The 72,089-nt window shown below is 40.8% G+C and overlaps 1 protein-coding gene, 1 non-coding gene and 1 pseudogene across 5 annotated transcripts in view; 2 read left to right on the top strand and 1 right to left on the bottom strand.

Annotated features, from left to right (window-relative positions):
- Positions 1-10,833, bottom strand: part of Pls3 (plastin 3) — a 94,652-nt gene extending 83,819 nt beyond the window's left edge. Inside the window, exon 1 of one of the 4 annotated variants that reach the window (XM_006257434.3) lies at positions 10,696-10,833. Coding sequence is in view for 1 of the 4 variants with exons in the window: in XM_063280326.1 (XP_063136396.1) it covers positions 10,012-10,015 (4 nt within the window). In the remaining 3 variants the exon portion in view is untranslated. Of the gene's footprint in view, positions 1-1,388; positions 1,394-10,011; positions 10,260-10,695 lie in introns of those variants that run through there. The other 3 variants (NM_031084.1, XM_063280326.1, XM_063280325.1) reach the window with 3 other exon arrangements.
- Positions 10,834-26,024: 15,191 nt separating this feature from the next.
- LOC120099514 (small nucleolar RNA SNORA40) lies at positions 26,025-26,150 on the top strand. Its single transcript, XR_005498675.1, has one exon. It is a non-coding gene; the product is annotated as a small nucleolar RNA SNORA40 (small nucleolar RNA).
- Positions 26,151-42,643: 16,493 nt separating this feature from the next.
- Positions 42,644-45,322, top strand: Npm1-ps9 (nucleophosmin 1, pseudogene 9; annotated as a pseudogene).
- The last annotated feature ends 26,767 nt before the right edge of the window (positions 45,323-72,089 follow it).

The raw sequence follows: 72,089 nt of genomic DNA, 5'->3' as shown, positions 1-72,089 counted from the left end.
TTAACCTATAACCCTCTGCATTTGTCAACATTTCACCTTTCACTAATTTATTTTGTTTATGCTATTTTACTCCAAAGTAAATTTCTTACCATTGATATTTCATTTTTCTCTTTTTAAGATTTATTTATTTTATGTACATGAGCACATTATAGCTGTCTTCAGACACACCAGAAGAGGGCATCAGATCCCATTACAGATGGTTGTGAGACACCATGTGGTTGCGGGGAATTGAACTCAGGACCTCTGGAAGAGCAGTCAGTGCTCTTAAAAGCTAAGCCCTCTCTCCAGCCCTGATATTTCTATTATTGTGAAAACCACCCAAATCTTGAAGCCTCCTGTCCTATATAACAAACCAGGCATGAACATTGACCATTACCTTTCACTCTGGTAAGCTTCATGTGTCATATGTAACCACATATGATCAGTAGCCACATTTCCAATTTTCCTTTGAAGGGAAGTTCTTACACTGTTGGATAGCAAATCCTCATAAAAGGATGAATTCAATGATAAACAGGATTCTGAGCTAAGCAAAGCAGTCCCTTTAACCTAAACCTTTGCTTAAATCATCCATCATCACAATGAAAAAATCAATATTAAACAGTATTTTCATAATAGCATTAAACAAAACAAACAAGGGCTAGTGAGACGGCTCAGTGGTTAAGAATGCTTGCTGCCAATCCTGAGGACCTGAGTTCAATTCGGGGGACATCTACACAGTGGAAGGAGAACATGATTCCAGCAAGTTGTCCTCCCTACCTACACACACTTTTAATTAGGTGTGCATGTGTGTTTGTGTGAGAGTATGTGCCTATGAGTGTAATTGCCCACAAAACCATAACAAGGTGTTATATTCTTGGAATCGGGAATTACAGGTGGTTGTGAGCCACCCTATGTGGGTGCTAGGAGGGAAGGTAAGTCCTAGGTAAGAGCAGCAAGCATCACTCCTTTACTGATGAGCCATCTCTTCAGCCTTGCCCACACCCTCTTTCTTTTCTTTTCTTCCTTCCTTCCTTTCTTTCTCTCTCTCTCTCTCTTTCTCTCTTTCTTTCTTTCTTTCTTTCTTTCTTTCTTTCTTTCTTTCAGGGAGGGAGGGGGTCAAGACAGGGTTTCTCTGTGTAGCCCTGGCAGAACATGAACTCACTCAGCTATAAACAGAGACAATGGCTGAGAATCCATTGCATTTTCTACAATGTAAGGACTTTCTAGGTTTACATAAAATCATAATGTGTTTATATATTCATTTTCAATGTATGTATCATAACTTAAGATAATCAATCTTCTATTGTCAATGCACAAGTTACAGGATTACGCAAAATGCCTTTCCTAGTGAATATTTTAAAGCACAATGTCCGAAATAAGAGGACACAACTTAAAAATGATTTCTCATAGTAAAAGTCGCCCACTCTTATCAAACTAGCCGTGATTCTCAGTTATTCTCAAGCCATTTAACTGGCCTGGCAAAATGGCTCAGCAGGTAAAAGCATTTGCCCTCAAGCCTGATGACTGAATTCAATTCCTAAGACCCCCAAGATAGACGAAGTCCTTCTGCAGGTTGTTCTCTGATCTCTATGTGCAGCATGACACATGCGCATACAGAATAAATAAATATAAAAATTATATTAAGTCAGAACTACCGTATGATTCAGATACCATTTCTGGCATATACCATAAGGACTCTGTACACTGCCACAGAGATACTTACATATCTATTTTTATTGCTGCTCTCTATTCATAACAGCAAGGAAAATGAATCAGCCTATAGATATCCATCAACAGATGAATGGATAAAAAATACGTAATACAAAAACAGTGGATAATTTTATTCAGCCATGTAGAAAAATGAAATTTGCAGGAAAATGGCTGGATCTGGAAAGCATTATTTTAAGTGAGGTGGTTGAGATTCAGACAAGAATCACATTCTCTCATGTGTGCAACCTAGCATATTATGTTTATATGTATGTAAGTAGGCAGAAGTGTGGGCCTGGGCTATGGAACCTATGAAACTAGGAATGAGACCATTAGTGTGGCAAGAGGTTTTGAGGAAGAGGAAGCAATCTGGTACATGTGTGCTGGAAGCAGGCAGGAGGGTGGGGAAAAGTACAAGGGGGAAATGGGAGAAGGGAGGTATATGAAAATAAACCATAACAAACTGTTTGAAAATAACACAGTGAAACCTAAATATGTGTATGCTAATGACCAATTTAAAAGGAAGATGACAACGGACTCTGTATTGACAACCAATAAGGAAAAATAAACGTATTATTTAGTAACAAGGAAAAAAAATCAATTGATGACATCAACATGCTATTCTCCATAACATCTGAATTAAGAAACATAATACTGCCAGTGTATGTGTACCTGTGCTTGTGCATATGCATTCATGAGCGCACGTGCGTGTGTGTGTGCGCGCGCGCATGTGTGATGCTGAGGATTGAACCCATAGCCTCATGCGAGCAAAACAAATGTACTGCTATTGAACTATAACCCAGTCTTCTAAAAAAGCCTGTTAAAGGCCTAGCAGAGTTATGAAATACAGCTACAGTATGCTGGATTTATATAGCACCTGTCTGCCGAAGAGCCAAGCGTTCATAGTTCACTTATCCTTTCAGCATGCCTGTGAAATGCATAGATTAAAAACAGATGCCTTAAAAATCAAGCAAACTCCAGCCATGAGCACAACAGTGATTTACAGAAAAGGGCCAATCCGTCCAGACAGCAGAAAAATGAAAGCAGAGATTCCACGCCCAATATCGTTTAGACTCAGCGACACTACATTTATCATCAATCACATTTCTAAGTTTTTCATAGTATAAAATCGGTCTGTAGCCAGGCCTGGTGGGTGCAAGCCTATAATTTAGGGTCCTTGAGAGGTTGAGGCAGGAGGATTACAAGTTCAAAGGTCGGCATGGTCTCCAAAGTGTGTTTAAGGCTAGTTTGGGTGTCATAAGCAAGACTCTGACTCAAAATCAAAAGTAACATGTGGGCCGGGCATACTGATCAGTAGTAGAATGCTTGCCTGGCATGAGACTCTGATATCCGTTCTCCAGCCCTGCAACTATAAAAGGAAGTTAAATGAGAACAGGGCCTGGAGGGATGGCTCAAGTGGGTAAGAGTGCTAGAGGCTTCTAGAGAGAGGACTTGGGTTTGATTCCCAGCACCCAATTTGCAGCTCGTGACCGTCTTTAACTCCACATTTCAGGGATTTGTTATCATTTTCTGGCTGCCATGGGCACTAGTTACTACAAGTGATAGACAGACATACATGCAGGCAAAACACCCATACACATTTACCAAAAAAACAATAAGAAATTTAAGTGAGAATAGCCAGATTACAGCTATATTCAAAAAGTAATTCCAGCCAACTAAAAGCATTGAGCTACTCCACTTTACAAAACTGAGAAAATACTCAGTGTCTAGTACATATATGGACTAAATGTTATTTACCAATATAACAATTTTATGTGAGTATCTCAAGATGAAATTCTGGCTCAGTAGCAGTTCCTTTGACGCTATATCTGACATAATTGCCTCTCCATATTTTGTTGTTTTCCTTTTGAGACAAGAGTCCATGCTACTAAGAACTCATTCTATGCACTGACATCTGATATGTTGGTATTACAGAACCTTGATGCCACACCCCTCTTCTCTCTCAGCATTTTCTTTTAAATAACATTTCTTCATCCCTAGAATACTCCAGACTCTCATTTTTCTTTCATGTGGTAAGAATATGGCGACGTTCAATATTACTGAATTTAGCTGTGAATCTTTTGAAACCGCCTCCCCTCTATAACTAAAATAAACTGACCCATGTATTTTGAGATTGGCTCTTAAGAATGGCATTGAAGTTCTGGGGAGATGGTTCCGCAGTGAGGTGCTTGCCATGCAGGCATGAAGGCCTGTGTTCAGATTTCTCAGCGTATATGCACAAAAGACAGAAGAGGTAGCATATACCTGACCTGACAGACAGCACTGAGGAGGTGCAGACAGGAGGATCCCTAGGGCTCTCTGGCCAGTCAGTCTACCCAAATGGACAAGGTCCAGTTTCAATTAGAGTTTCTGTCTTCAACAATAAGGAAGTAGGTCATTGAGGAAGACACTTTATGTCCATCTCTTTAAGGTACATACAGACACAGACACACATGGGATGGGGATTGTCCGGAAGCATTAGACAGTTGCCACAACTTTAAACAAAGGACTCCAAACTGAAAACAGTCAGAAGAATGCATCCAAAGAGCTTTGGAATCCTCCATCGCATTCAGCTTACATTATAAGACACATCACTCCCTAGATTAAATACACAGATGCGAAATATGACACAACTTCTAATCTTAGGCTCTCTTTTTACATCAAAAAACCTATCATACCAACAAGTACAAAATAATGCTAAAAGGCACATATTCAAGCTGCCGATATTGACAGATGTTCATTTTCAAGTCTGATTTCATACCCGTTACTTTTAGAATCAGTTACAACAACAAATGTCTTCGTCTGTCTAGTTTCCACCCAGAGCATACTGGGCTGAATATACATACGAATCTCTGCCATTGTAATATTTGCTAAGAATATGATATCGAAAATTGTGAAAAGCCATGTTGGAGCAACACCTTAAACAGAACATGGAGTTAAAAGTGGACTTTCTGGGTTGGGGATTTAGCTCAGTGGTAGAGCGCTTGCCTAGCAAGTGCAAGGCCCTGGGTTCGGTCCTCAGCTCCGAAAAAAAAAAAAAAGTGGACTTTCTTCCCTTGTCCAAAAGCATCACTTGAGTGTTCAAGCACCATGACCAAGCTGTCCCCTCCCCCTTTTCCCAGCAGCAGTCATACTACTTGCCTAGGAGGAAAAGGTCCCTGGGTTTCTGATAGTATACTAAACAGGAACATTGGGCCCTAATAATAGGTGTCAAGCTTAATACAGGCATAAACTTTTTCTGTTTGTAGAAAAGACTTACCTCTGTGAAAATACTACGAATACTACTCCAAATGCCACAAACCTAGGCACATTATAGCAATTAGACTCTAAAGCTCATCAAAGGGACTAGACGTTTTAGGCTTCAATGTCATTTAAAGTATTACAACAGAGGTATAACATAATTTAGCTTGCACCCCAAGCAGCTACGTCTATGGGTAGAAATTAAGAACTAAGAGTTACAAGCTGGGCTTGGTAGCAAATATCTTTAATCTCAGCACTCTGGATTAAGAAGCAGGTGGATCTCTTTGAGTTTGAGGCCAGCCTAGCCAACAAATAGAGTTTAGGGCCAAAAGGGCTTTTTACACAGAGAAACCCTGTCTGAGAAAAAAAAATCCATAATACTCGAACTTCAATAAAAATCCGGGTAAATTAGATAATATCGCTGAATTACAGGACAGCAATGAGAGCTGTTTTAAGAGTCTGGACATTCCAAGAAGTGCTGTGTATCAGAAAGTAGTAATGATTCTGTGTAGTGGGCAGGACATCTTACCATGTCATGTATGGAAGTCAAATGATAACTGTCAGGTCTTAACTTCTTTTTTTCCTTTTATTGAATTTTTTTTAATTTATATTTTAAATGTTATCCCCTCTCCCAGTTTTCCCTCCAGAAACCCATTATAATCTTCCCCCGCCCCTCCTTCTATGAAGGTGCTCCCTCAGCTACCCACTGACTTCTTCCCACCTAACCGCCCTTACATTCCCCTATACTGTTGCATTGACCAGGGCTAGAGGCTTCTCCTCCCATTGATGCCTGAAAAGGCCATCCTCTGCTACATATGTGGATGGAGCCATGGGTCTGTCCATGTGTACTCTTGGGATGGTAGTTTAGTCCCTGAGAGCTCGGTAAAGCTCCTGTAAGGCAAAGGACACTGTCAGTAGGACAAAACAGCAACCAACAGATTGGGAAAAGATCTTTATCAATCCTACAGCCCATAGAGGGCTACTATCCAATATATACAAAAAACTCAAGAAGTTAGACTCCAGAGAATCAAATAACCCTATGAAAAAATGGAGTACAGAGCTAAACAGAATTCTCAGCTGAGGAACATCGAATGACCTAGAAGCACCTAAAGAAATGTTCAACATTCTAAGTCATCAGGGAAATGCAAATCAAAACAACCCTGAGATTTTACCTCACTCCAGTCAGAATGGCTAAGTTCAAAAACTCAGGCGACAGCAGATGCTGGCAAGGGTGTGGAGAAAGAGGAACACTCCTCCATTGGTGGTGGGATTGCAGACTGGTACAACCTCTCTGGAAATCAGTCTGGAGGTTCCTCAGAAAATTGGACATTGTACTACCTGAGGGCCCAGCTATACCTCTCTTGGGCATATACCCAAAAGGTGCCCCAACATATAACAAAGACACACGCTCCGCTATGTTCATAGCAGCCTTATTTATAATAGCCAGAAGCTGGAAAGAGCCCAGATGCCTTTCAACAGAGGAATGGATACAGAAAATGTGGTACATTTACACAATGGTGTACTACTCAGCTATCAAAAACAATGACTTTATGAAATTCACAGGCAAGTGGAATGAACTAGAAAATACCATCCTGAGTGAGGTAACCCAATCACAGAAAAACACACATGGTATGCACTCACTGATCAGTGGATATTAGCCCAAAATCTTGGAATACCCAAGAAACAATTCCCAGACCACATGAAGCCCAAGAACTTCTTGAAGTTGACCAAAGTGCAGATGCTTCAGTCCTTCTTAGGAGAGAGAACAAAAATACTCACAGGAGAAAATATGGAGACAATGTATGGAGCAGAGACTGAAGGAAAGTCCATCCAGAGACTGCCCTACCTGGGGAATCCAACCCATATACAGACTGCAAATCCAGACAACATTGCTAATGCCAAGAAGTGCATGCTGACAGGAGCCTGATATAGGTGTCTCCTGAGAGGCTCTGCCAGAGCATGACAGATACAGAGGGAGATGCTCACAACAACCACTAAACTGAGGAGGAGGTTCCCTTTGGAGGAGTTAAAGGACTGAAGTAGCTGAAGGGGATTGCATCCCCATAAGAAAGTCTCAACTTCTATTATGTGATACAGGGATCTAATTCAGGCTCTCAGGCTTGGTTTAGTGCCTTTACTCACTGAACATCTTCCAGGCTCATGATTCTGTTTTGACATGACTTATACCCCCTGCAGCCCTGCTCTTCAGGAGGGTTCCACCTCTTAGAAATGATTTCACACTGGGATGTTTTGCTTGAATTGTTTTTTGTTTCTTTGATTTTCATTTTGTTTTGGGAAAGAGAGGAATCATATAGTTAGATGAGCAGCATCTGGGAGGGCTGGGGGGGAAATATTATCCAACTATACTGTATGAAAAAAATTAAACAATGATTAAAAAAGAAAACCATATCTAAATATCTAAAAAAAATAAGCAATTTAAAACCTTTTTCTTCTTGCCTTATTTAGATGGGCTCTCACTGAAGCAAGGCTAGCTGAGGATATCCTAGAGTCCCTGGTTCCTCTGCATCTGCCACTTAAATGCTGGCTTTAAAACATTTTTAATCTGAAATAATTCGGCTTGACAGAAAAACAACAATCATATAGTTTTTTTTTTTAAATCTTCACCTAGCTAGTATCATTATATCTATCTATCTAAACATCTTTTAAAACTAGGAAATTAACAATGGTTATTAGTGTCTACTTGTAACCAGAGCTGAGTTGTAGAAACACTTTGGCTATTTTTTTAAAGGTAAATCTTTATTAGAAATTCACTCTAAAATTATATTGTCACCTTACTTCCACTAGGGGGGCTCATCTCTAGGAGTTCAGGTACAGTTTATATCCATTGCTAGATAATCTGTGCAACAGGCTGGCCTGCACATCAGGACCGTGTGCTTTTAACATAGGTGTCCTTTTCAGGCTCAGAATCCTATGTACACTGAAAATGGAGTGCACAAGGTATTCAGAGGTTACTGAAATAAAAAGTCTGGGAAGAAAGAGGCAAAGCAAAAGTCATTTAAATGTTCCCAGTTACTTTAAAAAATACTGTGTGTGTGTGTGTGTGTGTGTGTGTGTGTGTGTGTGATATGAATATATGCACACATAGAGTATGCTAAGAAGTGCTGTGTAAAGGTTAGAGGGACCTGTTACAAGTTACAGGAGTTAGTTCTCTGCTATCCAATAGGTCCAGAGGGTTGGACTTAAGTAGTCAGGACTGATAGAAGTATTTTTATCATGTAAACCATCTCTGGAGGGTCTTCGACCCCTAACCCTTATTTCCCTTTTGAGGGGTCTTTGATTTTAAGTACTTGATTTTAAGAACTAATATGTGTGAACTGAGCCTGTTTTTGCAAGTACGTGCGACTTTTAAATTCCTGACCTTGGTGACTCCTCTACGTGTTTCCCTTTCCTTTTCTTTTCTTCCACTTCTCTGTTTCCTTAACTCATACACTGATTGCTTGACACAGGTTATCACGAAGTCCTTCTTGACTTTAGACAGCTGATGCCCCTGCCTCAGCCTCCCAAGTGCTGCAACTACAATCACTTGCCACCAGCACATGTGGCTGTTCTACACTGTTTCTTACTTGACAATATATAAACTCAATAGTGAAACCTCCACTTTTTCCCCAGACGCAATTCCAATATAGGATAGAATATGGGAAAGTCCTTTCATAGTCTTCTTTCTCATCAAACCACTACTTAGCACAAAACCCAAGCAATTTTGGAAATTTCTTATCAAGTAGGTTTGGGTGTGGTTTCGGAGCCAATTATTTCCAAACAACAGATAACTGAGAGTTAATTTTACACGAGGAATTGTTCGCCACCTTTAAATAGACGCCCGAAGTTGAGGATAGTATAGGCTAGATTAAAGGGTAGAGATGGTCTATTTTTTAACACTATCAGTGGGATACTGCTTCAAAACTAGTCATTTAGGGATGAAATAGGACATGAGTTAAACGTTAGCTTTCTTAGAAGATGATTTTAAAACGATGTTTAAAATTTAGAAAAGGAATGTGGAATTTCTGGGAAACAGTGACGTATGTCACAACATTCAGTACATTTGAAGCCTTTGTCTCAAAAGCAGCTCTTTTAATTTTTTAATATTCTGCTTCATTTTCTTTTTCTTAAAACCACAGTAACAGATCACTTTCTGCTCCCTCAGGCAAATCCAAGAAAACCCTTCAGTGGAAGCTGACACACATCGCCCCCGCCCCCCCTCCACTTTTAGCTTCGTAGTTTGGGGAATATGGGCCTCAGCCATTGCATTCCAGTTTTAAAGTCAAAAGAGGTCATGTGATCATTACCCTAGGGGCATCAGAGACTTAAGACACGTGATGCCAATTGGCATGTGTGGGACCTCGGCCATTAAGTTGCAATTCACAGTAAACTGCATCTCCGGGTTCAATTTTAGCCTCCCAAACCCATTTTGATTTTGAAATGGAGTAAAGGCTGACTGCTCAGTAGGTTTTTTTTAACTTCATCTACATCTTCCACCTACCATAACCACCCAAGCCCCTCACCCTGTCTACATTATCCCTAAGAGGAAGGGCGACGGAAGAAACATCCCTCAGGTCTGGTTCTAATGTGACTAGGCGCCCCAGTTTAAATCCAAGCTAGACCTGCACCTCTGGTGTAGTTATATGGCTCAAGTGAACAGTGAGTCTTCAGGATGTAAACTGTCAGCAAAGCAAGCAAGGGCCTGAAGCCAGGCGGAGGTTCGGGACCGTCAGCACTTGACCTAGTGGAGCAGCAGCAACTTTGGGACTGGCGACCGCAGGGTTAGTTGGCGTCCCCAGGCCTCTCATTAGGTCGCTAAAGTAAGCTGGCGGAGAAAAGTAAACACAGGCAAGTGCAGCTGAGTCTGGGAACAGGGCTACAGCCACCATCTCTGCTCAGCCTCCCAAGGATCCCAGAGCGGTCCCGGTGCGGTGCTGCCGCCCTGCTCCTAGCTCTGAGTTCCACAACCAGAGTCATCCGGACGCAAGCTGACCGCCAGGGCGCTGCTTGGGGAAAGAACCGAAAGGTACCTCTGGGCTAGCCTGGAGAGCTTCTGCCACCGAAAGGAAAAAAAAAAAAACTGCTTACTCATAGGGAGTCGCAGCGCGGTCCCGAAGCTCCGTGTTAGGGCTGGGGAGGGGAGCGGGCGGAAGGTGGGCAGCAGAGGCCAGGTTCCTCCTAGGGGCCACCGCACCCGCTCCGCGTCCCGCCCCTTTGGGAGCCTCGGGGTCCTCAGGAACCAGCCAGGTCACCTAGAGCGGGCAAATGGGAACTAGCGGGAGATGACCTAGGCTGCTGGCTCCGGCATTTCCCAGTGGCTGAGAAGGAGGGAGGGAGGGATGGGTTGAGGAAAGGCAGTAGCCAGAAAAGGAAGGCTGAGGGAAGTTAGGCATAGGGTTTCCACTTCAGGGGTGGTCGCCGCCTTAGGGAATCTGGGTAAGGGTTGGCTTTTAAGCCCTTCCGCCTGTGGTGGGCAACAAGTTAGGAGGAACTAGAGAGTAGTCACAACGAAGAGCAGAAAAAGTGATGGCAGAGGGTGGTAATCGGGAACCCTTTGGAGCTCCCACCTATCCGGGTGGCGAAGGTCGCTCGGGAGTAGAGCCTCGGACTCCAGAAGAAATTTTCTTCGATCTCCCCCTTTGCCCAACCCCCGCCCCCTAGTATAAGGCGCGTTCCTGCTGAGGTTCCGGGAGATGCTCTCACCAGGACCCACTCTTCCCCACGCCCAGGAAACCGGCTCCCCTCGAGCCCTCGGAGCTGCAAAGCACTTACGTAAAAGTCGCAGAGTCGCTGATCTGGCCCTACTGCTTCCGACCAAGCTCTCAGACAACTTCTGCCCCTAGGAATCTCTGCAGCTGTGCTTCTAAAGCCAGCGCTCCCTCCCCTCTCGCCAGCCCCCTCCGCCCTGCGGCCTCAGCCATTGGCTCTGGTGGTGTTCACCAGTGGCCTGGGAACCAGGAAGGGGATTGGGCCAGGAGCCTGTCACATCAACTGGGTGGGGAGCCCAGAGACCGGGCAAGGGCAGGGATGGGCACTGAGGAGGGATGGGGACTGGAACTCTGTGTTTGCGAGCCTGTTTTTCCATTCCCTACCTTGTGGAAGAACTTAGAAGTAAGTCCAAGGTGCTTGGCTTGGAATTCATGTTTCGAAAAACATTACTGAAATGACTGTAAAGTTGGGAATTTCGGAGCATGTCGCCCATTTAAGTCAGGTATGGGGGCGGGGTGTGACAGTGTCGTTTTTTCTCTTTATTAAGAAGGTATAGTACTTCATTTTGATCTCTTCAGACCTGGCACCAAAGGACTCCGAGGGGGGAACCTCCCAGCTACTGTCTCTTTGTTTTTACTTGGTTTGTTTTGAGAGAGGATCACACTATGTAGCCTCAAATTGGCGTTCTCTCCGCTCAACAATCTAGTACTGGAATAACGACCTAGCGCCAACACACCCATTTCATCAGAGTCAGGGAAAGGCCCTTGTGTATCTGGCACCAGCCAAATGAATTGTTGGCTTAAATCACTTGTCTGGTAGCTTTGTCCTTGAGAGGAGGAGAGGAGTAAGAAGTGGGTGAGAGAAGGAAGAAGTGGTAGAAATCACTGGGTTGCACTGGAGCAGTCGCTAGTGCTTGGGGTCTCCTCCCTGTCCTTTTCCCTGAGACAATTTGGGGGACATGAGGTTTCCTTTCACCTTCCTAGAAACCCACAGTTCTGCCCCTTTGCCACTGTCACACGGTTCCCCTCTGTATCTGTTTTTCAATCCTTTGGCTCATCCTAGCTCCAAAATCAGCCTGGAGGGCCAAAGTTAAAGTGTCCCCCTGAACCCTGACTAGATTGTTTTATAAGAGAACTGTAGAAAAGTCCTGAGTACTTCCTGCTTGGCAGCATTCCAGCCCTAAACAGGTTGTTGTTGTTGTTGTTGTTGTTGTTCTTGTTCTTGTTGTTCTTGCTGCTGCTGTTGTCCAGGAAGAGTCTGCTTGGGAAGTTTGGTAAAAATTTACAGTTAGTTCAGGTGAGTTCCATGGTACATATGCCAGAGAAGGATCCCAAAATAAGAGGAGCTTAAAAATTGAATGCAAGGGCCAGCAAAGCAGCTTAGTGTGAAAAGGCACTTGCCACAGCTGCCCACACGAACTCCATCCCTGGACCCAAGGGGTGGAAAGGGAGAGCTGTCCTCTGACTTCTAGTCAGGTGCCTTAGAATATGGGCAGCACCCACACACCCCCACACCCCCCACACAAACACACCACATAAATAAAAATGCAATTCATATTTGACTACTAAAAGTTGTGTGATCTATGAACTATTTTAAGGATTTTATTATAAAAAGTATAAAGTTAGAATTAATTTAAATAATATATGTTTTGTCACAATATATCTAGAACCTATAATTACACGTTTTCATAGAGGAGCTCTGGACATGCTCTGGACATGGTAGTTTTATATCTGTAACCCCAGTATTCAGGAAGCTGAGGCAGGAGGATTGCTGAAATGATAGGGAAGCATAGGGCTTGTAGTGAATTCTAGGCCTTCTTAAATATGGGAGGGGTGCACAAGTGCCTAGAGGCTAGACCAGCAGGGAAATACTTGGCACTGGGGAAAAGCCTTGTTAAATATTAGTCAATGATTAGCCAACTAGGAGACCTTACAAAAGGCACAGAAAGGTGAGCAAGAAATGAATAAGCACTCATGCTTTTCAGAGACAGTACATAGCTGTTATGTTGATGTAGTCTGGGGAAAGCATGCACAGTATTGCCATGCACAATTCTAGGAGGCTCCCGAAGGAGAGTCCTAGTTTTCAGTAATTGGCCCAAAGGCTTGGTGTGGTCACTGGCACACTTTACTCACAATTTTTGGACACACTAAATAGGGAAGGTTACGTCTGCGACTTTTCCTGTGCCAGTCCCTAGTGAATAGTCCCCGCCTCCTTTTAAGGTAGAATCTCTAATTTATCAGGGGAGTAACAACAGTCTTCCAGTACAGGTGAGTTTTTCAAGTGTAGCATGTATTCCATTTTCCCGTGGTTTTCTAGTTCTAGAATTTAAAATAAGGCAGAGAGGGCCAATAAGAAGGCCCCATAAGTAAAGGCCTGACTATCTGTATTCAGTTCCAGAAACGTGAGGTGGAAAGAGAGGACCAAGTCTGGAAGGTGTCCTCTAATACATATTCTCACCTCATGAGTGGATTGCACTTACAGGTACAGAAACACCTTTTACAGAACTTTTATTCTTCTCTCATCCCAAATGCAGTTTCCCCTCCCTCCACCCCTCTCAGTCCCTCCCCACCCCTTCCCCCTCCCAGCAGGCCTCTGGGGGATACCCACTGAACATGGCAAAACAAGACGCAGTCAGACTAGGCACAAATCCTCATCTCAAGGCTGGATGAGGCAACCCAGTAGGAGGAAAAGGATTCCCGAGAGCAGGCAAAAGAGTCAGAGACAGCCCACATCCCACTGTTAGGAGTCCCACAAGAACACCAAGCTATACAACCATAAAATGTTTGCAGAGGAACTAGCTTCGACCCATACAGGGTCTGTGATTTTTACTTCAGTCTCTGTGAGCCCCTATGAGTCCTGCATAAGCACATGTTTAATTAATTGACTGATTAAATGTAAAGTAAAACAAGGCAGAATGTAATAATTCTGCACTGTAGAATGCCTGCACTTATCTATAATCCCAGCATTCAGGAGGCAGATGCCGGCTTGGGCTACAGAAGGAAAAACCGTTCTCAAAATGTAAAACAAACAAAAAGCTTACTTAGCCGAAGACAGTATAGTTGGTAAAGTGTTTGCCTAGCATGGGGTAAGCCCTGGGTTGGGCCTCTGCTGGAAATGTCAACACTTAGGAGACAGAGGCAGGGGGCTGGGGGTCGTCCTTGGCTACATAGTAAGCAAGGCCTGCCTGGGATAGTTGAGACCCTGCAAAACAAAACAAAATAACACACAGCAAACACCATTTTGTTCCTGTTCATTTTTTTGTATGTCTATGTGTGAACGTGTATGTATGTACTCATACGAATGTGTGTGTGTGACCTCCAGACACACATGCCAGTGAGTCTGGAGGTCAGAGGATCACCCCAGGTAGCATTCTTTAAGAGATGGCACTACCCTAGATTGGGGAGGGATATGTGAGGGGTGTGTGTGGAAGGAGTGGGCCATGACCAGGATGTAAAGTGTATAAATAAATAAATTAATGGGAAAAAAAGAGGTAAGTATAATTATATATTTAAAAAAAGAGATGGTGCCACACACCTTGTGTCCCTCTTCTGAGTATATGTGTGCAGTGTGTGTGTAAGTATGAGTGTTCACCTGTGGTGGTTCGGTTCACTTGCAAGGATGTAGATATAGAAGCCTAAAATGTACCTCAGGGGTCTTCCTGCATTACCCTAACCTTATTTATTGAGGCAGGTTTCTGGCTGAACCAGAATACTCTAATATCCCTGGGCAGCTTTTCCCAGGGATCCTGCCTCTGTGTTCTGAGTACTAGGATTATAGGCGGCCACCAGCACTTTCAGGTATTTGCTGATTCCACCAGCAAGAGCTTTATCCAATGCGCCATCTTCAGAGCTATGCTCGCTCTCTCTCTCTCTCTCTCTCTCTCTCTCTCTCTCTCTCTCTCTCTTCTCTCTCTTCCCTCCTCCCTCCCTTTCTCTCCCTCTCTCTCCCTCTGCCCCTCAAGTTTGCCAGGCAGTGAGCTACCTTCCCAGACCAAAACAAAAAAATATTTCTACTAATAAATAGTTTCCATTACCACTAAAGATCTCAAAGTTCAGCCAGTTGGGCTGGGGATGCGGCTTAGTTGTAGAATGCTTGCCCACATGGACTAGTGCACTGGGTTTAATCCCCAGCACCAAAACAACCTTCCTCCTCCGGTCAAAAAAAAAAAAAAAACCCCTAAGCCAAACATCACCCTTTAATGGCAGCTTAGCAGTGCATACTTTAAAACCGTGCTACCTCATTATGTCAGTAACTTTCCAAGAGATAATGCGTGCCTTTTGCCCAGAAGCACACTTTTGGATTGTAGTTGAGATTCCTGTTTGACTAGCCCAACAGTCTAACCCCGGCAGAACTCCTTTGTAATGGGCAGAGTGAAGATAGCCAAAGATATAGCAAAGCTTCCTTTCATTTCAAAGTTCAGCATTTGGATCTAAGGAGCTGCACGGAGATGTATTTAGACTGCTTTCCTTTATGCCACTTTACTGTAAATTTAACACAGGAAGGATGGTTCACAGAGGTAACCTAAAGTTGATGGTTTTCTTATCTATGTAAATCAGCCCGCCCAGATGATCTTTGGTGTCCCCTCCCCTGCTTACAGACAGGTTATTGGCTCTAATTCATCCTAACAGCACCTTACAAAGTACTCAGGTACAGAGAAGTTCACCGAATCTTTATTGAGGTAATGGGAATTTTATGGGTCTATTCTTGTAAAACAATAGTAAGGGACCGGCTACATATAGGTCTCTTAGGACCTTGCAAATCAATAACCGAAATGTTTTTACCTCTGTCCTTCTGATTCCAATTTTCTATCCATCTCAGCATTATGATAAATAACTTAAAATCAATATCACAAAGATTTGAAAGCATTTCCTTCTGTCTTCCCTGAAGTTCACTAAAGGATCCAATATCTTCCCACACCCGCGGATCCCGGACCGCAGCAGCTCTCTGCTCCCAAACCCCGTGGGAGAGAGACCTCACCGCCTGATCAGGTGGGCACTCCTGAGGCTGCAGAGAGGAGGAGACCACCAACACTGCCCACCCCTGCCCACATCCCTGGCCCAAGAGGCAACTGTATAAGGCCTCTGGGTTCCCGTAGGGGAGGGCCCAGGGGCGGCAGGACCCCTGCGCCTGAGACACCGCCGAAACCTGAAGGAAACAGACCGGATAAACAGTTCTCTGCACCCAAATCCCGTGGGAGGGAGAGCTAAACCTTCAGAGAGGCGGACACGCCTGGGAAACCAGAAGAGACTGCACTCTATGCACATCCAGACGCCAGAGGAAAACACCAAACGCCATCTGGAACCCTGGTGCACGGAGGCTCCCGGAAAGAGCGGCGCAGATCTTCCTGGTTGCTGCCACCGCGGAGAGGACTTAGGCAGTACCCCACGAGCAAACTTGAGCCTTGGAACCACAGGTAGGACCAACTTTTCCCCTGCAAGAAACCTGCCTGGTGAACTCAGGACACACAGAGGCAAAATTCCTCTAGGACCGGGCACTTCCTGTGTTTACCGGAAGTCCCACACCCGCGGATCCCGGCCCGCAGCAGCTCTCTGCTCCCAAACCCAGTGGGAGAGAGACCTCACCGCCTGATCAGGTGGGCACTCCTGAGGCTGCAGAGAGGAGGAGACCACCAACACTGCCCACCCCTGCCCACATCCCTGGCCCAAGAGGCAACTGTATAAGGCCTCTGGGTTCCCGTAGGGGAGGGCCCAGGGGCGGCAGGACCCCTGCGCCTGAGACACCGCCGAAACCTGAAGGAAACAGACCGGATAAACAGTTCTCTGCACCCAAATCCCGTGGGAGGGAGAGCTAAACCTTCAGAGAGGCGGACACGCCTGGGAAACCAGAAGAGACTGCACTCTATGCACATCCAGACGCCAGAGGAAAACACCAAACGCCATCTGGAACCCTGGTGCACGGAGGCTCCCGGAAAGAGCGGCGCAGATCTTCCCGGTTGCTGCCACCGCGGAGAGGACTTAGGCAGTACCCCACGAGCAAACTTGAGCCTTGGAACCACAGGTAGGACCAACTTTTCCCCTGCAAGAAACCTGCCTGGTGAACTCAAGACACAGGCCCACAGGAACAGCTGAAGACCTGTAGAGAGGAAAAACTACACGCCCGAAAGCAGAACACTCTGTCCCCATAACTGGCTGAAAGAAAACAGGAAAACAGGTCTACAGCACTCCTGACACACAGGCTTATAGGACAGTCTAGCCACGGTCAGAAATAGCAGAACAAAGTAACACTAGAGATAATCTGATGGCGAGAGGCAAGCGCAGGAACCCAAGCAACAGAAACCAAGACTACATGGCATCATCGGAGCCCAATTCTCCCACCAAAGCAAACACGGAATATCCAAACACACCAGAAAAGCAAGATCTAGTTTCAAAATCATATTTGATCATGATGCTGGAGGACTTCAAGAAAGACATAAAGAACTCCCTTAGAGAACAAGTAGAAGCCTACAGAGAGGAATCGCAAAAATCCCTGAAAGAATTCCAGGAAAACACAACCAAACAGTTGAAGGAATTAAAAATGGAAATAGAAGCAATCAAGAAAGAACACATGGAAACAACCCTGGACATAGAAAATCAAAAGAAAAGACAAGGAGCTGTAGATACAAGCTTCACCAACAGAATACAAGAGATGGAAGAGAGAATCTCGGGAGCAGAAGATTCCATAGAAATCATTGACTCAACTGTCAAAGATAATGTAAAGCGGAAAAAGCTACTGGTCCAAAACATACAGGAAATCCAGGACTCAATGAGAAGATCAAACCTAAGGATAATAGGTATAGAAGAGAGTGAAGACTCCCAGCTCAAAGGACCAGTAAATATCTTCAACAAAATCATAGAAGAAAACTTCCCTAACCTAAAAAAAGAGATACCCATAGGCATACAAGAAGCCTACAGAACCCCAAATAGATTGGACCAGAAAAGAAACACCTCCCGTCACATAATTGTCAAAACACCAAACGCACAAAATAAAGAAAGAATATTAAAAGCAGTAAGGGAAAAAGGTCAAGTAACATATAAAGGCAGACCTATCAGAATCACACCAGACTTTTCGCCAGAAACTATGAAGGCCAGAAGATCCTGGACAGATGTCATACAGACCCTAAGAGAACACAAATGCCAGCCCACGTTACTGTATCCTGCAAAACTCTCAATTAACATACGTGGAGAAACCAAGATATTCCATGACAAAACCAAATTTACACAATATCTTTCTACAAATCCAGCACTACAAAGGATAATAAAGGGTAAAGCCCAACATAAGGAGGCAAGCTATACCCTAGAAGAAGCAAGAAACTAATCGTCTTGGCAACAAAACAAAGAGAATGAAAGCACACAAACATAACCTCACATCCAAATATGAATATAACAGGAAGCAATAATCACTATTCCTTAATATCTCTCAACATCAATGGCCTCAACTCCCCAATAAAAAGACATAGATTAACAAACTGGATACGCAACGAGGACCCTGCATTCTGCTGCCTACAGGAAACACACCTCAGAGACAAAGACAGACACTACCTCAGAGTGAAAGGCTGGAAAACAACTTTCCAAGCAAATGGTCAGAAGAAGCAAGCTGGAGTAGCCATTCTAATATCAAATAAAATCAATTTTCAATTAAAAGTCATCAAAAAAGATAAGGAAGGACACTTCATATTCATCAAAGGAAAAATCCACCAAGATGAACTCTCAATCCTCATCTTTGATTGGTTTATATACAAGTGTGCAATTTCTAGGCTTGAAAGTAAAATGATGCTATCTGGTGCTGGATAGAGGAGCCTTATTTTTTATTATGGCAGCTTGCTATTTTTGTAACATGGTGATTTGGTTGAACACAATAAAGTACAGTAGTAACTGATCTCCCCCTCTTCCTGGATGAGTGAGGAGATGATTATATGTTGATGTCAGCATCCATGAGCATATTCAGATGAGCTTCTGCTTCTGTTGAAAAGGATGCTGTGTTTGATTGTGGTCCGAAGCTTTGAAGCACTACTTGGCATCTCCTTCCTTGGAGGTCTCACTGTTTTAACATAACAGATTTGATAGCTTGTTGGTAAGGTGAGGTCCAGCTTGTCTGCACTAGGTCATCTTCATGTGAATCCGGTGGTTATACGGTTTTGTTCTAGGGATATTTCATTTTTTTAATAACGGTTTTAGCTGACATTCATGGAGAGAATGAACCCTTAGAAGTGTGCCACTAGTGAAAGGAAATCCTGTCTAGAGTATGTTTCTTTACAAAGCTGTGTCACACCATCCTTTGGGCCCTCTGCTGGAAAAGTAGAATCAAGTCTCAAATAATGCCTTTTAAATTGTATCCTCTAGTATTATAGATGTAGGACAGTACTGTATCATACCTCTGTGGATGTAAAATAGCTTGTACCTGCTTTATGATACGTAGTAGTGACCGTGCTTTATCAGAGCTGTTTTTAATGATGTTGCTCAGAATGTTTTCTTTCCAGATGATGATTGAGAAGCTAATTTTAAAAAAAAATGGTGCCAGGTACCACAAGAGTAACAGAACTGTGCTGTTTTCTCGGGTTTTTTTTTTTTTTTACTTTTTTTTTTTAATGGAGTGTGCTGGATGTCTCTACAGTTTTGTTCAGATGACTGCAGAACCTGGAAAAGCTGTTGCTGCTGTTGATGCATAACACACTGCTATTATTGGTCTTTTTATATAAATATAAATATATATATACAGATATATAATTTGAATTTTTTGAAACTTTACCTGTGCTGTCAACTTTCGAAAAAAGTATCCCCGTTTACTGTGTTGAGTTGGCACTGTACAGAAATTAACAGCCATATTGGTCTAGAAATGTTGAACTTAAGTTTTTTCCATTTGTACAGGGGTAACACACTGTATTAAATATGTAAGGTCTTATATACGTGGGTTTGATTACAAAAACTAATAAAGTATTCTCTAAATTAAAAAAAAAAAAAGGATCCAATATCTTTTTAGGTGTTCACTCTGTCCACTCGACCTTTCTTTTGACCTTTCTACTTTTATATTTCCATTCTCCCAACCTTTTCAATCCAGTCCACAGGTTAGGAGTCAAAGTTTTTCTCAGACACTCTCCCAGGGTTCTTGTCTGTTTGTTTATTTTGTTCTGTTCTGATGTATTTGTTAGTTTTTATTTTGTATTACTATATTTTATTTTATTATGAAATATACATTAATTAGCCAGGTGTCATGGTGCTCGTCTTTAGTCCCAGAGAAACCATATCTTGAAAAACCAAAACAAAATAAAATATAAAGAATAATTAATTAAAAAATGTCTGGCAAGATCATGGCCCAAGATCATGGCAAAGGTGATTGCTACCAAGTTCAGCAACGTGACTTGGTTCCCTGAGACCCACATGGTGGAAGGAGAGATATTCCCTGACTTCTATGGGCATATTATAGCACAAACCACTGAGCTCATGACATACACAATAATCTTTTTTCTTTTTATATTGTGGGAGGCAGAGGGTGGTGGTGGTGAGATATGGTTTCTCTGTATAGTCCTGGCTGTCCCGGAACTCACTCTATAGACCTAGCTGTCCTTGAACTCACAGAGATCCACTTTCCAATGCCTCCCGAGTGCTGAGATTAAAGGTATGTGCCACCCCCTGTTGCTGCAATAAATTAATAAATATTAAAAAGTTTAAAACTCATAAATAAAATAAGAAAATGGTACTGTTCTTTTTATATGTTATCACAATGTGATTTGATTCCACAAACTTTATATGACAAAATCTTAAAAGAATCTTGATCAGCTCAATATCAAACTGGTTTTAAAGTTATATGGTGTGTGTGTGTGTGTGTGTGTTTATAAGTATGTGTGTACATGTGTGAGTGTGTGTATGTATGACTATGAGTATGCTTGTGTGTTTGAATGTGTGTATGTATGTATGTTGGTATGTGTTAGCATTCTGTCTAAGCTCCACCCCCACAGTTACCTGGCAACAGCCAGGTATGCCTGACTCACTATAAAAGGGGCTCCTTGCCTTCTCCTCACCTTCTGGCTCTTGCTCTTGTTCTCTCTTACTCTTTCCCTCTTCCTGCTTTGTCCCTTCTCTCCCCATTCCCCTACCCCCTTCCCTCTAGGTGCTCATGGCAGGCCTCTACTCCTCTCCTCTTTTACTCCTCCTCCTCCTCCTCCTCCTCCTCCTCCTCCTCCTCCTCCTCCTCCTCCTCCTCCTCCTCCTCTTCTTCTTCTTCTTCTTCTTCTTCTTCTTCTTCTTCTTCTTCTTCTTCTTCTTCTTCTTCCTCTCTCTCTCTCTCTCTCTCTCTCTCTCTCTCTCTCTCTCTCTCTCTCTCTCTCCCCCCTTTCCCTTGTCTTGTCCTTTCATTAAACCTTTCTTCATGGAACCATGTTGGCCTGGTGTGGTTTGTCCAGACACAAGCTGAGATTTCTACCCCAACAGTGTGTGTGTGTGTGTGTGTGTGTATTGTGTGTGTAGTGTGAGTATGCATGTGTATGTGTGAGTATGTGTGTAAGTATGTGTGAGTATGTGTGTAAGTATGTGTGTGCATGTGTGTGTATGAGTATGTGTGTGCATGTGTGTGTGTATGAGTATGTGTGAGTATGTGTGTGTAAGTATGTGTGTGTAAGTATGTGTGTGTATGTGTGAGTACGCATGTGTATGTGTGTATATGTGTATGTATGTGTGTGTATGTGTATGTATGTCAGTATATATGTCTGTTTGTGAGTATGTGTGTGAGTGTGTGTGATCCATGTTTACTAGGCATTGAATTTGAGGCTTTGAGTTCTAACCCTAATCCCAGTACGAGCCTTAATTGTCAACTTATTGTATCTACCTCATAATTTATTTTCAAGCCAGAATTCATTATTTTTTAAAATTATGTTTTACATAATAATTGTATTCTCTGTATGATGAATTTGTTCCTTGGACTGACCTTTGATTCTACATTTCTATTTAACATGTTGCTTCTCATGTAATTAAAATATTGGTCAAGGAGAAAATCTTGGTAGCCCTGAGATGTTCTTTTAAATTTTTGTTCTTTTTTTTCTTTCTTTTTTTTTTTTTCTGGAGCTGGGGACCGCCGAACCCAGGGCCTTGCGCTTCCTAGGCAAGTGCTCTACCACTGAGCTAAATCCCCAACCCCCTCTTTTAAATTTTTGAACCAGGGAGTAAAAATTTCTATAAGCATTCCCATTGCTTAGTGAGGATTGTTTTTTATGTTTCCAACTCAAAATAAACACATATGTGAATATGGATGCTAATTTTTTGAATAGGCACTTAGGGAATAGTTTTCTAGCTGTAAAGGTTGCTCTGAGTCCGAATGTCCGCTGAGAAGAGCAGTCGTATCACAAAGACTTTGTCAAAAAGAAGTCAGTGAGACCTATCTACAGCTGTTTCAGAATTCCACTGAAAGCAAAAGTCATCGAAATGTATTTGAAAGGATTTGAGCATTGTAAACCAACATTAGCTCTATACTCTATAGCTTCACAGGAAGTCACTGTCCATCATTGGGTATGTTAAAATTTCAAGTGTGGCACCCATGGAGTGTCTTCCCGTCTTAGAGGAAAAGAGGAGGTGGGAATGGAGAGGGGGATATGAGGGTGGGGTTGGGAGGAGAGGAGGGGGACTGCTATTGGGATGTAAAGTGAGTAAATAAATTGAGGGAAAAGAGATCAAATGTCCTTGTGCCCTTTGTTTTCCTTGTATGTTAAAATATTCACTTGCTGCTCGGCATGTCAACACACACCTGTGAGTTCAGTTATTTGAGCCCTAAGGTAGGAGAGATCAGAGTTTGAGTCCAGCTTGGGCAAAGCATTCCTCTCCAAAAACTACCTGAATGGATGAATGAATGAATGAGTGCGTGAATACCATCTATTACTATTAAAGTGTCTGTTAGGGAGAAAGAACTGGAAGAGCTTGAAGGGGCTCGAGACCCCATATGTACAACAATGCCAAGCAACCAGAGCTTCCAGGGACTAAGCCACTACCTAAAGACTATACATGGACTGACCCTGGACTCTGACCTCATAGGTAGCAATGAATATCCTAGTAAGAGCACCAGTGGAAGGGGAAGCCCTGGGTCCTGCTAAGACTGAACCCCCAGTGAACTAGACTGTTGGGGGGAGGGCGGCAATGGGGGGAGGGTGGGGAGGGGAACACCCATAAGGAAGGGGAGGGGATGTTTGCCTGGAAACCGGGAAAGGGAATAACACTCGAAATGTATATAAGAAATACTCAAGTTAATAAAAAAAATAATAATCTTAACTAATCTTGAGATAGAATAAACTATTCTCTCAGTGGGCAAAAAAAATGTAATTCGTAATGATATAATAAAGTAATCTAAGGTAATGAAAAAAAAATAAAGTGCCTGTTAGGTACTGTCCTAAAATTATCCTAAGCAGCATAGGAAAAGAATATTTGCAGAGCACAAGGAGTTAGTTATCTACTACTAAACCAATGGCAAGATTAACACAAGTGAAATAATAAGAAAACAGTTCAAGATAAAAACATATTAAAGGCGTGTTGTGGGGATCAGAAAAACAATGCATAAAAATAATAGGGTTGAAACCCCCACGAGAGTGGGTCCTTTGTGAGGAGAGGCTCAAGGAGGTTTGCAAAATGGGTAAAGCATTAAAGGCTAAAAAGAAGCAAAAGTAAAAAGGTCTTCTTAGGAAGAAAACAAAAGGGGGTTTGAGTTGTGTTTTGGGGATTGGGCTTTCCTTCAGGGCTCCTAGGTCGCTATCTGCAAAACAAAAGCTAAGGATTTGCCCAAAATAAAGGACCCCTGATAACATCAATGGGTAAAAAGATTGATCTATTTAATCTATTGAAAAGATAAATTACCCTGGGTAGCAGGCCTCCTCCTGATTCAGTCAACTGTGGCCAAAAAAATATTTTTTTATTTTATCTTTTACTGACCACATAGAGACTTTTTTTCTTTGTCAATGTTGTTTTCTAAATAATACAACTACCATTTCCCAGGTATTTACATAGTATTAGGTATTTTAAGTCACGTGCCAATGACTTAAAGAACAGTGTTGGATTCACATAGGTTAGGTGCAAATGCATTTTCTATAAGGAACCTTAGCATCCACTGGAATTCAGGAAACTTCTACAGATTTCCAGTGTTGGGTGGGGACTATATTGGCTATCCTTACTATAGAAACAAAACATTCTTGTCTTACAGTCATTTAATACCAAGTTACAGAATATTTTCCTTTTATTTAGATAAATGTTGTGGTGCTTTTGATATAGCCTTATTAATTATTTCATGATGTCTATCTAATTAATTGTCACATACTACATTTTACTTTCATCTTTATATCTTTAGGTTTTAAACTTTAAAACAAACAAACCATGGTCTCACTATGTAGCCCTGCCTGGCCTAGAACTCAAAGAGATCCTCCTCTCTTTGCCTCTTGAGTGCTGGGATTAAAGACATATGTCACTATGTTTAGAATGGTTTTATTTTATAATAATAATAGTAATAATAGTGGTTGTTGTTATTATTATTATTGCATTGCTAACTCTGTCCAGATTTCGGGTTGCATTAAGCAGCCCAAATGCATCAGAATGAAAATTGCGTTCTCTTTATCAACTCACCACTGTGGTCAACAAAACAACCCATCCAAAATCTACTAGGAATATGTGTGATTAATTATTTCTGTATGTTTACTCAGGAGAGCAAGTGTGCGTTCTAGTTCATACACACAATGACTACCTATGGAATTTAGTTTACTACTTCCAGGACTCGGTTCTCCTCCTCTCAACATGATTTCAGATATGGAATTCAGGTCATCATTAGGCTAGGCAGCTGAGGTATCTTACTGGCCTTGTTTGTTTGTTTTTTGAAATCCAGTCTTGCACTGAAGCCTAGGTTATCCTGGAACTCAAGATGTTACTTCTTGTTGAATCTTCTAGGTGCTAGGATTAAAATAATATTTTGGCTTTAGAATAAGCATGAACAGGATTGTAACTTGCAAGGAGGTTGAGGTAGGTGAACATGTTAGTCCTTATTCATCATCTTGTAACATCTAGGTTATAAAGTATTCTTTTTTGGTGAAATATTCATCATGAAAACTTCATTGGAGCTTTACTTTCAAATATTTGAGGTTTTCAGTAAAGAAAGGTCTGCTAGAGATACTGTGAATAGTCTTCAGAATAAATTGTAAAGTACATTTTAAAACCCATAACGATGATTCTCAGGGTCCACATCACTAAGCAGGCTCTTAAAGAAACAGGAACCATTCATCAGTTATATTTCATTGTTTAACACTTGAGCACAGTTAGATCACGTTTTGGTGAATTTCTTGTTTTAGGGTGTGTGTGTGTGTGTGTGTGTGTGTGTGTGTGTGTGTGTGTGTGTGAGAGAGAGAGAGAGAGAGAGAGATAAAAATATACCACCATCTAAAAATGCTATCACAATTTACTCTTCCTCCAAAAATGCTCGTTTCAATATTTGGGTCTGTATTTACTAAATATGCAAATGACATAAAAAAAGCAGAGACATTGCCAACATTGGATGAATAGAAAACCTTGCAACACTAAGCTAACACAAAGAAGCCAGTTACATAGACTATGTATTATATGATTCTTGTTACATGAGATATACAAAAAGGGGGAGGGGGAACTAATGATTGCTAAAGAGGAGAAAAGTTGGAGCAAAATAGGGAATTATAGCTTATGGGGTAGGGGTTCCTTCTAGAGTTAATGAAAAAAAGATCCTAAAATTGATTATGTTGTTTGCATATGTTTATCAATTGACTAAAAATTTATTGAATTATAGAATTAAGAAGTGAACTATATGGTGTATGAATTGTATCTCAATAAATCTGTAAAAAGGGAGAGAAAAAGGGAGACAGGGAGGGAAGAAGGGGGAGGGGAGCAATTAGACAGCTCAGGCTCAAGGAAAACCAAAATGCAGCTACAAACCATGATGCAGAAAACCAGTAGAGGGTCTGCGACCACAAGAGACTAAACTCATAGAAATCAAAAGGGCTTTTGAAGCTACATAGTCCATTTTTTTCATTAGTGTGATCCCTTCTTTGGCATTTATTGAAAGAAAAACAAGTCAATTCAGTTTACCAAGAGTAAGATTTAATATAAATGTTACAACATTATTTTAAATTAAGCTGGAAGCAGAGTTCTGATAGCAAAAAGATGACAGGTTTCTTCTTTGATATTTTTAGAACAGTCTTAATTACCACATGACAACTAGTTCAAGGATTTAAAATATAACTTGTGTTTATAAAGTTAATTGGATATTTGGTCTAAGTACCCGAGAGGAAATGTCTTTGGAAAATGTCAAAGAAGGCTTTCTATAAGAACTCCCCCACCCCCCACCCCCCACCCCCACCCCCTACCCCCCCACCCCCACCCCCCACCCCCTGGCAGGCAACAATTCTTGGTAGCACTTGTGTGTGCTTTTGCCAACTGCTGGACAAAAGAATGAAAGACAGGTGCAAAAATAAATCCTCCTTTGCAACCCGGAACCCATTGTTCAGTAAGAGTTTTGATACATATAAAAGGAATATGATACTTTAACAAAAGGAAAGAGACATGCCTTGGTTAAATCGACACCCAGAGTGTGCTGGCTGGGTTGTTTACCACTGATATGGCCTCAACTTGGTACAAGGATGCAAGCAGAAGGAAAAGCTGTCTACCTACTACAGCCTCCCCTGGACACACTGAGCAGTATTATGGTTAGATCACTCCTAGTTAGTGGTTGAACTGCCACATGCTTTTAACTAAGGCCGGCAAAGTAGTAAAAAACCTATGTGTGGATGTGCACACATGAGTGCATGTTTCTGTGTGGGTGTACATCGGTGTGTAGGTCAGTGTTCATCCTCTGTGTCATTTTCATCTTACTTTTCCTGATAGATATGAGCTCTCATGGGTTTAGACTAGCTGGATAGACAGTGAGGAGTAAGTAGGGTTCTCTCTCTCTCTCTCTCTCTCTCTCTCTCTCTCTCTCTCTCTCTCTCTCTCCAAGCTTACCAGTAGGTGCCAGTGTACACAGATTTTTTTCATTTAAATGCTTGAAAGCTGTTTTTAAATTTAATTTTTTACTTATTTGTTTTATATCCCATTCACTGCCTCCCTCCCAGTCCTCCCTCCCACACTCCTTCCCTCTCTCCTTCCCCTTCTCCTCTCAGTGGGTAGGCCCCCTTGGTTATCTCCCAACCATGACATTTCAAATCTGTGTAATATTAGGCAAGGCACTTCCTTTCCCACTGAGGCCAGACAAGGCAGTCCAGATAGAAGGACATAGCCCACAAACAGGCAACAGCTTTTGGGATAGCCTCTGCTCCAGTTCAGGCCCCACATGAAGATCAAGCTGCACATCTTCTACATATGTGTGGGGAGGCCTACGTCCAGCCCGTGTATGTTCTTTGATTGGTGGTTCAGACTCTGAGAACCCCAAGGGTTCAGGTTAGTTGACTCTGTTGGTCTTCCTGTGGAGTTCTTATCCCCTGCAGTCCTTCCTCCTGTAATTCCATAAGAGTTCCCAAGCTCATCCACTGTTTGGCTGTGGTTGTCTGGGTCTGTCTGAGTCAGCTGCTGGGTGGAGCCTCTCAGAGGGCAACCTGCTCCTGTTTGCAGGCATAACAATGTATCATTGATAGTGTTAAAACTTGATACTTGCCCATAGGATGAGTCTCAAGTTGGGCCAGTTATTGGTTGGTCATTCACTCAGTCTGCTCTATCCCCCTGTGCCTGCATGTCTTTAAGACAGGATAAATTTTGGATTGAAAGTTTTGTGTGTGGTTTGGTGTCTCTATCACTCCACTGGTGTTACTATCTGACTACAGCAGGTGGCTTCTTCAGGATCCATATCCCCAATGTAGTGAGTCACAGCTGGGGTCACCCGCATTGATTCTTGGGTACCTCCCTTATCCCAGATCTCTGTCGTGCACATATCTTTTAAAGGACATATTTTTGTTTTTAGGTTTTCAAGACAGGGTTTCTCTGTGTATCCCTGGTTCTCCTGGAATTTGCTCTATAGACCAGGCTAGCTTAGAACTCAGACATTTGCCTGCCTCTGCCTCCTGAGTGCTGGACTTAAAGATGTGTGCCACCACCACAATCCAAAAATTACTTTTTAGTATTTTGAGATTATAATATTGTGCTCTTTACTTGATAAAAACTAAAGTCATTTGAGAGGAAGGAATCTCACTTAAGGAAATGCTTTCATAAGATCTTGTTGTAGGCAAGCCTGTAGGGTATTTTCTTAGTGATTGATGGATGAGCACCCCGCCCATTGTGGGTGGAGCTATCCCTGAGCTGGTGGTCCTGGGTTCTATAAGAATGCAGGCACAAGCTATGAAAAGCAAGTTAGTAAACAGCACATTTCTGTGGCCTCTGCATCAGCCTGCTCCTGGTTCCTTCCCCAGCTTCCCTCAATGACGAACACTGATATGGAAGGCTAAGCTAAATACCCCTTTCATCTCCAATTTATGTTTTGGCCATGATCAGAACTCTAATTAAGGCAAATTTTAAACATAATTTTATTCCTCAAACCTCTCTCATGTTTCTGTACCTCTTCCTTCCTCTCAAATTTATGACCTCATTTTCTTTAATTGTTGTTGTTGGTAGTGATGGTGGTGATGGTGGTGGTGTATGTGTGTGTTAGAGGTTTCTTGTTTGTTTGCCACCCACCTCCTTGCCCTGACGTTCCCCTACACTGGGGCATCAAGCCTTGACAGGATCAAGGGCCTCTCCTTCCATTGATGCCTGTTTGTTTGTTTGTTTGTTTGTTTGTTTGATTGGTTGGTTGGTTGGTTTGAGAGAGGTTTTACAGTGTAGCCCTGCTGGACTGTTGTTTGCCATGTCCACCAGGCTTCTCTTGAACTCACAGAGATCCTCCTGCCTCTGCCTCCTGACATCCCACATATATACCTAAATATATATATTCAATCTGTTCAGTTTGGATAACGTTACTCATATGCATGCTTTAAAGGCTGACCCTTTAGTAAGTAGTTGCTAACCACCATGATGGTGGAGGGGGGGGCTTGGCATTTAGGAAGAGGCAAGAGGGGAATATGACACATAAGACATTAAAGCAGAAAGGAAGCTGGGAAGGAGGGAGGGAGGGAGGGAACCAGCTTTTCAATGCGAATGGTTAGGACTCTGAAACCAGGTCCTTATGCTTGTATGGCAAACATGTTACCGAGTGAGCTATCACCCACCCCCATATAAAATTAAAATAAAAAATAAACATGGGCAAGAAAGATGGCTTAGTGATTAAGAGCATATCATTGCTCTTGTAGAAAAGTTGAGTTCAATTCTCAGCACCCACTCTGGGTGATTCACAATCTACCTGTGATTCCATCTCCAAGTGTGGGGACTATGTCTTTCTCTATAGGCTGGAACACACACACACACACACACACACACACACACACACACACACACACGTAACTAAAAACAATAAAAATAACTTGAAAGTAAAAGGACCATCAAACCCAGGTTGAAATCCTCAAGAAAGAATAGCATATGAAATAAGATCGGATGACTATGAAATATTTATGTCAGGAGTCGTCAGTGTTTGTCTAAAAAGGAATGGAATTTTTGTGTGTGTTCCCAGATGATGGTTGTGCTGGTAGGAGGGACTACTCCAGGTTCTGGGGAATGGTTGCCAAATGTTCTCCCCTTGAGCTATGCCCCAGCCCATACATTCCGAGTATTCCTTGCATACAGGTCATATAAACTCTGTTTTAAGGATTCACGTGTTGTAACACAGAAGCATCCTTATAAAGTAGGCAAGCGTGCGTTTGTGTCATAGTCCAAGTTCTGATAAGAATAAGCAGTAACAGGTGACGGTACCTCTAGGGTTGGCCACTCTATCTTATCACTCTGCTTAGCTCAGTATGATCTGAGCTAAGACCATCCAGATAGAATGCTCTTCATTCCTTGCTCTTTTTTTGATGCTGGGGATCTAACTAAGGGCTGGGCATAGAGACGACTTCTATCACCTAGTGAGATATCCAGATTAGAGTTGTTTTATTTTTCTAGTTCTTTTTTTTTACATTTGTTTTTCTGTTGTGATTTAGAGACATGGTCTCCATGGTGTAGCCCAGGATGATCTCTTGCTGACTAGATAGCTCAGGCTTGCCTGTATGTACAGAGGCACTCCTTTTTCAGCTTTCTGAGTATCGGATTGCAGTCACTGCTCCTGGCTCCAGAATTATATGTTCCTAGATGTTCTTTGAAAAACGAGTATACAAAGTATTCGGTTTCATGATGCCATTTTGAAACAAAGTTTGAGTTTATTTTCCACTGTACATAATCTCCCTGATTCCCCTTCCTCCCTTTGTGTCCTCCCCACACCTTCCTTTCTGCTTTCTTTTCTTATGTGTCACATTCCTCTCCTTCCCTTCCTAAACGCCCCTCCTCCCCCTTCAAGGGTGCCCTTTCCACCTTCATAGCATATGGTCACATTCATACCCATTTATGAGCTTGCATATATTCATTAAGAGGTATGATCTGCTTTCGAAATAAAATGTAACTTTTGTCTTTCAGAGTCTAGATCACCCCACTTAATATTTTTCAGATTCATCTATCTTGAAAATTTCCCAATTTTATTTTTCATTACAATCAGACAAATTAGTATTCCTAAGGGGTGTTTATGTAAGAACTGGATCGTGATAGGAAACAAATTAAAATTAGAGCTCATGCTTCTACTGTCAACCCTTTATGGTCTCAGACCAGAAGGTTTACCATGATTCTGAGTACAGTCTTTTCTACATATTGACATCCAGGCCAGCTTGGGCTGTTTAATGAGCCCCTATTTCAAACAAGCCAACAATAAAACAAAACAAACAAATGAAAACAATGTAGCCTGGAATAGTAGAGACAGCTGCAATCTCAGCAGCACTCAAGAGGCACATAGGGGTCTATTAGAAGTTGAAAGCCATCCTTAGCTACATAGCAAGTTCTTGGCCAGCCTGGCCTACGTAAGAGTCTGCTTCAACAAAGCAAACTATAATTAGTTAATGAAATCCAAATGAGCACCTTTGCTTTTATTTAAAATCTTCAACACCAAATTGGCAGATGGCCATCTGCTTCCTTTTCTTTTTCACTTTTAAATAACAATGTAAATGTACTGGTAAAATTTTGCCAGAGAGGAAATGCAAATCACAACTGTCATCACTATTTATTATTACTATGTGCCTAGATGACAAGCTCTGTCTACAATTCTGTAAACATTGCAATGTTTAATGGTAATCATTCTTCCCCTATTAGAAACATTATTCCTATTCTCAGGTGAGAAAAATAGGGTATACAGAAATTTCTATCCTGCATGGTGGTGCACCCCTATCATCACAGAATTTGTGAAGCTGAGGCAGGACAATCATGAGTTCTGGGCCGTCTTAGGCTATATAGTAAGTTTGCCTGAAAGTGCAGTGATAGGGCTTGGGATATAGTTCAGTTGATAGAGTGCTTGCCTAGCATGCACAACAAAATGCTAGTTTTGATCACTGTCAATGCATAATCTGGGCACTTAGCATCCCAGAACATAGAGGCAGGGGAGACTCAAATGCCCTACCTGGCTACATAGAAATTCTAGGGTGTAGTGCGTATAGATATTTGTTTCCTAGCTTAACTAACAGTGTTGGATCCTAGAAACCCACATAGTGAAAGAGAATTGACTTCTACAAGGTCTCCTCCACCATTCTGTGTTCATATCTATGTATCTACATACACACACACACACACACACACACACACACACACACACACACAAACTAAATGCATGTAACATCAATGATAGACATTCTGAGGCTAGCCTGGCCTATATGAGATCTTATCTCAGAAACAAATGGGCAGGGCCTGTACGATGGCTTAGTGACTTTAAGCACTTGATACCAAGCTTGGTGACATGATTTTGATGTGTGGAACTCCAATGGCAGAAAGAACAGACTCCTGTAAATTTCCTTTGACCTGTAGATTCATGCTGTAGCATGCATGGACTGTACTATGCAAGCACTTCTAGCCCACAAAATGGTGTAGTACCTTAAATAAAGCACAAATTATAACAGTACTTAGGATTTTACCTCTCTTCTCAGTTCCACGCTTGGGTCTGAATGGACTGTTAGTATCAATCGTCCACCTGCATTAAATGCTGATTACCAAGGTGTTGGCATTAAAATATAGGGTATTTCAGAGGTAAAAAAGAACAAATAATTAATATAAGATTTATTTTTTAATTAATAAGAACAAGTAGACCAAAAAAAAAAAAAGCATTAAGCTCTCTGGAGGCAAAGGCTGGGGGATTGATAAAAGGTCATCCTGATTTGAATAGGAAGTTTCATGCCAACTAGGCTTATATAAGGATATCCCATCTCAAAGAAAAAAAATCACTCCAAATCAACAAAATAACATGAACTAATAGACTAAGTATCTCTTGCTCAAGATCAATTTGTATAGTGAAACAAATCCTGGGTTGTATAGAAGCTTTGACTCTGTCTTGTGTCTGACTACATAGCCCATGATTGCAGCCAGAGGACTTTACAGGAAGCATTGGTGGACTCCAATCTTATGAAATAAAGCATGAATAAGAAACTGCTTACGATCTCATCTTCTTACTTCCATGGAAAAGTAGCTTGCACATAGGCAGTAATGTTCTTAGCAAAGCATATTTATTTCATGCTCTAATCTGAATATTAGTAACTTCTCCACTGTCCATTCAAGTGCTGAAAGTTAGTTAACGAGATGATAGTATTGAAAACTCAGGTACTTGCGAGGTGATTTGTTCAAAAAGAGGAAGCCCCTGTGAATGGTATTGCGAATGGTGACTGTCTTGTCTCTGCCATGAGGACACTTACCTACATCATATATAATGGCTAGTCTTCACATGATTGTATAGTCTGTCTTCTGCTGCTTCATCTTCCTGAGATGTCCTACTTCCTAGAACTGTGACCAGCAAATTGCTATTGTTCAGAAATCATAGGTGTTACCCTAAGACAGTAGTTCTCAGCCTTCATTAACACAGTTCTTCATGTTGCGGTGACCCTCAAACATAAAAGTATTTTCATTGCTACTTCATAACTCTAATTCTACTACTGTTATGAATCACGATGCAAATATCTGATATGCACGATATTTGGTATGTGATCCCAAAGGGTGTGTGACCCACAGGTTGAGAACCACTGCCTAAGATGATTTATTAGAGCAACATAAACAGGTTAAAACACCACGCGCATAGCTAGTCTGCTGTCAGTTCTGTATAATAACATGTACTTCTTTTGTGGTCATTCTACTCCTGGAGTTTTCTCTTCATCAAATAAAACTCTCAGGTTTCAGAGCAAGTAAAACGATTAGTAAGTAGCAAAATAAAAATGTGTTCTACCTGGTCAGGAATACTGATATTCTTGCTTCTGTACTACTAAGACTAGAAGCAGTCAAGTATGGCAGCGCATATCTGTATTCCTAGAATTTGGGGGTTGAGGTAGGAGCATCACTGGGAGTTTAAAGTTATCAAGGGCTACAAAGCGAGCCAATACCACCACTGCCACCACGAAAACTAGAAAGAAACGAGTGGAGAGTTTTAATTTGCAGGTCATATTTTATACAAGAGTGAGATATGTAAGAATTTCAATGAAAAGTTTTTGTCATATCGGTTACTTGTTACAAAAACAAAATGATAGATTCTCATCTGTCCACTAGATGGAATTTAGACAAGCACAATTTTAGTAAAATTTCCAGAAAATAGAATGTTAACATCCAATTTTCCCTATGCTACATTACAGATCACATCAAATATTACGAAGAAGTGGCTTTAAGCAAATTAAATATATCCAAGAACCAACATCTTAGAGCACAGTACCCCAAACTGTTGTTTCCTTTCATTTTATTTAATACAGAGGCTCTTGCAACATCGGTTTTGGTTTGTGATGGAAACAATATTGTTTCAGTGAAAGAACCATTACCAACCATCTCCTGAGGACTGCAGGAATCCAATGACTTCCTTTATATTTTAGCTCTTATGACGCCTGTTTGGAAAGTTACTTTAAGTAATGCCATTTTGCTGCCTAGTGGCAGCATAAGCCCAGTACTGAGGAGGTAGAGACAGGAGGATTGTGTTAAATTCAAGGCCTCCTAAGGCTTCAATTTAAGATCCTGTCTCAACGTCTCTTCTTCTAAAATGTGGTATATTGGAGCATTTTAGATTTCTTTCTGGAATAGCTTTCTTTACTGGAATTTTGAGGATGGCCTTTTAAATATCCTAGGTAATTTTATATCCCTATGATATTGACATGGTGCACGCCAGGTACATACATGCCCTCACATGCAATATTTCCACACATAAATAAATGAATAAATAGTGAGAAAAATAAGAGAGAAACAGCAGGGATGGAGAGAGACACAGAGAGACAGGGTCAGAAATAGAGACTACCAGATCAAATAAAGAAAAGTAAAGTAGCTAGGCTGTAAAAAGGATGAAATCACTCTAAGAACATTTCGGCAACACTTGACAAGACATAGATGTAGGAAAGGACTTTCTGGCTAGGATTCCACTCACTTAGTTCCTAAGGGCAACAGCTGAAAAACAAGGACTCCTGAGACTTAAAAGCTTCTGTATAGCAAAGGAAACAATCAACTGAATGAAGAGGAAGCTCACAGAGTGGGCGAAAAACTTTGGTAGTTTCATGTTCAATAGACAACTGTGAAGAATATACAAAGAATTGAAAAGCAAAGGAGAGAGCTGGAGAGATGCCTCAACAGTTCAGCGCACTGGCTACTCTTCCAGAGAACTCAAGTTTGGGTCCCAGTACTTGGATCAAATAACTCACAAACATTTGTAACTCCAGACTCAGGACATGGGAGGCCTCTTTCCTCAGAGGGCACTTGCATTCAAGTGCATATACTCTCTGTTGACAACATAATGGCTATGTACAATCAAAAATAATAAAATTAAATCTTAAACTATCCCAAAGAATCAAGAAACCAAACGACCCAATTAAAAAAAGTTAGGGAGTGCTATAACATGAGATACCATGTTTGGTGGATATCGCTTTTTTGAAGGGAATCAGAGGAGGGGAAATGGTGGGAGGAAAAGGGTTGGGAGGGACTGGGAGGAGAGGAGAGAGAAGAAGAAATATAAAGAATGATGAAGGAAAAAAAGGACTATGGATATGAACAGAACTTTTGTTTTATTTTGTTTTGTTTTTGAGACAGAGTTTCTCTGTGTATCCCTGGCTGTCCTGGAACTCTGTGCTAGGATTAGAGGCATGTGCTACCACCTCCAAGATATGAACAGAGTTCTTAAAAGAATACATAAAAACTGCTGAGGGATATCTTGAAAAGCATCTAGCATCCTTTGTCATTAGGAGAATTCAAATTAAAAGTACTTTGGGATCTCATCAGTCATGATGACAAAGAACAAGGAAACATACCCAACAAATGTTGGATATTTGGAGAATAGGGAACCCTCATTCACTGATGATGGATTTGTAAACTGGTCTAGGCACTCTGGAAATCAGTTTGTCCAACTCTGAAAAAGCTAAAAGTAAACCAGTCACACGATTTAGCTAAATCACTCCTGAGCATATGCCCAAAGAAGTCGATAGCTTTCAACAGATGTACTTGTTTAGGCATACTTACGGCTGTTTCTATTCACAATAACCAGGAAATGAAAACAAGCCGATTGTCCTTCAACTGATGAATGGCTAAGGGAATTGTCATGCATGTACCCTATTCAGCTAAACAGAAAAATGAACTTGTGAAACTTGCATTTGAATGGAACTGAAAAATTTTGTACTGAGCAAGTTAACCCATGGTAACACAGATCAAGACATACAAATGCTGTGTGTTCTCTCTCACCTGTGGATCCTCCCTCTGAAGGAATCGCATAATTAGGAAAGCAGAGACCATGGGATGGGGGCAGAGCTCTACATGGGGTTTGGGTGGGTAGTAGCACACAGGTGGTATGAAGGACAAAAGAAGACTAACTGGGAGGGAATACTTTAGGGAGGAGGGAAGGAAGGTATCATGGGTAGAAAGAAGAAGAATGAGATAAAATTAAGATGTTTGGAAAAGCCCATAGTGAAATATAATATTTTACAAGCTTATATAAATATACATATTTACTCCAGACTACTGAGAAATTATATATACATATAACTATAAGTTAAATTGAATGTAATTAAGCCACATGAGATGATAATGTTCCACCTCAGGAACCCTACACTATTTAAAATATCCCCAGTGCCAGGCATGGAAAACCTCCCTCTGAGATAGTTGTTGGTCAGACCTCTCCAAGAGACTACATGCATGTGTCTATATACTATGTGTATGCCTTGTGGCTGCAAAGGTCAGAAAAGGGCTCCAGATCCCCTACAACTGGAGTTAAAGAGGGATGTATGCTACCATATGGATATTCGGAATTGAAACTGGATCTTCTGGAAGAGCAGTCTTAACCACTGAGCCATCTCTCCAGCCCCTATGTATGGTGTTCTTTAAATAAAAAAAATAAAATTCAAAAAGGCAGAAAATCAGGAGAAGTACGTCCAGTTAAGTTTCCATTGTAATAAAACACCATGAGCAAAAGCAACTTGGGAAGGAAAGGATTTATTTCAACTTACACATCCTAATCATAGTCTGTCACAGAGGGAACTCAAGGCAGGAACCTGGAGACAAGAACTGGAGGCCAGACCACCAAAGAATGCTGCTTACTGGCTTGTTCCCCATGGCTGGCTCAGCCTGCTTTCTTATATCGCTCAGGACAATCTGCCCAGTTGGCTAGGCCTTCCCACATCAATCATTAATCAAGAAAATGTCCTCACAGACTTGCCTACAATCCAATCTGATGGGAGCACTTTCTCAACTGAAGTTCCTTCTTTCCCAACGACCCTGGTTTCTGCCAAGTTGAAGGGGGAAAAAAAAACTAACCAACTGCCAAAGGAAATGCAAAATGTATGCTTTTAAGGACCTAACCCAAGATCAGTGGAAGCAAGGTAGATCCAAGAAAAGCTGAAGAAGCCCTCAGGGGGAAGAGGGAGAGTTGATGATTTGTTAGGGTTGAGGAAGCTTCCCCGCAGATATATCACACCCTGCAAAGAACTTTTTAGCACCATTTTTTGAGTCTGCTCTCTCCTGATGATTCTGCAATGGACTATGTGAGTTTCCTAAGGAGGCTGGAGTAAATTATTCACTTTGTTTAAAGGAATTCAGGGTCTGTAAAGAGATAGCTAGTCAGGTAATTGTTCCACACAATGGGAAGGCTTAACTCGCTTTCTTACTTTATTTCTCCTGTCTTGCTCACCTTATCTTTGAATACATAAAACCCTCTCTTGTTTGTTAAGTGTGAAGCCAGGCCTTTTCTCTCAGTCAATTCTGAGCAAGGTGTCAGTCATGGGTGGCACTTTCCTTTAATCCTAATCCAGTCCAGGGGAGCATAGCCAAGCAACACAAGGACACAATGTTTCCAAAACTAAACCAAACAAGCAGCCTGGGAGACAAGACAATGTTGTATCTCAGGGTGTCTCTAAACTCTATTCAACCACACTATTACATTTTTTGCTGGTTCAGGGGTCGGGGGAACAACAAAGGTGCCTTGTTTGCTAGGCAAGCATTTTACCAAGTAAAGTACATCACCTGCCCCTCTCTTTTTAAAACCTTGAGTGAAGCACATGCTGCTCTTTAAATTGACAGTAACGCTGGGTTACTGTAAACCTCAAAAATCCTTGAGGAGAGAAGCTAGGTAAGGGATTGCTGAGGATTGGCAGTACTTTGTTATTTACAAACACAGGAGCAACAGTATTCTGGATCACAGGGCCCCTAGCATTCCAGACACAGGGCCCCTAGCATTCTAGACACCCACTCCATCCTGAACTGTATCCCTGGTATTCAGGGTTTCTTTAAATTCTTAATAGGATGGATGTCCAGCCTTTCCTAGCTCCCAGCGACATGATCATGTATTAGAGTTTCCTAAGGTGTGTAAATCTAGAATAGCTCAATTGTTATCTAGAATTCTTGTTTTTAAATTTGGCTCACATGTTTAAAATAGTAATATTAACAGTTAAAAGCATACCAGAAATGACTTAGAATTCTAAAGGTTTTTTTCCATGGCTCATTTTTCACTTTGAATTACCTAAGTATTTTTCAGAAACAAATCAGTAACTTCCTTAATATGATATTAATGTATTTTTGGAGGCAGGGTTTCCCATTTGGAGGCTGGCTTCATGCTTGTTCTGTAGCCAAGGATGACATTGAATTTCTGATCTTTCTGCTGCTGCCTTTGGAGGCACGAATATTGCAGGTGTGTATTAACACAGACAGTTTTATGTGGTAGTGGATTTTGAACTCAGTGCTCTACCGGTTGACCTCCACTTTTACCTCTAAGCCTTATGCTTGTCAAGTATAGAGATCCTCTGTATGTTTGGAAGTTCTCAGCATCTCGAAAATTGGGCTCATTGAATATTTATTCAGAGTACTGTAATTTTTCCAAATGCCTTCAAGGATTTTATTCATAATTAGAAACGCAAGTTTTGTGTTTGAAGAGAAAATTGATACATAATTTATAACATTCAAGAAAGCACAAAGTCTTATATAAATTCAAAATATGCACACTTTTTATTAGTAGGGTTTCCAACTTAAAAATTATACTAAATGATATTGTCCTATTTGTAATTTCTGTTTTCAGTTATTTCTAAGTAACTCTTAAAGTAATCTCAGTGGTTGGATTCTCCATGGCAACTAAATGTTTGCTTAGCTGTCAACAAATCAAAAATCAACATTTTAAAATCTCCACACAAGCACATTTTCCTCCGTGATCTTTAAGACACATCATTTCACTTACAGTCCTGAGGCTGAACACACAATCCATGAAAAGGACTATGGGGCTGTCCTGCTTAACAACTGGATCTTTTCTGAGGAAAAAAAAAAAAGTTCGCTTTTTCTTTGTAACCTCAGCACCCTGCCAGATCAGTCAGTGAGATTCCATTATGTAAGTAACAACTTTTCACATTCTATGCAGATTCTGGCACCTTGTCTAAGACTTCGAGAACATGACTTACCCATAAAGAATACAGCTATGATACACGGTGGAGCCTGTTTCCTGAACTTGGCACTCATGTCCTGTTTGCTTCTGAAAGCTGTCCTCTTATCGTTGCTTGGGTTTCGGTATCTGATCCATGTTTTAAATTAATTTTAGTAAACAAAATTGGCTGAACTGAAAAATCAATTGGAATTCCTGGGTTATTTGTTTTTCTATCATCAATTATTAAGGGTCATAAGTTTGTTTAAACTTTAAAAGGTTGTTGGACTTCCTTCTGGATCTTCTTGGAAAGGCTCATACACAAAAGGAATTAGTTCTCCTTTTCTTAAACAAAACCCAATTGGTCAGACATGTAAAATATCATACATATATCCATAGATTTTTCTGATGCCACTTCTCATCCAACCCAGCCCCCATATTCGCTTATATATTATCCCAGCTTAACCATAGTCATTTCCCAAATATAATTGTGTACCTACCTCAATCTTTGTCAGGTGAGAAGGGTGTATTCATGAGAGTCAGAAGATTTTTGCAGTGCTAAGTCTAAAACCCAGGATCTACTACATGCTAGTTCCCCAGATTGAGAGTCAGAACTTAACACTTGTTTTGGTCACTTAGTACATTTACTATCTTTGTGACTTTGAGAAAGTCACCTTATGACTATAGAAATGAATAAGACTGAGTTGACTTGTCTACGAGAATTGTACTAGGCTGCAGAATTTCAAGCTACGGTATGATGGTTCATGAATGGTACAGGCTTGTAATTACAGCATTTAGGGGAGCTCAAAGACGGCTGGGTCTACACGCTGTTTTTTCAGACCAGCCATGGCTGCTTAGTGAGATTCTGTCTTAGAAAAGAAAACAAAATGTAGTATTTTGATTAAGCTTTTTAAAATAGCAAACAGTAACTCATCTGTTCTCACTAAACTAGGAAATCTTTTTATTCTTTTTGAGATAGAGTGTCATGCACACAGGGGTATTCTTGAATTTTTTATGTAGTCAAGAATGACCTTGAGCTCCTGATCCTCCTGCCTGAGTGCTGGGACTATAGGCGTGTGCCATCGCCTGGTTTATGGGTTTCTGGGGGTTTTAAGGGATTTGTGAGTACGAGGCAAGCACTCTCTCAACTGAGCTGTATCTCCAGCCCTAAACCATGAAATATTTAAGACCTTCCTTCGGTGTATTTGCAGCATGGGTAATAAAAGTCAGTTGTATTTAAGTAGACCAATAACTGTCTTTAGGGCTCATGTCCCTGTTCTTTAAGTAACCTTGCTATCTCCACTTCCAAGCCTCTTCACATTCTCTGTCTTATCCTGCACACTCTCAGTGTGTTTATGTGCATTTCTCTAAAACCCAGAGTCTGCAACATTTTAGTGAAGCACTCTATCCATCCTCCATGTCCTTTGCTTATACTTTTAGATGTGGGTAATTGAAGCTGGAGAGATGGCTCAGAGGTTAAGGGCACTTGTTGCTAGATTACCCAAGTCCACTTCCCAGCAGCCACACTGCCTTGTTCATAGCCCCCTGTAACCACAGCTACAAAATAACCCCAACCCTTCGCCTTCTAAGGCTTCTAAGGGTATGAAAAGACACATGGCATACACTTACACAGAGATCCCCCCAACACATACACAAATCAGAACATCTTTAAAAATATGGAGACTTGGGGTTGGGGATTTAGCTCAGTGGTAGAGCGCTTGCCTAGGAAGCGCAAGGCCCTGGGTTCGGTCCCCAGCTCCGAAAAAAGGAACCAAAAAAAAAATATGGAGACTTAAACTCATTTAGTCAAATCTGTCCCTTTGAGTATGGGAATGGTCAAAATAGGACTGGGAGAAAATCTCGGTTTCATCTTTCTCCCTCCTTTCTCCCCGCCTTTTTCTCCTCCCCTTCCCCCTCCTTCTTATGGAGCAGAGGGGAGCAATGTCTCATGGTATCCCAGGCTGGCACTGAAGCTTTTTGTAATAACCTGTTTAAGATTTGTTTGCTTAGGGGATACTTACCACGTTTATTTTAATATGAAGCAGTTTGGGTTCTAGTTGAGCATTCAGCGAGTGTTATGGTTTGCATATTCTTGGCTCAGGGAGTGGCACAATTAGAAGGTGTGGCCCTGTTGAAGTAGGCGTGGCCTTGTTGGAGTAGGTGTGTTGATGGGTGTGGGCTTTAAGACCCTCATTTCAGCTGCCTGGAAGTCAGTATTCTGGTAAGAGCCTTCAGGTGAAGATATAGAACTCTCAGCTCCTCCTGCACTATGCCTGCCTTGATGCTGCCGTACTCACACCTTGATGATAATGGACTGAACCTCTGAACCTGTAAGCCAGCCCCAATTAAATGTTGTCCTTTATAAGAGTTTCCTTGATCATGGTGTCTGTGCACAGCAGTAAAAACCCAAGACAGCAAGCAAAAGGATTATTAGAATTTTTCTTTTTTTAATTTGGTTATCTATGAACCATTATCTATGTAAAACCTTACATCCATATGACTAGAACTTTCTGGTATTTTCTATTGCAAAGATGGTCTTTGATGGAGTGGTGCAAGAAACTTAATATAGACCATCTTCCTTTTCAGTGTTTTATATTTTTGGTTGTGAGCCTAATTTTAAGGCTGATCCATCTTTCCTGCCCATTTTCAGTTTTTTGATCATCAAAATTAGCTCTTCACCCACCAGAGCTGGAGGCACTGGTCTGTAATCCTGTTTTTGGGAGGTGGAAGCAAGGTTTCCAGTTACAGGCGAGACTAGGCTACATAGAGAGACCCTTTTCTGAAACCAAATTAAGGAAGCAAGCAAGAAAAGTGATTAAAAAATATATTTTAAAAACTAATCCTTTTGTAACCATCAGACTACAAGGAGGAAAGCCGGAATTTCTGATGTGATTATAGCCTAAAATGTCTGTTAGTCAAATTTAACAGAAAAAAAAACTTTCCTGCAGAAATATTAAGTACTCATTTAGCATTTCTGAGGGCTAGAATTTCATCTTCAGCCTCCACCCCTCTAAAAATATGAGAGGTCATAAATACTAACAGTGTTGCTTGTGTGGATCAGTCTTTGGAACAGTCTTTACAGGGAGAGATGTTTTGATCTTGAGTCCTAAACTAAACTGCAAGTAGACTAAGTATCATTGGTAAATTTCTTTATTTCCCTTTCCCTTATAATTGTTTTCTTTCACGTCAGACATTTCTTCCTAGAGACTGTTGACTTTCCTCCTTTTTCTTCTTTTTAAGTTAGGGAGACAGAGAAGCATTTGTCTTGCAAGTGTAAAGTCACTGGCATTCCAAAAGTCTCTCCTACAGAGACAAATTCTGAGTGCTCTTTGTCACTTGCAAACTATAAATTAAATAAGTTAACTACTTTTCACTTTGCATGATACATTTTGAGAAGGACTTTTGAACTATTTTATTGCCCTTTCTGATTATGAAAGCAACGTATGGTCCTTGTGTAGAGTTGGTAGCATGATAGCACCAAAAAGGAAGATAAAAATCTCAACACATAGAGGTGACAACGGTTAGTACTGTGACACCTTATTTATACCTTTTATAATGTTATACAATTGTTTTTAAATATAATTGGGGTCATATAATAGATAGATAGATAGATAGACAGACAGACAGACAGACAGACAGATCAGACAGACAGATATTTTAGAGTATAGTGTGGTGGTGCACATCTCTAGTTCTAGTACTTGGGAGATGGAGGCAGGAGAATCAGGAGTTCAAGGCCAGCTTCAGCTATGTAAACAGTTGACATGACCCTGGGATACATGAGACCCTGTGTCAAAATTTCCTTACATTTGAAACACTGTGTCATGTATTACATGCTAGACTCAAACTCACTATGGAGCCAAGGATATCCTCCAACTCCTTATCCTCCTCATTACTCCTCCCAAGTAAATATATTATTAGAAATATTAGCTATACTGCTAGCACACCTTCTTGTGAAACCCAGGGCTTCCCTCATGCTTTGTAAGGCCCCTACCAACTAAATTACATGCCTGCTCTTAAACATTTTTAAGTGCTACTATATGCTTTAAAATATAAATTCAAGCCTTGGCGTGATTCTGTCGTGCGTGTCTGTTCTGCGGAACAGTAGGCAGTTGTTTTCCGTCCGGCTTCTCGCACACTGAAGTGCGCGCCTCCACCTCATGGAAGACTCGATGGACATGGACATGAGCCCTCTTAGGCCTCAGAACTACCTTTTCGGTTGTGAACTAAAGGCTGACAAAGATTGTCACTTTAAAGTTGATAATGATGAAAATGAGCACCAGTTATCATTAAGAACGGTCAGTTTAGGAGCAAGGGCAAAAGATGAGTTGCACATCATAGAGGCAGAAGCAATGAACTATGAAGGCAGCCCAATTAAAGTAACACTGGCAACTTTGAAAATGTCTGTACAACCAACAGTTTCCCTTGGGGGCTTCGAAATTACACCACCTGTGGTCTTGAGGTTGAAGTGTGGTTCTGGGCCTGTGCACATAAGTGGACAGCACCTAGTAGCTGTAGAGGAAGATGCAGAGTCAGAAGATGAAGATGAGGAAGATGTAAAACTGTTAGGCATATCTGGAAAGAGATCTGCTCCCGGAGGTCGTAACAAAGTCCCACAGAAAAGAGTAAAACTTGATGAAGATGTGCTCATGGATTGGCAGGATTAACATAGTAAAAATGGCCATTTTACCAAAAGCGATCTACAGATTCAATGCAATCCCCCTCAAAATACCAATCCAATTCTTCAAAGAGTTAGACAGAACAATTTGCAAATTCATCTGGAATAACAAAAAACCTAGGATAGCTAAAACTATCCTCAACAATAAAAGGACTTCAGGGGGAATCACTATCCCTGAACTCAAGCAGTATTACAGAGCAATAGTGATAAAAACTGCATGGTATTGGTACAGAGACAGACAGATAGACCAGTGGAATAGAATTGAAGACCCAGAAATGAACCCACACACCTATGCTCACTTGATTTTTGACAAAGGAGCCAAAACCATCCAATGGAAAAAAGATAGCATTTTCAGCAAATGGTGCTGGTTCAACTGGAGGTCAACATGTAGAAGAATGCAGATCGATCCATGCTTATCACCCTGTACAAAGCTTAAGTCCAAGTGGATCAAGGATCTCCACATCAAACCAGATACACTCAGACTAATAGAAGAAACACTAGGGAAGCATCTGGAACACATGGGCACTGGAAAAAATTTCCTGAACAAAACACCAATGGCTTATGCCATTGATCAAGAATCGACAAATGGGATCTCATAAAACTGCAAAGCTTCTGTAAGGCAAAGGACACTGTGGCTAGGACAAAACGGCAACCAACAGATTGGGAAAAGATCTTTACCAATCCTACAACAGATAGAGGCCTTATATCCAAAATATACAAAGTACTCAAGAAGTTATACCACAGGGAGTCAAATAACCCTATTAAAAATGGGGTTCAGAGCTAAACAAAGAATTCACAGCTGAGGAATGCCGAATGGCTGAGAAACACCTAAAGAAATGTTCAACATCTGAGAACAGGACCCCCGTTGAAGGAATTAGAGAAAGAACTGGAAGAGCTTGAAGGGGCTCGAGACCCCATATGAACAACAATGCCAAGCAACCAGAGCTTCCAGGGACTAAGCCACTACCTAAAGACTATACATGGACTGACCCTGGACTCTGACCTCATAGGTAGCATTGAATATCCTAGTAAGATCATCAGTGTAAGGGGAAGCCCTGGGTCCTGCTAAGACTGAACGTGATTGTTGGGGGGAGGGTGGCAATTGGGGGAGGGAAGGGGAGGGGGAGGGATTAGGGGGATGTTTGCCCCGAAACCGGGAAAGGGAATAACACTCGAAATGTAAATAAGAAATACTCAAGTTAATAAAAAAAAAACAAACTTAGGGGTTGGGGATTTAGCTCAGTGGCAGAGCGCTTGCCTAGGAAGCGCAAGGCCCTGGGTTCGGTCCCCAGCTCCGAAAAAAAAAAGAACCAAAAAAAAAAAAACTTGATGAAGATGATGATGAGGATGATGAAGATGCTGAGGATGATGAAGATGAAGATTATGATGATTTTGATGAAGAGGAAACTGAAGAAAAGGTTCCAGTGAAGAAATCTGTACGAGATACCCCAGCCAAAAATGCACAAAAGTCAAACCAAAATGGGAAAGATTTAAAACCATCAACACCAAGGTCAAAGTGTCAAGAGTCCTTCAAAAAACAGGAAAAAACTCCCAAAACACCCAAAGGACCTAGCTCTGTAGAAGACATTAAGGCAAAAATGCAAGCAAGTATAGAAAAAGGTGGTTCTCTTCCCAAAGTGGAAGCCAAGTTCATTAATTATGTGAAGAATTGTTTCCGGATGACTGACCAGGAGGCTATTGAAGATCTCTGGCAGTGGAGGAAGTCTCTTTAAGAAAATGGTTTAAACAGTTTGAAATAATTCTGTCTTACTTCATTTCTGTAATAGTTGCTATCTGGCTGTCCTTTTTATAATGCAACGTGAGAACTTTCCCTACTGTGTTTGATAAATGTTGTCCAGGTTCAATTGCCAAGAATGTGTTGTCTAAAATGCCTGTTTAGTTTTCAAGGATGGAACTCCACCCTTAACTTGGTTTTAAGTATGTATGGAATGTTATGATAGGACATAGTAGTAGTGGTGGTCAGATGTGGAAATGGTAGGGAGACAAATATACATGTGAAATAAACTCAGTATTTTAATAAAGTAAAAAAAATATAAATTCAAATTTCTATACGTCATTTTCATGTGTGGATATACCATGGAGCAAATATTTCCTAAACATTGTTTGATTCCATATCACCCCTTAATATTTCTGTACTAAGTCCATTGTCTGAATTGTTCATTATTTTTATTACATTATAATCCTAGAGAGAAACTTACTAGGTCCAAATGTGTGATTAAAATTATAAGAATTTAATATTTCTTAAATCTATAAATAATTAAATCTATCTATCTATCTATCTATCTATCTATTTATCTATCTAATTATCTATGTTTCTTCTGGGAGATGTGGTATCATTTTGTACCTCTGGATTGCCTGGAACTCATTGTATAGCTCAGGATAGTCTCAAACTTAGGTTGATCTTCCTGCCATGGCTTCCTCAGTTCAGAGATTACAGGTGTCTGTCAATGTGCCTAGGCTTAGAAAATTTTAAACAATTAAAATTTTGTTTGTATCAATTTGGTCATTTACTAGCAATCCATCTACTTGTCTCTCAAACAATTATTTACATTTTATGACAAAATGGTACATATCGCTGGGGTTTAAAAATATTTAACCTTTGTTTTGTTCCTTTGTTCCTTTGTTCCTTCATTCCTTCCTTTCTTCCTTTTGGAATAATTTTTCTCTGGTAGCAGCCCTGGCTTCTCTGAACTCACTCAGTAGATCAGGCTCTCCTCAAACTCACAAAAATCCACTTGCCTCTGCCTCCTGAGTACTGGGCTAAAAGGTGTGCACCACCCCCACCAGCTATTGTACCATCATTGCCTAGCTTTGACAGTTTGTCTTTTTTTCATATTTTTTTTATCCACATTACATCCCAATCTCAGACCCTCCCCTCCTCTTTTTCTCCCTGTCCTGGTCTTACAAATCCCATTACTCTCTCTGGAAGAGGAAGATCCCCTTGGGTACCTCCCTACCCTGGAACATCTAGTCCCAGCAGGACTAGGAACATCCTCTCCTGCTGAGGTCCAACCAGGCAGTCTAGGTAGGGAAAGGGGGATCCAATGGGAGGCAACAGAGTCACAGACAGTCCCCTGCTTCAGTGTTTGGCACTCACCTGAAGACCAAGCTGCACAACTGCTACAAATTTATAGGGAGCCTAGGTCCAGCCTCCGCATGCTCTTTGGTTCATGGTTCAGTTTCTGTGAGCCTGATGGACCAAGGTTATTTGATCCTGTAGAGTCCTCCTATGGTGTTCTTGACCCCTGCAACTTTCTCAGTTCTATTCTGGACTCTTCCATAAGACTCTTGAGCTCTGCCTGATGTTTGGCTATGGGTCTCTGCATCTTTTTCCACTGTCTGCTGGATGAAGCCTCTCAGAGGACAGTTAGGCCAAGTTCCTGCCTAGCATAGGAGAGTATCATTAATATTGTCAAGGGTTCTGGCTTTTTCGACTGTTGTTCTTCTTACCTCATTCCTTATTTAATATTATTATTATTGCTGTTGTTATTGTTGTTTTTCTTCAGCCTTTCACTTTGAAGCTGTGTCTGACTCACAAGTTGCCCACAAGTCATTATGTATGCCAGGGAGCCCTCCTGCCTCAACCTCCACTAACTACTAGAATTAAAGAGTCACCTCCCCCACAAAACTTCTTGTTTAATTTACTTTTAAAAAATGAATCAAGTAATTAATTTTTATATGAGTGTTTTGCCTTCATGTTTTTATGTACATTATGTGTATTCTTCATGTCCATGGGGGTCAGAAGTGAGTTTAGGGTTCCTTGGAACTGGACTAAAAGCTGGTTATAAGCTCTCAGGCTGCTTCTGTGGAAGGGCTGGAAGTTCCCTTAACCAGTGAACCTTGTCTCCAGCCCACCAAACTGTCTTCCTTTAAATGTATGCATTAAAGTTGAAAAAAAAAACCATTTAAACATTTAAAAATTTGACTTAACTCAAGCACGTTTGCCTTGGCTCTTTCCTTCGCTCTGTTCCTTTCTGACTTCTAAATGTATTTTAGTCCTTTAAACTGTCTTTCAGCTTGCTTGCTTGCTGCAATTATTTTCCCAGATTATGTGGCCAGTCTCTTAGACGTCCTTGCTTAGTATTGGTTTTTGAAATTTATTTTTTCTATTTTGTGTAATCCAAGGCTATTGAATTTGTTCCACGTGTAATTTATATACTTAACAATTCTGTTCCAATGCAGGGCAGACTTTTTTTTTGCTTGCTTTAGTACCCTTATAATTGTGAGTGCAATTCACAATTCACCATTTACCTTTTAATTGTGAATGCAATTCACAACTGCAGGTATAGCTACAACTGCACTTTGTTCATTTTGAACATTCTTCAAACACACTTGGCAGTGTAGGGTATTAAAGTAGGAGCAGGTATAAACAGGGCAGTGTGGAGAGAGAGAGAGCGATTCTGAAGTCTTTTTGCAGAGGTGGGGCAGGACAGTTGAAAGGTTGCCATTTTATTGCAACGAATAGTATTCATTTCTCAGTGTGTACTGTCACTCAAGGCAACACAGCGGGACCACTGAAGAATCCCACAGCCTTTTGTTTTCAAGGGTGACCTGATTTTAGCTTTACTTTGAATAGTTAAACCAGACACCATTTCTAAAGAGTCCTGGTTTTGCTTATCACTTTTGATTACTTATTCAAAATGGGATTCCTGAGAGTTTCCTTTTGCAAGCATACTAAGTCATATCTACTGGGATAAAGATCCCAAATCCATGCCGTGTTATGGAACCTAGATAATTCTGGTTTACTTTAAACTCTGGGAATCTGTATTCCAGGGGGCAAAATCATCGGATTGGAATGACAGAGGGAAAAGACAAAAGACATGCATGTTAGGGCTTGAATCCTGTATGTCAGAGAACAGCACAAGGCACAGTTAGGATGCAAATGTGTAGTTTAAAGACCATCCATCTATCTATAAAGGGAGTGATTTTAGCTTAATATATTACATCCTAAACCAAGTGACAAATTTTCAGCTGACAAAGCATATGTATTAGGGGTCCAATATGTGGCACAGTTGCAGGGATCTTGCCTAGTATATGCCTGGTCCTGGGTTCCATTGGCAGTACCGAGTGAGAGAGATAAAAATAGTTAAGCACATATACCAGAAGATTCTTTTCTAAAAATTTTAAACATTTTTTTTTGCTTAGTGTGTGTATGTGTGGAGGTCAGAGGTCACCTTTCAGGACCAATTCCACCACATGGGTTCCAGGGATCCAACTTATGACACAAATAGGCTTTGTGGAAATGTCATCCAGCTCTTTTCCTGGAATTATAAGATTAAAGGATATACAGTCTTAGAAGCAGTGGAAGGTATATAAAATATTCTGCTGTCACAAACTCAGGAAACAGGAAATATGTCTTCTTAAGGTTTTTAGATATTTAATTAGTATTATGTGTTCATTTCTCTGTGTATGTGCGGCTACATATATGTGCCTGTTAAGGCTGAAAGGTGTCATGTTCCCCGAGACTGTAATAACAAGTGGTTTTAGGCAGCCCAATGTGGTTGCTCAGAACTGAACTTGGGTCCTCTGGACAAGCAGCAAACTCTCTTAACTATGAAGCCTTCTCTTTGCATTGCCAGCTGAACATTTTGATTTCCTCTTCTACAGGATTTCAGTCTTATTCATTGTATAATTAATATATCCCAGTATCAACAAGTATCAGGGGATAGTGAAGAGATTCTTCAGCACACAGGCACAGACACAGACACAGACACAGACACAGACACAGACACAGACACACACACACACACACACACACACACACACATTTAAATCAGACATCATTTTTCAAAGAGTACTTTTCTTGGTTGTCACTTGAATTACCTTTCCAAATTGGGATACCTGGGTCTCCCAGTGTCAACAAGTGTGTGTGTGTGTGTGTGTGTGTGTGTGTGTGTGTGTGTGTGTGTGTCCATATGTATATTTATGTGTATATATACATACACACACAAATATAGATATAGATATCTGAGTCAGTTTGATGCCAACTGTTTTCATTAAATCTTGAACATGATGTAATGAAGTATCCGTTTTAAAGCCTGAAGAATAATAGGCTTTGATTTGTTTGTTGCTAGAGATCTAAGGAAGGCTTGTGTAGGCTGGGCACATGCCTTAGTGCTGAACCTGGAGAATAAACGTATTTAATTTAATTGTTATTTGAGGAGTACATAAAAGAAAAAAAGAAAAAACCCAGTCCTTTGACTTCTAGCACCTATTAAGTGTACCCTGTTTTGTAGTAACCAATTGTGATATTTCAATAATTTTTATCAGAGTGTCTATTATCCTGACTGAACGTGTTGCTTTATCCTCAATTATCTGGTGTCCTTCATCCTCTGGGATCCTAACCTCTCTTTTCTCCTTGATCCATTTTATTTCTTTTTCACTTTCATGTTCGTTTGCTTCCTCTCATTTTTGTTTAAAAGGAAGGAATCCTTTGATCTGAAATGTAGGACCACGTCCTTCTAAAGCAAAAATTCCATTATTGTCTCCAATATTGAATGTAGCCTCAGTCCTTTTCTCAGAGGAACAGCTCTATACTAGCCCTCCATTTTTACTCTGATCTTTCCTCTTATATTACTATGGTATTATATATTAAAATCTTTACTCATCTTGCTATTAGGTACAAAATTTCCCCAGATCCCTTTCTCTTCAGCCATGAATCATTTTTTTGTGTGTGTGTGTCAATCTTCCTTTTCTGTTCACATTTGAGTTGTCTGGCAAGTTTGTAAAAGTCATATTGGCCTAGAATCCAGCTACTGATGGAGGAGGATGTCTCAACAAAGTGGACATTTTTATATCTTGGCTTGAGAAAACTGTAAAAGCCCTTGTTCTTTCTTCCTCTTCTACTTTCTTTTTCTTTTCCTCCATCCCTCCTTCTCCCATTCTCTCTTCCTCTGGCCCCTATCTTTTTCTTTGCCTCTCCCCCATTAACATGTTGGTCTCAGATTCACTATGTTGCACAGAATAACTTTGAATTTTTGATTCTCCAACCTCCACCTCTCGAGTGCGCAGATTGCAGTCCTCTATAAACATGCCCAGCTCACGTGGTGGTGGACACTGAACCCAGGCAATGGAGCCACATCTCCAGGCCTAATTTAAATTTCCTTGTTTTTCCTTAGCTTTCCATTTATTTTTGGTTGTTGAGTATTACTTGTTTCTTCAGATTCTGTCAGTACAGAAAATGCCAAACCTTTCTCCTTTTCTCTTCACTCAAGTAGCTCCAGATAATAGCACTCCACGGTCTTTTGTTTCCAGATAACAAAAGAGAAGATATTTGCTTGCCGATATCTGAGTATGCCATTGTTCATGCTACATTTAGTACAAGGTAAATCAGCTCACTTCTCCAGTTACTTATTTAACAAGTATTTATCAGTAACTTGTGATAGTCCAGACATAGCGGTATTAACCACAACCCTAGCACTCTACAGACACATATGATGATTGCTCTTAGTTAAAGACCAGCCTGTTCTACATAGCAAGTTCAAGGCCATCTAGGACTCCATTGCAGTGCCATGGATCAAACAAGTAAACAATGTCCAGTGTAATACATGAAGCAAATTGCTTTATGTGTAGATTAAGACAAGAGTGTAAGCTATAACTCACTAGAAGAAGGCCTACCTATCACGTACAATGTCCTTGGTAATACACACCACAAAAGGATTAATGAGTGTTAGAAACGAAGTGTAATGGATCTTCATAGAAGTTGGGGATTCCTCTGGGCTGAAAGTCCCATGTAATCAGCTTCCTTCAGTCGCTGACCAAAATGACATACCAGTTTCAGGATACTAGCCTCAGCAACAAGATTTTAAAGCATTCTAACTCCAAAGAGAAAAGAAATGGGATCAGCTGTCTCGAGGGTGAACACAGCATCATTGGGCTACAGAAACCTGTGGATAACTGCAGAGCTCCAGCCAGAGAACCTCCTTTCTTGTCCCCAGGTTGTGGAAAGAAACTAAAATAGACCTCAAAAAGAGTAACATGGAGAATTCTTAAATTTGTCCTCCAATCAATGGTTCCTTGGCACTGAACAGAATGAAGAAAAAAAAAAAGGATAGTTCCTTTGCCGCCAAAGAATAATGACCCTGTGCCCTTTCTCCTCACTCTGTACCCTGTACTTTAGATGGTAAACAACAATTTGTGTGGCAGTATTAAAAAAAAAAAACGGTTAACCCTCTGTTCTCCAGCAAGTGTGAAATTATAACGCCGGCACTGTGCTCATTGCCATGATATGATCATTCTCCTGCTCAGTAAAGATGAATATTTGGAAATAAAATTGTGGCTCCATCCAACAGCAGAATAACTGCTTAAAACCTTTTAAACTTACAAACTGTCTTTGCACTGAGCTTGCCTTGCATCAGAACTTAAATTCTGTCGGTAAGGCGCTACTATCCTACATTATAAAGTAATGGAATGGTTAAATTTCGTATACATCTATGTGTGTGTACACATACATATATTTACTACCAAGAAAGGAAACGTTGTTTTTTCCCTGTAGCATATTACTTTGGTTTTTTTTTCATCTTTATTAAATTGCCGCCCTGCCCCCAAGAATCCTGTTCACTGGGGGTCCAACCTTGGCAGGACCGAGAGTTTCCCCTTCCACTGGTGCCCTTACTAGGCTATTGTTTTTAAGAGAATGTTATATCATCTGTTTGGTGGTAGTGCATGCCTTTAATCCCAGCATTCGGGAGGCAGAGGCAGATGAATCTCTAAGTGTGAGGCCAGCTTGGACCACATAGTGATTTCCAGTTCTCTACTTCCAGTTTTATGTGAGATCCAGGATCAAACTCAAGTCCTCAGGCTTATACATGGAGTTCTTTAGCCATCGTGCCATTTGGCTTGCTCTAGTCTGATATGGTGTTAAACCTGTCTTAGCCAGTGTTTCTATTGCTGTGACAAAACATCATGACCTAAAAGCAAGTTGTGGAGGAAAGGATTTATTTGGCTTACACTTCCACCTCCATATTAATCACAAAAGGAAATCAGAGCAGCATCTCAGGCAGGGGAGGAACCTGAAGGCAGTAGCTGATGCAGAGGCCATAGAGGATTGCTGCTTACTGGCTTGCTCTGTATTGCTTATCAGACTGCTTTCTTATAGAACCCAGGACCTCGAGCATAGGGGTAGCTCCACCCACTGTGGGCTGGGCCTTCACCCATTAATCACTAATTGAGAAAATGATTTCATAAAGCTATTTTCTGTACTGGGGCTCTTTCCTCTCTAATGAGTAACTTGTGTCAGTTTGACACACAAAACCAGCCAGTACCAAACCTTATTAAGTTTAGTACATTTACCCCACATAATACTGGCTGGGCAAATAGCTCACCGAGTAAAGTGATTGCCACCAGAGCATGTGAATCTAAATTCAAATTCTCAGCCCCCAGGAGTGATGAGAATGATGATAAGAGAGTGATTGTGTGGGTCTGTAACCCCAGCACTGGAAGGCTGGACCCTAGAATTCACTATTCAGTACCGTAGCTAATTGATGATCTCAATGTTCATTGAGAGATTCTGCATCAAAATAGTAAGCTGAGAATAACTCATTCACAACTGCTGGCCTCCACACATATATACATGTTCACACACACACACACACACACACACACACACACACAGAATTACTGATGAACACTTAAACTTGAATTTGAGATAAATATTTTTATTATGATTTTGCAACCACAATTTGAGAGAACATAGCATTATTATATAACACTCCAGTGGACTGACCAAGTTTTACAAGACAGGTTTGGTTTGAGTGCACAGCACCACAGAATAGTTTTAATGGTCTCTGATTTAGACATATACAACTGTGATAGGGCAGACTCCCAACTGATATTTATAATGCCTTTTATGAGAGTATTTCAAACTGCTTGTAGTTTTATTTTTATGTTAAACATCTGAGCTGTGCTTTCAGGATTCACACAGCCTTACTTTAATTCTTTACCTTTGAGACAGTTTCTTGTTAATTAGGTACTGGCTGTGCTGGAACTTGCTATGTATTCTAAGTTGACCTTGTACTCACAGACTATACCTCTTCTTCCTCCACACCCGCTTCTGCCTCCACAGTTTGCAGATTTTGTAGCTGTGTTTCACAGTTTACTATCTTACCAACAGTATGATGGTTACTTATTTATACTTGGTTTAAGACTATTAATTTAATTTAATTTTTATGTCTATTTGACCTATATGGAATTAGGTTTACCATATGTGTGAACTGCATGCAAAGGAGAGAAGGTGGATAAGATCCCCCGGGATATGTAGTTCTAGGTGCTTATGAGCTGTCATATGGGTGCTAGGAACTGAACGCAGGTTCTTTGCAGGAGCAAAGATCACTGAGACACCTCTCTAGCTCCACCTGTATCTTTAAAATTTGTTTCATTTATTTATTATTTGCTTATTTATGTGTGTGCCACTACATGCGTTTGTCATACTAGACATGTGGAGGTCACAGAACACCTTGTAGGAGTCACGTTTTCTTTTCAGACAATGAAGGATCCTCAGCAGCTTGGGCCTTTATTTGCTGAGCCACCTCTCATAACCTTAAGTTGTTAGAGTATAAAATCACCAATCGTTACCTTTTTCAGGTACTTTTATATTTTGTCAAAAGAGTAAAAACTATGTAGCATGTACTGTTTCATAGGAAGCATGAGCCTTAGACTGGAGAATGTCCTGCGTGTTTGTACTTCTTTTTCTCTGTGCTCCATTTGATGCTACCAGTTAATCTACTCTTCCACTGATGCCTCGAAACAAAATCTTGTTTGTGCTTAGCTTGTGATAACTGCTAAAGGGCTTAGTATCACATCCAAATTGGGACAAAGTCCTTCTAGGTACCTTCTGACACTTCAAACTTTCTCTACCATCGCTAAGCTGTGTCCCCAGCCTAGTTCATATAATGAGACCAGCTAGTGTTACACAGGAAACTATATCTTCATGTGTCCTCAAAGAAGGGACCGTATGCTTAATATAAAAATGAAAATGTAAATAAATTTGATGATCTTGAATGTGTCAGATTTTTGAATGGGTTGCAAACTTATCACACATACACCACATACACCACCCATTCTTTTTTCAATTTCTGCAGTCATGAATTTAATATCTCCCTAATGGTGCTTCTACATCCAATTTGCTAATGAGCATTAACTTTGTATCATCTCATTGCATTAAAAGACAGAAAGAGAGAGACTTTCGTTTACTAGCAAAGCAAATGCCTGCTAAGTTCATCCAGTTGAGGGTGAAAGAACACCTCCCGTCATAATATGAAACCATAGAGAGGAAGGGCAGAATAGAATTACAGAAGCCTCCTGTGGAGCTCCTTTGTATAGGTGATGGTCTGAAATAAAGTCTCTCTGAGACTCTGTACTTTCTCTAAACAATAAGCTTGTAGAGCTGTAGTCCTCATTAAGTGTGTACAATATGGGATATAGCAATGAGAACCCTTCATTCTTTCTCAGGCTTCGAGGCTGGGCATTCTATTATGCCTATTCCATTGTTTTTTGTTTTGTTTTGTTTTGTTTTTTTACCTTCAATCTCACAAAAGACTTCATATATTTACCATAAAATATTTTTGATTTTTTTTAAAAACAGAGAATCTCTCCTAATACACATCTGTTTTGAGATATCAAAGTGGTGCAGGGAATTCTACCAAATACTAAAACAGTCTATTATAAAGCAAAGATCTAATGTTATTATCTGACACCAGTCTTTTTGTCCAATTCCTGTGTATTACTGGAAATGTCTACTCATCTCTCTAATCAGAGTTATTATTTTCTAGTGGTAAGTGCAATTATATATGAATACTCTTTGAATCATGTCTATTTGGCAAATATGAGGCATTTTATTCCAAAGAGCTACCAAAATGAGGGTTTTTTTTTTCTGTTTCTGAAGCATGAGCCAGGAACAAATGTTGTGTGACTACACATAAGTATTAAATGGTTAGATGTCTGGCTCTTCATTTGGTTGTAATATTCAAATTCTGTGTTCTCTCTTCTAAAGCAAGAAACAATATTAAATATTTTTACATGAAGTGCTTACAAATAAGATATGCATGTATATATGTATATATTTGTATGTACATATGTGTGCCCTGATGCCCTCCTGAATAGCACTTGCAATAGCGTAAAGTACACAGAGATTCGGAGCTTATAAATGGATGTGTTTCAAACTAAAAAATAAAGTCTTTGAAGCTGGGGGATGGTACACACCTGTCATTCCAGCATCCAAGAGTCTGAGTTCAAAGCCAATTTGGATCTATACTGTGATACAGAAGGTTTCAAAGAGGATTTTTTTTAAACAGACTATATCTGTATCTCTATATATCTATATCTCTCTATATAACATATATATGAATATAGGTAATGTTTATGCAGTTACTATGTGTAATGTCTGTTGCTAAGCAGTTTCTACATCCTATATAACTCAGCCCATGCAATAGACCTATAATTTGAAAATTACCTTTATTGCCATAGAGAGAAATATTGAGGCTAAATGAATGCCCCTTCTAGAAATCATGTATATAACTCATAACCTTGAAAACCTGTTGTCTACCAAGCTTTTGTTCCTATTGGAGCACCATTCAGAAGAAATGCAACATAAATATTCCAGAAAATGCTTTGAAAACAGAGAATTCCAGCCAGGCCCCTACACATCTTAGTTCCTTCTAAGCACTTACATTTAAGACTAGCTAGAGACCAAATTGCTTGGTTTTCATAACAGGACGTCCTGTCCTGCTGAGTAGTGCTTGTATACACAGAGTAGGAGCTTCGAAACAGAGGCATTTCAAACTAAAAATAAAAAAAAATCGTCTTTGAAGCTGTTTGTGGTAGCACACACCTGTCATCCTAGCATTTGGGAGGCTGAGTTCAAAGTCAGTTTGGGTCTACAGTGAGAGGCCTAATGTTTCAAAGAGGTTTTGTATTTACAGTCAATATAGCACTATAGGGAATGGAATATCAAAGTTGGAGCTGAGCAGGTGATGATGGGGAGTTACCTGGGTAGCACACACTGCCACTTTGCAGTTAGGTGTAACTTATCAATTCTCCAATGTCTTCCTCTCACTTTCTGTTTAGTTTGCAATGACAATATTCTTGTGAGGAAACAGATTTCATGTTATATCCTTTGAAGGACATTTTACTGTTTCAATGTTATAGGACTTCTATTTACTTATTTATATGGTGTCCTGGATTGAACCCAGGACCTTGTACATGCTAACTAAGAATGTGCTATATCACTGGATTTCCCCTCAAGGCCTATGATAGTTTAATTGTTAATGTCACAGCCCTCCAAAGATCACCTCTAGGGTTGTTGTAAATGACTATTTTAATACAGAACCTATAAATGTTTTTACAAAGATTTGTTTTATTTTAGATATGTGAGTGCTTTTTCTGCACATATGTCTGACTACCATGTGTGTATCTGGTGCTCATAGAATCCAGAAGAGGACATTAGAGCCTTTGTAGCTAAAAATGGAGGAGGTTCTGAGCCATCTTCTGGGTGTTAAGAACTGAACCTGTATCCTTTGCAAGAGCAAGTGCCCTAAACTTCTGGACTATCTCTCCAGCTTCATTATCTAGTTTTGCTTGTACTGTGATGATGGGTCAACCCAATGTCTCATGCATACTAGGCAAGCAGTGTACCATTTAGCTACATCCCAGCTTTCATAAAATATCATTGAGAGGGACATACACAGAGAAGTTATCTAGTGCATCATCATTTCTTGACGATTAGTAACACTGAGTCATTAAGACCAAGTCAGCCAGAGCTCACATTTGGAAACCTATCTTCCACCACGAAATTACTCAGATTATATTTCAGTTAGGGAGAATTACTTTCCAACCAGTTACTTTTTAGCTCTTTATCCTTCATATTCTTCAGTGCTGAAGATCAAATGTAAAGCTTCACACACCCCCTGAATACACCTGCACAATTATGGCTTGGCCAAAATAGCCAGGAACATGTTGAATGTTATCAAGAAAAATAGGAGGAAAATCAGTAATCTGTCGTCTTAATTTGTGGACAACCCTTGAGATGTCTCTACCTTGGTTCTTTTTTTGAAGTTCTGTTCTGTGTATAAGACAGGAAAAATAGACTTGGAGACAGTCCTATGGCAACTCATCGCAGTGATGATAGGAACAGAAGGCAAGGCCAAGGGTAGGCTATACATAAAATAGTTTTTCCAGAGAAACCGGCTCACAGTAAGGCCCCTCAGACAGCACTGTGGCTGCCAGACTGTCACTGGTATGCTGCCAGAGCATGCGTGCATGATGAACAGTTTCTCTTGTTAAAGTCTTAGCCTCTGGCTGAAATGTGGCTCTTCCCTTTTCTCGACATTCTCCCATTTGAAGTGTTCTTGGTCCCTCGCATCCTCATTTATTGGACAGCTTTTTATACCTGTGTAAGGAAGGTCAGGATGCCCCTGTATTGTTTTCTTCCTTGATCTTATTGCTTTTTTTTCTTTATTTTCTCGATCTTTATTAAAATGGGTATTTCTTAGTTACGTTTCTTTTTTTATTTTTTTTCATTTCTATGGTATTTAATGCAGGGATTTATCAGGTCATTTACTTTATTTCTTATATTGTTAGCTTAGGAAATCACACTGTTAAAACACTGGGAAAATTTAAATTGGCACAATTTAAATATCAAGAAAAAAGTATAGGTAGTAAATTTAGATATACTATTTCTTTTCCCCATCTTTATTAAATTTGGCATTTCATATTTACATTTAAAATGTTATTCCTTTCCCGGTTTCCAGGCCAACATCCCCCTAACCCCTTGCCCTCCCCTTCTATGTCGGTGTTCCCCTCCCAATCCTCCACCCATTACTGCCCTCCCCGCAACAATCACATTCACTGGGGTTTCAGTCTTGGCAGGACCAAGGGCTTGGCCTTCCACTAGTGCTCTTACTAGGACATTCATTGCTACCTATGAGGTCAGAGTCCAGGATCAGTCCATGTATAGTCTTTAGGTAGTGGCTTAGTCCATGGAAGCTCTGGTTGCTTGGCATTGTTGTTCATAAGGGGTCTCGAGCCCCTTCAAGCTCTTCCAGTTCTTTCTCTGATTCCTTCAACGGAGGTCCTATTCTCAGTTCAGTGGTTTGCTGCTGGCATACGCCTCTGTATTTGCTGTATTCTGGCTGTGTCTCTCAGGAGCGATCTACATCCGGCTCCTGTCGGCCTGCACTTCTTTGCTTCTGTATATGTATGGGCTACATGTGGGGCACGCTCTGAATGGGCGTTTCTTCAGCCTCTGTTCTAAAATTTGCCATCCTATCCCCTCCTAAGGGTATTTTTGCTCCCCTTTTAAAGAATGAGTTAAACATTTGAGTTTTGGTCATCCTTCTTGAGTTTCATGTGTTCTGTGCATCTAGGGTAATTCGAGCATTTGGGCTAATATCCACTGATCAATGAGTGCATACCATGTGTGTTTTTCTGTGATTGGGTTACCTCACTCAGGATGATATTTTCCAGTTCCATCCATTTGCCTATGAATTTCATAAAGTCATTGTTTTTGATAGCTGAATAGTATTCCATTGCGTAGATGTACCACATTTTCTGTATCCATTCCTCTGTTGAGGGGCATCTGGGATCTTTCTAGCTTCTGGCTATTATAAATAAGGCTGCTATGAACATAGTGGAGCATGTGTCTTTGTTGTTATGTTGGAGCATCTTTTGGGTATATGTCCAAAAGTGTATAGCTGGGTCCTCAGGTAGTTCCATGTCCAATTTTCTGAGGAACCTCCAGACTGATTTCCAGAATGGTTGTACCAGTCTGCAATCCCACCAACAATGGAGGAGTGTTTCTCTTTCTCCACATCCTCGCCAGCATTTGCTGTCACCTGAGTTTTTGATCTTAGCCATTCTCACTGGTGTGAGGTGAAATCTCAGGGTTGTTTTGATTTGCATTTCCCTTATGACTAAAGATGTTGAACATTTCTTTAGGTGTTTCTCAGCCATTCGGCATTCCTCAGCTGTGAATTGTTGGTTTAGCTCTGAACCCCATTTTTTAATAGGGTTATTTGTTTCTCTGAGGTCTAACTTCTTGAGTTCTTTGTATATTTTGGATATAAGGCCTCTATCTGTTGTAGGATTGGTAAAGATCTTTTCCCAATCTGTTTGTTGCCGTTTTGTCCTGACCACAGTGTCCTTTGCCTTACAGAAGCTTTGCAGTTTTATGAGATCCCATTTGTTGATTCTTGATCTTAGAGCATAAGGCATTGGTGTTTTGTTCAGGAAATTTTTTCCAGTGCCCATGTGTTTGAGATGCTTCCCCACTTTTTCTTCTATTAGTTTGAGTGTATCTGGTTTGATGTAGAGGTTCTTGATCCACTTGGATTTAAGCTTTGTACAGGGTGATAAGCTTTTTACATGCTGACCTCCAGTTGAACCAGCACCATTTGCTGAAAATGCTATCTTTTTCCATTGGGTGGTTTTGGCTCCTTTGTCAAAAATCAAGTGACCATAGGTGTGTGGGTTCATTTCTGGGTCTTCAATTCTATTCCATTGGTCTATCTGTCTGTCTCTGTACAGATTTTATCACTATTGCTCTGTAATACTGCTTGAGTTCAGGGATAGTGATTCCCCCTGAAGTCCTTCTTTTGTTGAGGATAGTTTTAGCCATCCTCGATTTTTTGTTATTCCAAATGAATTTGCAAATTGTTCTGTCTAACTCTCTGAAGAATTGGATTGGAATTTTGATGGTGCTTGCATTAAATCTATAGATTGCTTTTGGTAAAATGGCCTTTTACTATATTAATTCTGCCAATTCATGAGCATGGGAGATCTTTCCATCTTCTGAGATCTTCTTCAATTTCTTTTTCCAGAGTCTTAAAGTTCTTATCATACAGATCTTTTACTTGCTTGGCTAAAGTCACACCGAGATATTTTATATTATTTGGGACTATTATGAAGGGTGTCGTTTCCCTAATTTCTTTCTCAGCTTGTTTCTCTTTAGTGTAGAGGAAGGCTACTGGTTTGTTTGAGGTAATTTTATACCCAGCCACTTTGCTGAAGGTCTTTATCAGGTTTAGTAGTTCTCTGGTGGAACTTTTGATACTATCATATCATCTGCAAATAGTGATATTTTGACTTCTTCTTTTCCAATCTGTATCCCTTTGACCTTCATTTGCTCTCTGATTGCACTGACTAGGACTTTGAGAACTATATTGAATAAGTAGGGAGAGAGATATACCACATACATGCTTGGTACTCAAGGAGGTTAGAATAGGGCATTAAATCCTCTGAGACTGGAGTTACAGACAGTTGTAAATCACCATGTGGGTGCTGGGAACTAAACCTAGGTCCTTTGCAAAAGTGGCTCAATTTTTACCTACCTCTCTCTTCTACTAATGTTTCTTTTTTTTTCTCTTCTGTTTCTCTTCTCCTGTTCTCCCTCCCCCCCTACCTCTCCCCTCTCCCTCTCCCCCTCCCTCTCCCTCTCTCTCTCTCCCTCTCCATCTCTCCCTGGCTCTGACAATGTTTTCCTGTATATCCCTGGTTGTCCTAGAACTCCCTCTTTTGACCAGGCTGACCTCTATCTCAGAGTTCTGCCTTCTTCTGCCTCCTGAGAGCTGGGATTAAAGTCGTTGTGCCACCACCTGGCTTCTACTAAAATTCTTAATACCACCTACCTGATCAGATTCCTTTGAAGCTAATTTGACATTTTAATGGTTCCCACCTCGTTACAAGATTTCAATTTACTATGCTCTCCAGATTTGTTTCATAGTTAAGTCCTCAAATAATCCTTTTAACTTGTCGATCAGATTACTGTCCAGGGTTGATTTTGTTTTTTGTTGCCATGGAATGTACCCTAGGACCTTGTACATGCTAGGAGACCTCTTTATCACTAGGCCACAATTCTGGTGCTAGAATGCCCCTATATATACAGGAGGTAGCAGGCGAGCAATCTCATTTAATGAGCCTGAAAGTTCGTTCATAATAGGTCTAGTTTGATTCTCTCTTTAATCTCTATGAGTTTTAATGTAGTTGTTCACATCAGAATCGCCTGGGGAACTGTGCAGCTATGAATCTTTTAGCACTTAGTTTTTTTCTTGTTTAAAACCAGAATGTCACCTGTGTGTGTGTGTGTGTGTGTGTGTGTGTGTGTGTTTGTGTGTTTATATAGAATAGAACTAGAACTAAATAAACAATGATACTGCATCAGTAAGTAGCCACATGTTTTGGGCTTAATTTGATATATCAATTCTGGTGACAGAAAGATATGCAAAGCTGAAAATGTTTGGACCACAAGGTTGTATTTCGCTGCCATTAGGCATGCGCAAATAACCAGTTTAGTAAGTGTCTCCATTTGGCGAGGCCAAACCCCGTATTTACAGCCCTTCTTCGGTAGCTCTCTGCTTGTAACATCTTGCTTGCTCAATGCATTTTCACACCAACCTTGTTATCATATACATCACTGCCTATTTCAAACAAGGAGGGCTGGGGAGATGACTAAGTTGGTTCAGTGTCTTCTGTACAAGCATAGGAACCTTATTTTGGAGCCTTGGTATTCATATAAAGCCAGGTGTGATGTTCTATAACTGACTCTAGCCACCTAAGGAAGTAAGAACAATTTCAGGAGTTTAGTTAACTGGCTAAAATCACAGAGTCATTTTTTTGCATGAGGTAGGGCATACATCTTCATGTTTCTGAAAGTAACAACACAAGTGATTCCTATCTTTAAAAAAAAAAGTAAAAAAAAAAAAGTATAGCTTTTTCCTCTGAAATAGTAACCTTGTGCTGTGCATCCTAGGGCATAAACTGCTGTATACTGAAGTTATACTTCAGAAGGAACATAGTCTTTCCTAGTATTTTCTATCCCAAAACCAGGGCTAGTTTTTCTCAAGAAGTTTGTTTTTTCCTTATAAAGATGCTGATGAAAGATACTGGTTGCTTATAAAGCCATGCCTGAAAGCAATGTACAATTTTAATGGGTTAGCAGGGATGGCCAACCGTTTTCTTAAAGCATTCAAGAATCATATATAGACTTGTAGGGATATAGTTTCTGTGCATTTAACGGTGCACAGAACCATTTGTACAAGAGAAACGATGACAATATGTGAGCAAGTTCGTAAGCATGGCTGTGTGTCCCTACAGCCTCACTTATCCAGCTAGGGTACTCGGCTGGGGAAATGGCTCAGTGGTAAGACACTTGCTAGCCATGCATGAGGGTCTTGGGTTCAATCCTATGTACTATGAAACAAAGAAAAACAAATAAAACACCCATTATCTCTACAAATTCTAATCCAACACAGACTGTCAAAGATCAAGTAATAGTTTTCTGGCCTCTCAATGACAGTGGCAAAATACTGTTGCAATGATATAATGTTGTAAAACCTAACCTATTTATATTCGTGTCTGACTATGTAGTAGTGTCCTCATGTATTGTGTGTGAGCTGTGTCTGTGTCTGTGTCTGTGTTAGTGCGTATTTGCACTTAAGTGTGTAGTTGTTTGCGAAGAATCCAATGTCAGGTGGCTTTCCTCATTCCTTTAGTATTAGGCATTTCATTATTTTTATTTTTACTTTTTATTTGTGTGTGTGTGTGTGTGTGTGTGTGTGTGTGTGTGTGTGTGTGTGTGTGCTCATATGCCATGGCAGGTATGTGGAAGTCGGTTCTCCGTTTCTACCATGTGGGTCTTAAGTATGGAACTCTGGTTGTCAGGTTTAGTGGCAGGTACCTTCACCTGCTGAGCTGCTTTGATGGGCTCCACTTTCCTTTTTGAGAGGAAATCTCTCTAAGAGATGAGAGAGGTGGTCAATTTGTCTAGCCTGGGTAGTCAGCATCCCCTAGAGACAGTTCTTTTTCTACCTCATTGAATGTCATTACATCCCTGCACTGTCATTCTTCGTTTTTTATGCTTACTGGGATTTGGATTTAGGTCTTCATGCTGGTCCAACCAGCATTTTCATCTGTTGAGCTATTTCCCCAGTCCTCATTGGTGACCTCTTGCTAATACAGTTTTTTATTATTTTTTCAAACATTTATTTGTTTTATATGTATACCTGTTTTGCTTACATGTATATATGTGCACCATGTGCATTCCTGGTATCCACTGAGTTCTGAAGAGGACACCAGATTCCCTGGCACTGGAGGTAATGAGTGGGTATGAACCTCTATATGGGTGCTGGAAACTGAACCTAGGTCTTATGCAAGAGCACCAAATGCTTTTAACTGCTGAACCATCCCTCCTGCCCTATATTTGTATTTTATATGAATATATTACCATATCCCCCTAGGTCAAAACTGTAACTACTCCTTATGAGAAAATATAAAATGTTACTCTAGGTAGAGAATATTGAAGTAGAAAGAACTGGTTTTAGTTTTTTGTTCACTATTATTATCGCCACCACCACCACCGTTATTATTATTATTATTATTATTATTATTATTATTATTATTATTATATCATCATCATCATCATCATCATCATCAGGATCTTCCTCCCTGGGTGGTCTGGTACTCACTACAGAGCATAGACTATTCTTGACCGTACTGCAGTTTTCCTGCCTTAGACTGCCTGGTGTTTGAATTCCATATGTGTGTCCTTATGCTAAGCTGATTTCTAAGTTTAATCTTTCAATAATTCTGCCATTTACTGTCTGGTCTTGATCTTTTTACATTATTTAATTGGGCATTAGTTTCTTTGGCACCATTAAATGCACATGATAATATCATTTCTGTAAGCATGTTATTATGGTCTATCTTCAATGCCCAGTCCCTAGACAAAGGCACAATTGGGAGGTGGTAGCAAGTATCTGAAGTGTGGCCTTGTTGGAGGAAGTAAATGACTGTCCCAGTGATGGACATTCCCTTTAAGAGTATAATGGAACCCTATTCCTGTTTTCTCCCCTTGTGCTTCCCAGCTGCAGTGGTGTGGTGATCTTTGTAGCTTTAATAGAACGTTTGGTCTTGTCGCCAGCCCAAACGATGACTTCAAGCAAGAATGAAATGACGCTTCTGAAACTTTGAGTTAAAATATTTGTTTCCTGCTTCGAAGTTGTTTCTCTCAGGCATTTTGTCACTGCCATGGGAAATTGATTAACACAGATTTATTTGAAACACACAATGGCTCTTCATTCAATTCCAAGGCTACTGAATTGCTCATTCGCTGACCTTTCTTCTGACACTTGCATCATAATGGAAAGCCCCATAGTGCCCTTACGTAGTATTTACTCTGAAAATATCAGCTGTGCACATCAGGGTATTTAATAAGGCATGTGCATGAAGAAACATTCTTGGAGGGCTGGGTTGTAATTGAGTTCAAAGCCTGTTTGCCTAGCATGCTCTAAGCCCTGAATTCCATCCCCAGCATCTCATAAAATGGGTATGGTGGTGCATTCCAGTAATTCCAGTACTCCAGAGTTAACAGGTAGGAGGATCCAATGATCAAGGTCACTTTGGCTACTGAGTAGGTTTGAGACCAGCTTGGGTTACATGACATTCTGCATAGACCATTGGTACATAAATAGGTAGGTAAGTAAATAGGTAGGTAGGCAGATAGATAGATAGATAGATAGATAGATAGATATGCACTTATATAGGTAGGTAGATTAAAATAAAGGATTCTCAGAAGATATAAATTTTGCCTTGAACCTCGATAGGAGGGCTTGCTTAGATTTTTTAACCAACTAGATTCTTCCATCATTATCTTTTAACCCTTGAGCCCTTCAAGGCATACCTGTATGTTATAGTAAGATATCTGTAATAACAAAGAAGTACAACATTCCCTTTATTCTAACATGGCAGCAACCTCAGAAATCCCACCCTCTGGAAGGCTAGAAAGTCCCAGAATATGAAGGCAAAAGTCAGTGAGATCCTTCCTACAGTATTCTCACACAGCAAAGGGGATTGCATGCAAGACAGATTGGTGCCTGTGAGGGCAAGAAGAGTGTACCGTATTCCCTAGAAATAGAGTTACAGATGGTTATGAACCACCATTTGGATTCTGGGATTTTAACCTGGATCCTCTGCAAGGGCAACAAGTGCTCTTAAACTGTGGAGACATCTTTCTAGCCTGCTCTCTCTCTCTTTTTTTTTTCACATTCAGAGCATCTGTTTTATTATGTCAAGTAGAATACAGTGATATCTGCAGAGCTTCAGAACCACAAGGTCACGAGTAGATTAACAAACATTAGAGGATTGAAAAGGTGATAGACTAAACTAGGTACGAATAAAGTAAGCTATAATAGGATTACAAAGAAGATTAACATGTAAGTTAGGATCTTGGTTACAAGATTGGAAAAAAATCTTCAAACTGCCTGCTCTCTTTTTTAAATGTAAAAATCTCACTATAGAGAACTGGTTAGCCTTGGACTGATAGCAATCCTCCTGCAGCAAGGTCCAAATTCTGGGGTTACTAGTGTACAGCATTGTGTTCAGCTGAAGGTTTCTTATCTTGATTACTAAATATGTTTCCCGTTGTACATAATTTGGAGGGCAGAAAACATGCCTATATGACAAGTTTATAGTACTAAATAAGACATCTAGAGTACAAACAGAAGCACTCCCCAAACAATCTGATGATGTAATTGTTTGGTTGGGTCATTTGGCTGAGCAGGGTTGAAACCAGGTTGGGCTATATGAAATCCTAGATAGATGATCAGCAGATAGATAGAGATGCACTTATGTAGGTAGGTAATAGGTAGGTAAGTAGGTACATAAGTAACTATGTATTCCTTCTTTCATGGTGGATGCAGTCTCTGAATCCCCCCTGGTTTGCTAATAGGCATTTTCTTGCTTGCATTCCTTTCTCCTTTCTTTTCTCTTTTTTCTTTTTCTTTCCTTTCTCTACTCTTTTCTTCCCTGGGGTTCAGTTAAAAGTGCCAATTGATTTCAAATGGCTTGTTGTTGACTATTAGCAACAAGCAATACAGCAGAAATGTGTATTTATTTCAGTGTGTACGTTTGGTAACTTTAGGACACGATTTGTTCTTAGAATAGGATATTTATTTCAATCATTCTCTTCCAATTCCCTTCATAAAACTTGAGATCTTCACAGGTTTAAAGAACAGAGTGTTAGAGATGTTGACTAGGAAGTTGCCTGAGACGTGTTCATTTTCCTTTAACACATTCTCCTGGCCCAAAATGTCGGGATTATTTATGTAACAAAATATTGCCCATGTTTCCTATTTTTTTCATCACTGTTCTTTATACGTTGAAGTTTTGTCTTTGAAATTTACCTTACTTTCTACTATGAGGGATCCAAGGATAGCCACACTGAAAAATCTGAGTTCAAAACCATGCCTAGGTTAACAAATGTAACTTCCCAGGGCCACTAGGAGCCTAACCTTCAGAGGTTTGTCTTTTACCTTTTTCAAAAAGTGCTGGGATGGTAGCCAGGGTCTTATGTGAACATCTTCTATGACTTAGCCATGCCCTTAGCTCTGTCTTCTTCCTTCAGCCTCCTGTAGCCACAATCCAGTTGGGACAGCTGTTAGAATGCTGCTAAATAGGAAATAGGCATTTGTAATTGAGCTCCAGGTACTAGCCTAGAACTCTAGAGCAATTAATTACAATGTGCAAATTTCTCTGCTATCCTATCTTGATTGCCTTGCCCCAAATTCCTGGAAACTGCTTTTTATATGGACACTTGTCCTACTCTGGAATCTGGAGAACAGTATCCACCCTTCTTTTTTCATTCTTCTCATCATTTCACTTTTTTTTTCTCTCCACATCTTATTATGATTTACACTGGACTTAGAATTATCTCTTCATTGTGTTATCTGTTCATTGTATTTTATCTCCCATGAGCCAGTGTTCTTTAAAGTTATGTATACATGTGTGTGCCTGCATGGGTTTACCGGTATTCGGTGTAAGCAGGTACCTGCAGAATGCCGCAGAGTTCATCAGATCACCTGGAACTGGTATTTCAGGCATGCGTGAGCTGTGTGATATAGGTGCTGGGAAATGAAAGGACTGTGTTGGTTTGAATAGGTATGACCCCCGTAGACTCATGTGTTTGAATTCTTGGCCCCTGAAGAACGACACTATTAGGAGGTGTGGCCTTGATGGAGTGGATGTGGCCTTGTAAGTGGACATGTATCACTTCGGGGGCGAGCTTTGAATTCTCCTATGCTCAAGCTCCACCCACTGTAGAACAGAGTCTGTCCTAGCCTTCAGACCAAGATAAACAGAGAACTGTTGGATCTTCCAGCAAGTACCATGTCTGCCTAGACACTGCCATGCTTCTTGCCATGGTGATAAGTGACTGAACCTCTGAACCTGTAGCCCCGATTAAATGTTGCACTTTATAAGTGTTTCTTTGATCATGGAATCTCTTTACAGCAATAAAACCCTACGACAAGTATATAATGTTTATAATTTATATTTTTATTTTCTTGTGTGTGTTTTTATACATGTGTAGGTGTCAGATGCTTTGGCCCTGGAGATACAGGTGGTTATGAACTGCACAACATGTGTGCTAGGAAGCAAACCCGAGTCTTCTTAATTGCTGGCACTTCCAGCTAGAGTCAAAATTTTTATTCCTTCCATTTTTCAACTTAACAAAAAATTGCATTCCTTAGAACAATGGGCTGGGGTCCTAGTTCATTTGGTAGGTGCTTCACTAGCATCCCCAAAGTCCTGGGTTTGATATCTAGAACTGTATAAAATTTATGCAATAGTACACACCTGTAATCCGAGTGCTTGGGTAGAAGTGGGAAGAACTTCAAGGTCATCTTCTGGTATGTAGTTAGAGAACAGCACCAGTGAGGAGACCCTCCACAAAAATAAGAAAAAAAAAAAAACAACAAAAGACATTTCTTAAAATCAAATGAAGCTATACTGACAATGAAGACTGTTTTTGGGAGACATGAGTCATTGTATTGTCCATGTATATTGTAACTGGTGCGTAATCCCAAAGAAGCAAACTTCAAGTGTTTGAGATCATTATGTCAGCTTTAAAACCCTAAACAGAGAAAAGTCACTATTAGAGTGACTATCATCTTTCAAAATTTTAAGTACACTTCTTTACATATTTATTTATTGGGAGGGCCCATGTCTTTCATGGTGTGCAGAGGGAGGTCAGAGGACAACTTATAAGGGTCCTTCAAACCATGTCCTCCTACAGCAGATGGGAATAAATAAAAAGACCCATAGCCAGACATTATACACTGGAATACTCCATCTTAAATAAAAGGTCTCTATCACATCCCTTACTTCTTCCCTCAGGAAACCCCTTAGAAGAGGAGGCAGAAGATGAGGGTGAGAGAGAAGGCCTGGAGGACATGAGAACAAGGCCATCTAAAACAATGGGTCAAAGCTCTTATGAACTCACAGAGGTGGAATCAGTAATCAAAGGGCCTGCATGGGTCTGTACCACATCCTCTGTATATATAGTACAGCTTTTAGCTTTAGTAGTTTATGAGACTTCTGAGTGTGAGAACAAATGCCTTCTCTTGGGATTCTTTTCCTCCTTTTGGGTTGCCATGTCCAACTTCAATATGGTGATGTTTGTTTTTATAACATTTTATATTGCTAAAAAAACTGAAAAACTTTAAAATTTATTTATCTGATTGTTTGTGTATTTATAGGGATGTCATGTGTATTCCATAGTGTGTGGTGGAGGTCAGTGGACAACTTGCAACCATTAGTTTTCTTCTTTCAATATGTTGGTCCAGTAGATTAAAATCAGTTTGTCAGGCTTGGTATGTGCAAGCATCTTTAGACCCTGTGATGTTTCATTGGCTGAAATTCCTTGCATTTCTTTTGTTTGTTCGTTCATTTGTTCACTGTTCTGTGAGACATGGTGTCACTGTGTGTGTACCTCATTGTCCTGGAATTCCCTTTGTACTCCAGATCCGCATTGAACTCACTGAGATCCACGGGCCTCGGCCTCCGCCTCCGCCTCCGCCTCCGCCTCCGCCTCCGCCTCCGCCTCCGCCTCCGCCTCCGCCTCCGCCTCCGCCTCCGCCTATGAAAGACATGAGCTATCATATCCTGCTCGAATGCCTGTTTTTTCCCACATAGTCTTCAAAAGAATATTAAAAATAATAAACTGTCAAGCTGTGAACCAAAATTTTTATTTTATCTTGTTTGACAGCTTTTAAGATACAGACTTACTTCTATAGCCATGGGTGGATTTGAAGTTATAATCTCTTGATGCCTTGGCCTCTAGTGTGCTGGTATTGAAAGTGTAAGACACCATAGTCTGTGAAAATTTTATTACTCACTGAAAGTAATTAAATACAGTTTACTGATAAATTACCAGTTTTCATTTCTTTCGGAGAATTTAAGTTGCCAAAAATATGAGTAAACCTCAGAGAAGGGAAACACAAAGTCTCCCAAGGTATAAGGTAAATACGGATGACAATCTTGACACTTCTAATATTCTCCAAGATATTGCCTCCTGAGAATACTGTTCTGTCACAATTGCTTGCTCCACAGAAGCGTCTTTGCTAAATTAAAAGGCCTAGTTATCTTGCATCAGATGCTACAGAAGTAGAGTCAGAGACAGGTATTTGGTTGCATTTGGAGGTGAGAGATACAGAAAAAGAACCAGGAAAATGTGCCATCCAGGAATGTCATTGAGGGATAGTTGTAGAGAATAAAGCACAAGATAGAATTCTCCCCGTTGAGGTAAGAAATCAGTTCTGCCTCTGCTCTTCCTGCTCCCCATTCGTCTCTTAGTTACTGTTGTATTGCTGTGAAGAGACAGAAAACCAGTGCATCTTAGTACGCATTCAACTGGGCTAGCTTACAGTTTTAGAGGGTTAGTCCATGGCCATCAATCTGGGGAGTGGTGGCAGGTAGGCAGGCAGAGAGGGAGGGGGAGCAGTAGCTCAGAGCTTACATCTTGGCAACAGACAGCATGGAGTGTGGGGGCTGGGTCTGCTGTAGGTTTTTGAAATCTCAAAGTCCACAGCCAGTAGCACACCTCCTCCTCTAAGGCCACACTTCTGCTTCTTCCTAAACAGGCCACCAACTGGGGAGGAAACAATCAAGTATATATACCTCTATGGGGGCCATTTTCATTCAAATCATCACATTCTCCTTCTAAAGGTGGGGTCAGTGTCTCACTCTGTAGCTCGGAGTCACCTAGAACTTGTGATATTGTTATTACCCAGGCAATTGGAAGGCTGTTGTGTGAAGAGTTCAAGGTTGTTTTCATCTATGTAGTCAGCCTATAGTATATGGGACACTATGTCAATTAACAACAACAGCAACAACAACAACAAACAAAACAAAACCTGATAGAGAGGGACAGGGGAAGAGGGAGAGGGGAAGAGGGGGAGGGAGAGGGGGAGGGAGAGGAGGAGGGAGGGAGAAGTAGGGGGAGGGAGTGAGAGGGGGGAGAGGGGGAGGGAGAGGGGGAGGGAGAGGAGGAGGGAGGGAGAAGTAGGGGGAGGGAGTGAGAGGGGGGAGAGGGGGAGGGAGAGGGGGAGGGAGCGGAGGAGGGAGGGAGAAGTAGGGGGAGGGAGTGAGAGGGGGGAGAGGGGGAGGGAGAGGGGGAGGGAAAGGGAGTGAGGGAGGACAGAGGGGGAGGGGAGGGGGAGGAGGAGAGAGGAGATTTGAGTGCTTGTTATGGGCTACTTCATGTTGGAAGAGAACTTCCTGGGAGCTGTGGTTCTGACAGCTGAGGACAACTCTTCAGCTAAAAGGGAGACAGCTGGGATGCTGTAGAAGCCAACTGCCTAGCAGCTGTAAGATGGACACACCGCTGTGATGTGGGCGGAATACTAACGGAGTTGTCTTTATCAGGCCTTTTCAGACAGTAAGAGTTCCACCCAGAGAGTCTGCTAAACATGTTTGAGAGTCCAGAGGAGAGAGGGAAGGATGAAGGGAGGGAGGGAGGGAGAGAGAGAGAGGAGAGAGTGTGTGTGTTGTTTAGGATTCCTTTGGCTGCTGTGAAGCATGAGAATCTATATAGCCCACAAGTTTCAGGTTCTGCTGCTGCTGCTGCTTGCCCTGGTACCCCCGTTTAAGAAGCACTGCTTTGCACAGGCTGTCCCCTCATAATGGGTATCCAACAAATCCCCTAGAACTTAATTGGATACCAGGTAGGATTGTCTGATTAAAATATAAGTGCTCATTAAATTTGAAGTTCATGTAAATAGCGAATAATTTTATTGTAAATATCTCCTATATTATTGTGTGAGATAATTTTATTGATGTGAAATCTACGTCTAAATCTAAATGTATTTGCTATAGCTGATGGCTCTGATTACTTTTCATGCATCTATTATGAATGTAATGAAAATATTGCAAGTGTCACAGTGAGAAAAATAGGTATATGGTAACATCTGCCTTTAATGGCAACAACACTCAGGTGGCAGAGGAAAGGGGACATCTGAGTTCAAGGTCACATAGAAAATTCCCGGTCAGCTGTAGATATATAGGGAGACCCTGTCTAAAAAAACTAAAAATGAACTAGAAAAATTGAAAGTGGCAAGAAATGATAAGTCTATGACCCCATAATCAGGGAGAGGAGATGTGATTTACTTGAGAAATGGATCCCTTTTGAATGTGAGATTGGGAGTCGTGCTTCAGTGTTATGGGCCTGTTAGTATAAAACTAACTTAGGGGGGAGCATGCTTGCTCAATCATCCAGAACCTAATCTTGGTATAAATGCTCTGAATGAGACTCTGGTGTCCAGAAAGTGACTTGGAAGTTACCATTTTATCTTAACAACTGCAAAGCTGATTAAAATGAAATTCCCGCTATTATCTTTAGATCCCAAGCAGAAGGAAGCTCTAGGGAAGCAGAGATAGACTGCATAGAGAATCTCAACTTGCCACAGCAGAAACCAATAACTAAGAACCTCTGTGGGACAAATATGCTGTGTTAGAAAAACCTGTCCACTCTCATCGA

This window comes from Rattus norvegicus, chromosome X (assembly GCF_036323735.1).
Source record: "Rattus norvegicus strain BN/NHsdMcwi chromosome X, GRCr8, whole genome shotgun sequence".
Lineage (NCBI taxonomy): Eukaryota > Metazoa > Chordata > Mammalia > Rodentia > Muridae > Rattus > Rattus norvegicus.
The sequence above is the reverse complement of the archived record's forward strand: the minus strand, read 5'-3'. Positions and strand labels throughout refer to the sequence as shown.